The following is a 59,771-nucleotide window of genomic DNA, read 5'->3' as shown; positions in this document are numbered from 1 at the left end:
CGAGGGGCGCAGCGCGGGCCTAGATGTCGTGTCTGGCGGGCCGCCGCCCGCCTTTGCTGGGCGCTGTTCGGTACACCGAAACGAAAGCATTTGAGGTGTCTGCGCTGGGGAAGGCTTCCCCCAAAGCCGTTGGTTCTCTGGAGCTGGCTTCCAGTAAACGGTGCTCCGCCGAGCTTAGCTCGTCCCCTGCCGCTGGGAGCGCAGTGGCGGAGCGAAGCTTGTGGAAATGAAGTGTTTCAGAAATCAGAAACCGCAGGAATACCTAATATTTCACACTTCAACAGCTCTTAGCGTACCCCCCCCTTTTTTTTTCTTCACCTCTTGTTTCTGTAGGACTTTGCTCTTACAAGTGCTTTTGAGGCGGTCGAAGGAAAAGCCCCTCACCTTTACCAGTGCCGAAAGAGTAGAGAGCGTGTCAGGTGAAGAATGGCTGGGATGTGGCAGTGCTGGTTCCCAAGGCCCAAAACCCAGATACGCCTGTCTTATCACTAAACTGCAGCGCCTTCATTTTGAATGCAGTGACATCTTAATGTGTGCTGCTTCTCATCATAGCTGTCTGGCCTCAGTGTTCTTTTTTTATTTACTCTGTTTCCCTACAGCAGTATTTTTTACAGCTTATGTAAATAATCAACCGATTGAAAAAAGAATAATTACCAGAACTATATCACTTGTCTTGTTAAAACTACGAAATGGTTAAAACAAACCCCACCAAAACCTGGAAATAACTTGCACCTGTATCAAAGGCAAAGCAGTGACAAATGTACCTTGAGTATATTTGGTAAACTTTTTTACATTTGTGGAAATACTGAGTGTTAAGTAATTTAGGTGTTTATAAAACGTGTTCAAGAATACCCCAGCTGGTTTAATTTCCTGAGATAGCACAGTGATGTTCGTGTTGGAGCCGCATTTTGTTAATTCAAAGAGGTTTGATGTCTGGACAAGAGTTAACATAACACTACTAGAAAGTGTCTATTTCTGAATTGTTTATATATTTAACCAGTATTATTTAAAATGGATTTCATTAGGAAGTAAGCTTCCTGTCCTTCCTCTCTTCTACAAATTGCTGACAAATTTTCCCTTGAAGCAAGACAAACTAAAGAATGCTAAACTTGTAAGAGCCCTTGTGCTTCACACTTCTGAAGTAGAGTCAGGGAAGCATTGGTGGTTTCATTTCAATTACATTACAAAATTCTTGAGATAAAAATAATAGAGGATGCCCTTCTGGTATAATTACCCCATTTTGGGATTATACAAGTATAAGTATTACAGTCAAGTAAGAAAACAAACAAACAAACAAAACCCCTGACCCTATTAATGTCCTGGTTTCTGCTGGGGTGGAGTTGTGTTTTTTTCTCCAACAGCTGCTAGAGTGCTGTGCTTTGGGTAAACCGTGACAAGTGGTTAAAACGCTTTAACTGTGGCCTAATCTAAGTCCACTGTTGTTGTGATGTATTTCTATTTTTTTTAAACTGTGATTTCCCCTCACCTTTACCAGAACAGTGATACATCTATAAATATTATTATTTTACTCCTCTAACTTGAATTATGCGTAGATGCATCCTAGCATTTTGAGAGGTAGTTACTAATTACTGTCTATTATGAGATGGGGATAGTAAGAATATTTTACGAGATCTTTCTGTGTCCCTTTCCTTCCACAGAACTGGGAAGGGATTTAATATGTCTATTATGTCCCCTCAAAATATTTTGAGGAAGTAATTCTGACTAACTGAACACAGTGGTCCAGCAAGGACTGATGCTTCAAAGAAAAAAATTAGCTATTGACATACTCCTTTTTCTTTCTAGCTTGGTCAAAAATGCTTTATTTGTTTGATTATATGTGGCATATAAACTTACAGGTAGAGAAAACTATCTCTCTGTTGCTTTTGGCTTTTCAAAGTGGAAAAAGCAGTGGTAACACATTGCTGTTGTAGCTCCTGTATAGATCCTGAGCAGATTTTTTTTTTTCAGTGAAGGAAAACTTAGTAGGAGAGTTGCTAAAATGTAGACTTTCATAAGTATAAAATATAATAAGATCTAAAGGTTCCTGTTTTTTCTTTGTTCTACACTGAAATGACTTACTGATTTGGCAGTTGTGGCAGAATTTCTATTATATAAAACTTAAGTAAGTGAAAACTACTCCTTTTGACAGTGTATAATCAGCTTCTTGGCTACAGCAAGCTATAACCATGAAAAGGCTTTTTATTAGGTTGTTGAATTTCAGGAGCTGATTTATATTGCACTATGAAAACACTGGTGTCATCTTTGTCTCCAGTGGAGGAAATGGGCAGTATCAGTAGTATATGTGTTATAGGCAAATCTTCTTCGCCATGGATGAGGCCTTGGTTTTGAGGCATGTGAACAAACCACTTCCACATTGGTTGCCTACCAAAAGTAATGGAGAAGCGGCAAGATCAGGAAGGAATGAGTTTAGTGGCAGATTAGTCACATGATTAATAAATTTTCAATAATTTCCTGTAACTGTAAAGACGTTCTCAGTAATTGTTCTGATTTTTCGCAAACTGAAGAGGTTTTGAAGGCTTCATTACATGAAATGTTTCTCCTGTTGCTACTACATGAATTTTTTTGGCCTTTTTTAACTTCTATCACTTATTTTTCTTCTTGCAACTTGGGATCACTGGTTTTGTTCAGGTTCTGGCTGCTTAAGTCACTGCTGTATAATGCCCAACATATAAACTGCCTGCAACGTGTCATACCAGCTCGAGGGTCAAGCTGGTGTCTGAAATGCATAATGTGATTTCCAGAATAAATCTTCCAGTCCATGCTTAGTCAACTTTGGTGCTGAGGGAAGTTCTGATAGAGCAAATGTACAGCTGAATCTATCTGTATATGGTGGTGGAGTAGCTCCTTAGAACGGAAGGATAGTTTGGACAATTGGGCTGAAATCCTGCTAGACTTAAAACTGTCAAGTTTATATCTCCCTGAGAGTGGCCTAAGGAAGCTTGTTGGTTCTATGTGCCCTTGCTTGCTATGACTTCGGTGTCATTGTAGCTGACTCGATAATTTGAAGTCTTTGAATTAGAAGTGGATGCCATGTTGGAAATGAAGGCGGGTAGATAAAATATAGTTATCTTAAGCACGTTTTAGAGGTAATGTTAGTAGTTTCAAATTATGACAGAGAATATAACTGGTCTTTATAATGATAAGCCTTAAAGAAAAGTCCAGTTGATGATTGTTCTGGTGTTTAGATTTGTATATTGATTGTAATTACGTATATGATAAATATACAAAGTAAATTGGCTTCTCTTTTGTGAATGAAAGCATGAGTCCAAAATTAGCAGGGCTTCCTGCTTGGTATTGCAAGTAAATAATTATAATGAAACAATTTGAATAACTCTGTATTTTAATTGAAGGATGGACAGGTTGTAACCTTTAAGTATTTTTCTTTTTAGATGAAATAGCAGTAGTAAAACTAATGAGGCAATTAAAAGCCTAAATGCTTAGTGTCTCAGGTGCTTATACTTAAGATGTGACGCAGAGTATGAGATTTGATCTAGTCCCTTCTTTTCTCTGAAAGCTGTCTCATTTATTTTGGGATAAGGTGTCCAAAAGTATTCTTGGCATGTGTTGTTTAAGATGTGTATATTTTATTGTGAGTAGTAATTGACATACCCTTCAAAACACAATTTTCAGTTTTAAATTGAGGTTGTTAACTTAAAAGCTTATTTTGTTAAGGGCTTCTTTTTAGTAGTACTTAAGAGGATTAAAGAACTATAAAACATTTTCAGTTTTCATGCTGAAGCAGACAAAAGATGCAGAGGAACTTTTTCTCACACAAAACTTTGAAGAACATTTAAAAGATAACGTGGCATATTTAAAAAAGTCTTCTTGTGATGGTCTTTTATGCAGTCATTTTATGTTGATATTTAACTATGTATTGTTTCCTTTCAGCAAAGTGGTTACTGACTTAAATTATTTTAAAGCATTTGTATTACAGATGTGACTTGTGTTTTCTCAGTTTCAACTTCAGCGTTTCTTTGTGAGTGAATGCACATTATGCCCTTTAAAGGCATATTCGATTAATCTAGAAATCATTCTTTATAAAGTAATTACTTATATAATTATGTCAGAACCTTGTCTTCTGTTATGAACTATGCCGTTGACTAACATTTCAAAACTTACTGTAACTGACAGCTGTGCTTGACCTTCTCCTTGCATATATATCAAATATAATCAGGATGGTTGGTTATGTTTGAAATTCTTGAGGTTTTCCTTGCTTTTTTTTATTATAGCTTCCTCTCTCCCTCCAGGTTTGAGTGCAATAGTGACAGGGTTTAGAGTTTGCTTCTGCTTCCTTTGTAGGACTCTTCTGCCCTAAAAACATTGTTTCTGTTTCATTCTTTGCTTCGATAAGTCTTTGTACCCTGAGACTGTACCTTCATAGACAAGTAGTGTGGGCCTATTGGGGCTTATCTGTAGTGTGAAATGGTTTATGCTCAGGATCTGATATTCACCCTTTACATGTTTTTTTTTTTTACATTGGTCTAGCTCTAATCTGGACGTGTAGGCTGAATGCCCAATTTTTTCTGGAGTGCACTGGGTTCTTTCCTGGAAGACATCTGGTTTAGTTTCAGCTGAAAAGAGACTAATTCATGCGCACCCAGGCCACTCCACAATGTGAACCATAGTGAAGTCAGTGGGGGAAATGGAGGAATTAACTTCAAAATCATACTCCTGATCTGAAGGATCACTTACTGAAGAGTAACCCTGGGATTTTTTCTGTCAGTGGAGAGTTGTACAATACTAAGGTATCTGCATTACAAATAATTTTTGCAAAGCAATGAGAAGAATAAAGCAGTTCTAGAGAGAAGATTGGTAACAGATCTGAAGAGAACAGCAAAATCTGTAGATCACGCCTGCATTCACCCTTGGTGGGAATGAGATGTTACATGTCTCTGTTTATTCATAAAAATTTAAGCTTATGTCACTGTTTTTTTTAAGAAGAGCAATGGGCTGGTTTTTTTGGTTTTGCTTCACATCAACATAAATCAAAATTTCAGGGTAGTTCTGCCCATTTTGTGGGGAGCAAGAGTACATGGAGTTTCTTTTCTTCTAACTTCAAATTACAGCTATAGGAAAAGACAGTATAACATTTCGTTTTAACCGGTATTTACTAAAATATTTACTTTGACATGGATTTTTCAATAATATGAAGTCATAATATTTTATAGTTGTCAAGTAAGCAAGAGGGATTGTCACAGTAAAATAAAAGTTTAAATGTTTTGCACTTGGTTAGTACAAAACAAACAAACAAATTCCGAGAATGTTTAGTTCAGACATTTATCTTGAGTAGGTGACAAAAATGCAGACACGTGGCAGCCTAGATGCAAGACAAATGTCCGTTTCAAGTCTGTTCTGGAAATTTGTACATTTTGAAGTGGGTGGCATGTTTTCAAAAAAAAGAAAAAGGAATAAGTATTTCATTGTTTCAAGCCTCATTAGACTTTTAATAAACAGAGTAGAGGCTAAGGAAGAATGTTCCAACAGTTGAAAGCTCTATATATTTTAAGTGAGTTGCATTCCAGAAGGCTCTTAAATAACTACTGTTTTCTTTCTTATCTTTTTTCCTTTATGATCAAACACATAATGTGTCTTTGCTGACATTTTTGATTGTTCCCAATAATGGGAATGATTTATAATACATAGCACTACTGTAATCATGGTGTAAACCATTCCCAGTCATGTTACATTATTATTGTACACATAAGTGCTGCAGGAGGGTTTCTTTTCCTCAGTGCATGTATGTTAAAAGTACTTAAATTGGGAATTGAAGAGTATCAAAAGGGGAGGGGAACTTTAAAAAGTAAGACTGTAGTAATTTGGCAATTTGAAGAATGTGGTATAGCAAGATTTTGGGGTTTCTACAGAATTTGGGTTTAAATGATATTGACTTAAATTCTAACAGTTTTTGTCAACTGTTTTGTGGTGGGAAAAATTTAACTGTCACTGGTATGAGAAAAGTCAGAGGTTTGGGCAGTTGCATGGAAGTGTTTGGGGATGTTGGTATACCTGGTGTCAGAACATGTAGTGTGAAAAAAGAATGACATTGATTAAACTTTATTGAAGTACTTTTTTGTAATGTTGACATTAAAAAGTTGAAGGCTGACAATGTTAATTATCATCTGCAACAATCACCTTACACTTTAAGAGGTCTTAGCTCATTGGAACTTTGCAGCTGTTTTTAAAGGCACAAGTGTAGCGTTATATGTTCAAGAGGGCTGGTATAAAGCGTGTTTCTGCTGTTTCCTCTCTGTTTTGGGCAAGACTCAGATGTTACATAGCATCTCTGAGATTAGACCATGGGAAAAAATGCAATGAATTTCCTTTTCATGTAGCAAATACATTTACTTGCATTCTGCTCTACTGCAGTTGTTTTAAGGATGCTACCAGGGGTTTTTTTCCTTTCTTAAAGTGGTATAATAAGCATAAATGCAATTTAAAAAGAAATCCAGAGACTAGTATAGGTTAAGTATAAGAAGTGGCATTAATTAATTATGTGTGTGAACTAGCATGGAAGTATATGCTCCTCTCGCTTAGATATAAGTACAGGTAGGCTGGCCCCTAGATGATCATCTTTGATGTTCAGTGCTATGCAGGTTTCATAATTCTTTTGCTATTTTAGGATAATGTCATTCAGAGGTGCTTTCCTTCCTTTCCATATGTTCATTTACTTTGTGCAGTGCAACCTGATCAAGTTATTAATGATATTCTGAATACCTAAAGAAAAACATTTATTAAAGTGTTTGCAGGCATACCAATGGTCTGTAGAGAGGTGCAATTTAGTAAATACTAATAGATATAATGCAGAATGTTAAACTTTGCATCTTAAGCTGTTGTCATTTCCTCCTTATAAAGGTGTCTTTTTTTTCTGCTGTCCTCTAGAAGAATTAGATTACTGCTTGTTTATCTGATCAAAATGTTTACAGAGGAAGCATTTGATGTGATGAATTGGAATTTAAACTAAATAAAAAGTTAGTATATTAGCAACTTCTTGTAACTACTTTATAATATGGTGGAAAAGGAGGTGAATGGGGTGTTGAGATGAGAATTTTGTATATATCTAGATATTTCAGGAAGTTTCATTTGAAACTCGATGGTGAAGTTTTGAAGAGTAAGTGTATTTTGCTGGCTCTGCATAGTTGATGCTTATGTGTGAAATAAAGTATTCAACATCTTCAGTAGTTCAGCAAAGAACTGGCATCCTAGAGGTAGAAAAGAGTGGCCACGCTATTGTGCCACCTTGGAGAGTCTTGAGAACTAAAATAGTACTGGCCGGTTGAGGTAGCCCTCAGAAGCTGCTTGAAATTCAGTGTTTCTTCCTGTCTTCTGCAGGTGGTTCCACACACTAGAAACTCCACGTCATCTTGTGCTGTATTCTGCAATGCAGCTTCCTCGCTACTCTTTTTATACGATTGCACAGGTTAGCTCAATGCCCTTTCTCAGTTTCTGTCGTAGTAACCCTATTTCTAGCTAGATCTAGAACTTTTATAGCTCTTTTGAATCCTCTATCTGGCATATAGGGCAGAGATGAATATTTTGCTATAACTGTCTGGAAACTTTGTGCTGTTCTTGTATATGCTTTCTTCTTGCAGATTTTTTTTTTCTCCATTGCATGCTTTTAAACTAAACTTTGAATTCTAGTCACTAGGAAAGCAATAACAATTTTCAAAGCTTACATTTAGGAGTGCTTAGCTGTCTCTTGCTTTTTGAAATTGTACCTTTTAATTTTCATTCTTAGCTTGTCTTGAATATTTGTATAAGTTGGAAAAATGGTCATGAAAAAAAATGCTGTAGCAAAGATAAGAAGCCTGAAACCCAAGACTCTACAGAAGAATTTTTTACTTAAAAATTCTTATTTTAATAATTGTGAGTGTGTCAGTGTATTAATGAGAACATGTCCAGAACACCCAGGAATTTTATAGGTGAAGTAAAGCCAGTCCAGGACATGAAAGAGGTTGCAGACTCCCTTTTCTCATAATACTTGTCTGGATTATCTGTATAAATCCCTTTTATTTGTGTCTTACCTGTTTGAAAATTGTGATTTCCCCCCCACCTTGAGTTTTTGTTCTGATTTAAAAAAAAGAGGTCTCAGCTTATGAGCTTGAAGAATTTGCTGTGTTAAAAAAAGCACTGATGAACTTGAAAACGCCCCGGTATATGTATAATAATGCAGTTATCTTTTTTCTTTCAGAATTTCCAAAACTTGTGTGGTCTTGAATTCGAACAGAAGACAAGAAATTGGAATAATCTTCACACTTCTTTGAATAAGAAGTAATAATGCAACGAAGGCAGGGAAGAGTCAATGCTGGACTGCTTTTGCTGCTTTATCAAATTTCTCAAGTTGGACTCCAGAACATACCTTCTGTTACCCTTGGGGTACTTGCACTGAATATTTTTCTCTTTCTGAATCCTGTGAGGCCGCTGCCTGAAGTGTGTATCAGTGTAAATGAAGGCTTCTACAGAAAGAACTGGGAGCGTTTACTGCTTTCTCCTTTTCACCACGCAGATGACTGGCATTTATATTATAACATGATTTCCATGCTTTGGAAGGGGATAATGCTGGAAAAAAAGCTTAAGAGCATATGGTTTGCATACATAATTGCAGTATTTTCAGTGCTGATTGGAGTTGTTTATATGGTGTTGGAATTCGTGCTTGTGAAACTTCTGGATGATCCTGTGTATGAAATGAATTGCGCTGTAGGTTTTTCAGGTAAGACACATAGTTGGTCCAATTTACATATGTAAAATTACTATTTATAGGTACCATGTAGCAATATTTGTTGCATGCCGAAAATGGATAGGTGTACATCCACATGCATGTATGTGGTTGTTAAGTCAGTAAAGTTATCCTATTTTTTTAATTTAAAGCATGTACTTTGGGTACCTGCTGTACTCATGCTGTCATTGGGACCTAGCATTAGAAGGCAAGCCCTCCTTTTCAACCTCTGAGGAAGGTGCTTCAGCACCTCTGAGGGTTCCCTGTGGTATTCAGATTGGTGCTAGTTGAAACATCCTGGTAGTTGTTCGTTTGGAGCTTCACATATTCTCTGGTCACCCACCCTTTAGTAACTAGATGTGCCCAGTTCTGATACTGGCCTCTGTGGTGCCTTGTAGGGGCCCTGAGAGCAGCCTCTTCCCCCGGGGGCTTTGGCTGCCTGTGTTCAAGGACAACTCTGATATGGGGCAGCTGCAACCCACCTCAGACTAGTCGGAAGAGTGGGAAGTGCAAGATGGCTGAGAAGCCTCACTGTGGGCCTTTTCCCCCATTGCTCAGCAGCTGCTTTTAAGCTGAAGCCCTCTGTGTTGTCCCTGTCTGAGCTACATTGCATCTGTGCCTGGCCATGTGCTTTTCTGACACGGACACTGATTTAGCTTCCTGACTTTCTTAGGCCCTGCTTTGTCATGAGGATGTGCCTGGTGATCTGGGCTCCTGGCCAGCCCCACTTACTGTCACCAGCCTGCCTTTGCACTTTGCTGCAAGGACTAGGGGACTGGGCCTCTACTGGGGAGGCTGCTGCCTGCCTCCCTGTTCCCTTTGGATACCTGTCCTTTGTGGAACATGTTACTCTTGCTGTTCCCTAATAGTGAGTGCAGAACCTTTCTGAATATTTGTTATTATAGGTAAAAGGACTGAAATGTGTGCACTCAGTCTAAGCTTATCTGGACATTCTAGGGTTAGCTCTTACAGGGTACTCTAGCTATTGCTGGGGGGATTCAGGGGGGAAGTGTGCTCTGTAATATTATTGTCTGTTGTTGTGGTTTAGCTCGAACTCAGAACATCAGCATGTTACCAATAGTTTCTCATCCCAAATCTAAAATGTATCCTCACGCTAGCTTCTGTGAAGAAAACCAGCTCTATCCTGGCTGAAACCAGGACATCTGTGAGGTGCTGCCATCAGGCTTCTTTTTGAACATCTTTTCTTACATGATCCTAGACTGTAGGATGAGAAGTTGAGACCTAGAAGTTGTGCAGAAGTATCCATTTTGGGTATTCACTTACATAATGCACCATCCCTGTGAGATTTTTCCTATATGTTCCTATCAGTCCATACCTTAAAACAGCTTAGTATCAACCCAGTTCTTACTAGGAAGGAGAAGGGTAAAGATTTCAAGCATTTATGATGAAACTTATTTATACTATGTAATTGGGAATATAATACTAGTTATAATTGGGTAGTGTTGAGATTTCACTGTAAGGTTTTTTTACCAGATTAGTCTCCAGCTTCTCACTTAGCCAAATAGTATTGTATATGTCCCTTTCCTCAAACCGACAGAAAGGAAGTTACATTTAGTGATATCATCCAGGTGATGCAGGTTTATGGCTTCCCATGCTTTATGGCGAAAGGGACCAAGTTACTGAAGAGCAGTGGTGCTGGCAGGCAGGGCAGGCATTGGTGATGGGCCAGATGGGGTCCCCATTTAATTCCTAACAAGAGACTCAGGTCAGCCATACTACAATATTGGCCGAAACATATATTTGGGGTTTTTTTAAGTGAACTAAAAAGAGAGAAATGTTTTACTTGTTGAGTTTTCAGGGGTTTTTTTTTCAGACAACTGTGAGCTTTGTCCTGAGAGGAACTTTTTCAAAAATGTTTTGAAAGTTCCAATAAATCATGTGAATTAATTTTGTCATATCAGCTATTGCTTGCATGATAAAACAGTTGCAGTCAATTAGAAATGAATGATTATTTATTGTGATTAAAGGTGACTTAATCTTTTTTCAGAAACAAATGATTCTGGAGTATATGTAAGATTATTTTTCTGTTAAATCAGAATTTGAGCTTGCTGTTGAGCTTCACATGTATCTGTCTTGTTTTCAGTAATGGCTTTTCTCAACTCGTGGAATATTTCTTGGAGTTCAATAATTTTGTCAATTATTTCAACTAGAACTCCCATTTTAAAATTATGTTTTGTTTCATATGTTTTTGTTGTAAAATTGTTTTGAATACCTGAATAGCTACAGTGAGTAGGCATACTAAAAAGCAAGTTAGAATTGGCTGTTACACAAATAGCTAATTTTTTTATCCTTCTTTAAGTCACTGAAAAAACAGCTTAGAACTGTTGCATGCCAGAACAGTATGCTTTGCGGTGCTGTGAAACTGCATGGTGCTTCAATTTCAGTAGTTTGCATTTCTTAATTTTTTGGGCACAAGTACTTCTCTTATTCCTTCTTGCTTGCAGGAGTCTTGTTTGCTTTGAAAGTTCTTAACAACCATTACAATCCAGGAAGAGTCAGCAGTGTCCTTGGATTGCAGATATCCAGTAAATATGCTTGTTGGGTGGAGCTGGTGGCTATTCATTTAATCTCTCCAGGGTAAGTACGTTTAATATTTCATGTTTAGGAGAAGAGATTTGGGCTATCTGAAGTGGTTTGAAATGTATTATGAAGCATGTATAGTGTTAGATGGTATCCAAATGAAGTGTTGGGGCTACAATTAAGTGTTGAGGATACAGTCTGCTTTTTTCATTAACACCCTCTATTTTGAGCATATTTCAAAATAAAAAAACCTGAAACACTATGCCTAGAATGTATTACTAAGTATTTGAGGGAAGGTTTGGTGATTGGACTCGATGACCTTAAGGTCCCCTTCCAACGCAAAAACTCTGTGATTCTATAACAGAAGCTGGTGGACGAGGTAAAGGGACATGCGTTTTCAGCAAAGCAGCCAAACTAATACACTGTAGTGCCAAGGGCTTCATTACCAAAGCAGTATTCCACTGTTTGCTTGCTATTTCTGTCCTAGTCCCTTCATTGTAGTCACTTCTCTAACTTAAGATAAAGCTGTCATCCAGTATTCTGCAAATTTTATGCAGTTTCACTGTCGTGCAGTCTTGCTGATTGTCTCCCTCAATTTTCCTGTGTGTTGAGTTCTGCCGGCACATTTCATCTGCCCCTACCTCTGAGAATAGTGCCTTTTTCTTCTTTGGCAGTTGATTTCTGGACTTCTAGTTGCAAATCGGTAATTTTCTTGCATGACATTATATAACAGTCAATCATATTGGAGAATGCATGCAAACAAACTGCCAAATCACAGCTTATATACAATTTCAAAACTTTTCAAAAAGATTTTAAAAAAGGTGTGGAGGGAGGGAACGCAATACTGACATACTCCCCGTCAGATACTATGATGTAGCAGATATAACATTTCCTAGACCGTAATAAGAATTCACATATTAAACACTGGTTTTATTGCTTTATGACTTACTGCCTGATGGACTACAGCAAGGAATCCTAGGTTAAAAGACAGAAGAACTGCAGAGTGCTCTGTTTCAAATGTGATTTTAAGTGTGACCTGAGAGGTCACTTGCATGGCATTACTACAAGTATAAAACTGAAGGTTTTGGTGCATTAAAAATATTCTTCTGAAAAATATAAACTATCTTGGTAACTGAACATAGTTTTTATTTGGTGATATGTTTAATACTACTGCTTATTTTATTAAAGAATAATGAATGAAAGAACATTATGTCTGAAGTAAAACCATGAGCTTATCATACTGTATCTGGTAGAGGAAAAAGATGAATTTAGCAGTTGGGTGCTATTGTTTCTCAGTTGCATTACTGCAGAAATGTCTTTGAGGTAGAAAGTGTGTAGAAGGTCCAGAAATAACGTCAAACACTTTTCACAATTTTATGGAAGCTTATGTTGCTGCCTTGCCTAAAGAACCTTTACATTGTTACATGCAGTCTTGATAGTTAGGACAATTTCACACCACTTAATAATAGGGGCCATAGAAAATAAGTAGTGATCTCCAGAAACTTATGTCCCAGAACGCAACATGTTTAATTAGTAACTGTCTTGAAATGAACCACAACAATTGTAGCTTTCAGAGCATTGCTCTTACATGCTTATCTGTGTGCTCAGGTCATGTTGTAATATTTGAAGTGTCTGATTAAATGATGTCTGTTTGTAGCTCAAGTTGCATAATTAGTTTTGAATTAGGTAAGAGGTGAGTAATTGGGGCAGAATTCTGTCCAGTCAGAAAGACATGCAATAAATTTGGACCTGCCTTAGTGGAATGGTGTATCAAGATCACCTGAGAATCCATAACCAATGAAGGGTTCAAAAGTAATATTGAGGCTATTGAAAACTTTGATTTCTGTGCTAGGAGAAGATTTAGGGTTTTACTGGCATTTGTTAATTCTTCTCTTTATCATTAAAGTTTTTGTTGTGGGGAAATTTTAAGACATGTAATACCCTTCTGATCTTGCCTTCTGTAAAGTAAGAATATTGAGATGTAGGCTTTGTATAGCAATCCTTGGGATTAATTCTTTGATGGAAGAACAGGCATGTGAAAAGTTACTTTGTGTTTAATATCTATGCCTCTTTCAGAGTTGAGCATGCGGTATCTTAAGTCATCTATTCCTTTTGCATGGAGGTGCTGTACCTATACTGACTATTAAAGGAAAAGCTTATCTTTCAGTTTGTTTCTGAACTAACTCAAATATTTATCAAATTGATAAAGGGGAGACTTTGGGGTTGGAGGCTGGATGTTACAGTTCTTTTCAAACTCTTAACTTTTTTACAAAGATAAGAGTAACAAAGGGTGTAAATAATGGGAGAGTAGAAAGCTAGGAGTGGAGAACAGTAGAGGATGTTGTTATTTTCAGTGTTCAGAAGTGTTGAAGTTTGATATTGTGACTGTCCAGAATTGCTCTTTTCACAGTTTGTCAGAAATAGTGGGACTTGTTGTTCTGGAGTTCAGAGGATCTCAAAATTGTCTCACATTTCTGAAGCTCACTGCATCTCTGAAAACTGACTTAGGCATTTCTCTAGACCTCCTTTTGACCTATGTTTTGGTACGTTTTATAGTTACTGACTTTCAGGTGTCTAGTGTTTTCCAGATCTGTGGATGATGCAATCCACAAAATGTATAATTCCTCTTACTTGAGTTTTTCCTATTTTCTAAATCAGTTCTACCCTTAAATTTGTTTCCAAGTTTCTTTTCATAACTTTTTCTGAAGAAACTATATTGAAAAGAGTTGATCTGAGCCAGTTCTGTTGACTTTTTTCTTTTTTTTTTTTTTTTTTTGGCAACTTAAGATGCTGAATAGAATTCTTCATCTTAAAGAGACTACTTCACAAACTGGGAACTGTCCCACACAAGAATAAGAGCACAGCAACAGATCTGCATTTGGCAATAGAGATGCAGATCATTGTCATAAATATTCAGAGCTGACAATTGAAAATGTTATACAGTTGTAATGTATAATGAATCAACAATGACAATTAGTTGTTGCTTCATTTCACCTGGGTTCAAGGATCTGTGGGAAATCAAAATATCAAAGCAGATCATGGTCAAAACAGGTAAACATAATAGGAATATTGAGGTTTTCATTAAAAAACCCTAAACCCCACAAAAATTAATTTATATATATGTGAAAATCGAAGAACATATTTTGACAAATTTGGTTTTAAATTTTGATTGATTTGGCTTCTACCCTTCTCAGTCTCAACCATGGTAGTATGTGGTGTAAATACAAATGTTTTGCATAGCTCTAATAGACTTAACCTCATGAGATCTTTTTTATGTATCTATTTTCCTATTTCATCTGCTTTTTTAATTTCTCACCTGTTTAGTGCTTAGGGATATCATTGAGTCATCAGTGGTTATCAGTCAGATTTACTGTTGGAACTGTTTATTATGCTCTTTTTGATAAGAACTGTTCCTGAGGACCAAAAGGGCTAAGACTGATCAGCCAAAAAACCCTCAGGTTTGGCAGGAATGGCATTACATGATGAGAACCATTTTACAGTCTTTCATTCTTTTGTCAAATGTAGCTTTTACTTTTCTATGCTATTTTCCCAATATGCTACAAAATTACTAACCATTTTCCCATTTCCATTTAGAGAAGCAATGCCATTTTCCTGTATAGGGCTGTGTAAAACAAGTTGTTGCTTACTTATGCAGTCATTTAATTTGGATTAATTTGCATTCAGGTGGGTTGTTTAGCACTGGTAATTTGATGATACGGCCTACTTTCTAAGCTTAAGTTTGTAGCAAAGTGTTTAAATTGTCATGTGCAGGTAACTGTGCTTGTGTTAATTTGGAAATAAACTAGGTATAAATATACAGGTCTGATTACTATGGTCTCAAAAAATTGTTTTTAAAACATGAAGTTGGACTAGATTCTTGTAGTATGCCACTGATATTATTCCATTGTTTGCTCGTTCAGTGAGTGCATGCTTCCTAGCTTAGCCTTGGAATAGGAGATGCATGGAAATAAGATTTTTTTCACAAAAGACTGCAGCTAATGGCCTAAGTTAAAGACGTACTTTTGTTGCTAAATAAGTGGCTTTGTCCTGTGGTAGAATTGCATGCGTAAATAATAATGCCTACTAGCCTGGGGTTTGCTGTTAGGAAGAAGTTATAGAAGTTAAGTGGTGGGTGTAGACTTTCTTGCTTTGTTTTCATTTGTGTCAGGTGACTGACATCACAGAATTGAAACAATTCACCAACAGTGAGGAACTGATTTTAATTCATTGTAAGGACTCTGGAACAATATTAATGCGAACATTAATACTGAGAGGCTTGTAAACAGTGGGTCAGAATCTCTTATATGTGAAAAGCAAATGCAGTCCAAATGGTTTTCCCTCTAATGATACCAGTTTTCATGGAAATTAGAGCCAAATTGAAAAAGTATAATTAATTCTGTTAGAAGATTTTCTGGAGTAACATGCACATCAGCTTCATGGCAAATGGAAACAGTATTTAGACCCATTGCATAATTATCGTTAGTATGAAGTGAATGGTTAAGATCAGATCTCCGGGGATATCTACATTTTCAAACAAAAAGTTAAATGAGACATTATTTGAATTTCTTTGTACCAGGGAGAACATTAGTTAATACTGGTAAAGCTCATTGACATTTAGAGAAAAACCATGCAATTCAAAAAGTCAAGAACCCTCTTTTATTACCATTCAAAGTTCAGCATGTATTATAGAAACTGAAAAATCATACTGTGAAAAAAAAAAAGTAAATTTTTCTTTATTAACCAGCAGGAAAAAGGCAGTAGTTTATTGCATTGCAGTCACAACAATGTTTCTTCGTTAGTCTAACTAAAAAATAAGTCAGTTTTTACCTAGTAAAATACACATTCCAATCAAGACATTGCTATTCTTACGGATAGTGTAAAAAGCCTATTTTGGAATCATTTGATAATGGAGGTTGCTTTATTGCTGATATTGTAAGAGTTTTTAATTATATCCAGGATTATTTACTGTATATAAAAGCAGAAAATAGGAGCAACCTCAATTTTCAGTTTTACTGAAAAGTAAAATTCACTGTAAGCTGTAAAATCTCAAGTAACATTGAAGTATTATTCAGGATTAGTTGTTCAAACGTATTGAAGTTCATTGGAAATAGGAGTATCCACTTTGAACTAAGGCATGTGGATAGAAGAACATTAATTGCATGTGTAAGACAGTAATTTTATGTCATTTACTTAAATTGAATAATTAGACTCTATATTTTTATAAAATAAGAAAGATTATAGAGGATCTGAGTGAATCTGATCTCAGAACAAATGCTTTGATAACTGCAGAAGGACAAATGTATATGTTTACATACAAACATGTATGTGTGTATATATATAATGTGTACTTATGAGTATTGAGTCTAATGCACTTTTAAAGATCATTACTATAATAAACTGATTGCCCTTTGCAGGGTTTTAGTAGCCCTCATTTTCCCGTGCGAAGCGGAGGCAAACATGGGAGAGAATTGTCCCTGAACCCAGCAGGATGTGAGAGGCCTCTGCCTCATCTGCATGGAGACCCCTGGTTTCTCCAGGCAGTCTGTCCTACTATTTCAATGATTTTAAATCTCTTGCTGTGACTTATGTCTATCACTCTTTATCCTGTGCATAGAGAATGTGGAGAGTGTATTCATTCCTATTTGTGACTCTTCCATATTTTAGGATTATTGTATCTGTGAGAGAATTCCTCAATGGACTTAAGTGATTGTGATCCCTTCAGTCTTTTCCCAGAAGTTGTTTTGTGGGCTTTCTGGTTTTTTATTGCTGCTCTTTTTGTGCAGTATGCAAAAAGTAGGCTTAGTTTTTCAGCTGAGACCATTGCTCAGTAGAGTGGAAGGCTACTTCACTTTACTCCCAGATAGTGCTCCTTTTTACATATTTCCAGTAAAATACTTGTTTTTTCTACAGTGGTGTGACATGTTGATCTGTGCTTTGTTGTATAATTCACTGTGGGCCCTGGGTACTATCCTGAAGCTCTCCTACTAGCCAGTCACTTCTCGCCTGTTTGTATAGTTGATGATTTCTGTGGTATGTTCCAAACTCTGTATTTGTCTTTATTGAATTACACCCCATTTTTTCCTAACCACTACTTTATTTTGTCAAGGTTGCTTTAAATTGTAATGCCATCTCCAGTGACCTTTACAGCTTCTCTTAGATTGTCATTTGTAAATAGTACTTGGAACAGACTCCTGCAGAAACCCACTTGATTCAAATCATAAGTTTGATAATGAGTCACTGATAAGTATTAAGTCAGGCTTACCAACCACTTAGGGATCTGCTTAGTGTAGTTTTAGAGTTTAAGGTTTTTAAGCCTTCTTTATGACAAATGCTGTGAGGCAGTGCTGTGCTTTTACAGCATGTGTGACATCTGCTAATTCTCCCTTTCCATGAGGCTTGTTGCCCTGTCAAGGGAGCAATTTTCATTGATTTGGCATGGTTTGTTCTTGTCAAATCTGTTTTCTGCCTCTGGTGCTCTTACCTTGGTTGTATCCACAAATTATGTGTCCTAGTAATTGTTAAATAGTTTTAGCTGGGAAGAGAAGGTAGTGATTAGTCTGTAGTCCTCTGACTAGTCTTTCACCTTCTCTATGTCTCTCTCTTTTTTTTTTTTTTTTTCCTCCTTCTTCTTCTTCTTCTTCTTCTTCTTTTCCCTGCTTAAGAATGGGTATAGAAATACCCTTGCAGTTCTCTGGAACCTTACCCATCCTCAAAACAGTTGAGAAGACACAGATTATCCGGAATGTTGCTGCATTGGTTTTGACAATGTTAAAAGTTAGTAATAAAACTGCTTTTTTAATGTAAAATTGCATATTATTGGTGTGTTTTAGTTGTTACACTTGGAAAATGTCTATAAAGATGTTTTCCATGCTATAAGATATCAAGCATTAGCAAAAAAAGTATTAAGTTATCATTTGAGTAAATTACATTATAACACATTCTAAAATGAAGTAGTATTTGCTTAACTTGGCTATAATATCAAGCATTTTGTTAATATAAGGGAAGCTGTCTTTTTGAACTCTACAGAATTGCTTTTCCTTAGTAATTACAAGTAGCAAGGTGCTACTGTTGATCACACAATTCTATGACAGCATATGGTGAAAATGTGATGTGATTTTTTCTAATGTGATTTTCTGCATGTCAGTGATAGTAGATATGTGTGACAGTGTATCTGATATTATTTTTCATTTAGAAAACCCTGTTTAAACATTTTCAATGTAAGTTTCTACTCCTTGAATACAATTTATAATTAAACACTAAACAGTGTTTAGGCATCTAGTACACTAACCTACTCAATAGACATGAAGTGGAAATTACCCCCTGAAGACTTCTTAAAGCTGAAGATTTTTGATTATTCATAAAGTGTAAGCTGTATACACAGCTTCACTGTATTGCAAACCAAGACCTTCATTTTATATTTTGTGAAACAGTGTTGTGTGTAGATAAATCCAGATGAGCATACAATTTGTTTAAAACACTGCCAGGGATATAGATGGGTCAGTCTCCGGCTCGTGATTTCTAGAGTAAGGCATCTTGAAGTATTCAATGTTTTCTGCATACAGACATTTCCAAGTCAGACGTGTTTTTCACAAATTTGGAAAATCTGTTCCAGAAAATTCTGTTTGGAAAATTTGTTCTTTATAGATACTTTGTTTTGGTAACTACCTCTTATCTATAACTTTGCACATCAGCATTTATGTGTTACTCTTAAAAAAACCTAATGGTTACTTCTGGGAGAGAACCGTAGGTCTACATAGCAGAGTACAAGTTTGTGGTTAAGTAGGTGGGAAAAGAGTGAATTTGGATTTATCCTTATCTCCCTCTAGTGACATATACATTTCTTGTATACTTTTATCAGTGACGCCTGGAAGTTATATTGTCATGAGTGCATATGCTATCATCTGCATAATTCTTTTGGATTTCTGACTGGAATGTAAAAGCAAGTGTAATGTTTAAATCTGTTTTTACATTAGAGCTTTAATTTCTGCTTTATAAAGGCAAAAAAGCTCATGTTACTTGAATCTTTGGACAACCCGTATTATTCCAATGAATTAAGTTAATTAAAATTGCATATACTAGGAAATCTTAATGTTTAGTGTATTGTCTTCTCTAATATCATGAGGTGAACAATTTACAAATAGTGTTTAAATCTGGTTAAACACAAGAGAGTTTAACTCTTCATTTGCTGCAAATTGGTTTATGAATTTAGAGTACCCCATAGTCATGGCAATGCTTGGAGCAAATCTCCTTATTTACTGTAAACATATGCTTCCATGTTGATTTCTTAAAAGACTCTAGAGCCTTTTCATTCTATATGCAAATGGGCAATGGTCTTTTTAAAATAAATTGTTGGTATGTATAGAAAAGAATTTTGATCTCATCATTTCACTTGTTCTTTATATTTTGAAGGCACTATGTAACAAAGATTGCAACAGATCTGCATTTATGCTTATCTCAGACTAATTGTAGGATTGTATTGATAGTGCAGTAGAAAGTACTGTAATTTATGCTTTCACTTGAAACTGTGAATGGTTTTGTTAAATTCTTCCTAGACATTTGAGCGTAATTCCGTGGATTTACTTTTTAATAGATTAAAACTAGTTTCCTACCTCAGTAAGTCTTTAGGGAAACAGTATTCTGTCCTTTAAACAAGCAATTAAAATGATCTCTCCAGTTAGTTTCCAGCTTCTTCAGGTTATTTGTTAGATACTTTTCTGTAACTGTATATACCTGCCGATTTTAAAGTAATTACGAAGAAAGAAAACTTGGCACTATGTCTTTGCAGGCAAGTCATTTCTCCATGCTGGGTCTCACTCAGACTTTCTTGATTGCAACAAATTCTGCACTCCCCCTTCTGGATCCCTACAAAAAGAAGTCTTCCTTTCCATCATTCACAAGAATTTCCTTTTTTGTAGGACTTCTTTTGCTGGACATCTGGCAGGGATTCTTGTTGGATTGATGTACACTATGGGACCTCTGAAAAAGATCATGAAAGCCTGTGCAGGTATATAATTTTTTCAACTTACAAAATCTGCATGAGAGAATTTTTTTAAAAAGTAAGTCTTGCATATAGAAATTCAGACCATTCCAGCAAGTTTTTAGGCAATTAAAGATACGCTGATTATTAAACTGAATGCAGAAGAGAAAAAGAAACTTTTTCTTAAATACGGCTGTTAAAAACCAGTAAGTGTGTCTTTCAGATATTTTTACTTAGAGGAATACCTTTTATCCTTCTTTTTAAATGTTTATTTAGAGTGAAATGTTTCACATAAGATATCTATGAGAATGTCAGTTTAAATGAGGTGTGGAGGAACCATAAAAATATGCCAGAACAGAATATATTTCTGTGTTGGTTTCTACTACTTGTGTCTGTTCTAGTAGAAGTCCCTACAGTTTGAAAAAGGTTGTGGGATGCTTGAGAAATTGTTACTGGAATTCTCAAGCTTTCCAATAATGTGTTACTACAGCTTTCCATATTGTAGTAATACTTTTATTTTTAAAGAAGATAATATCTTTAGACAACTTTCACGTAACAAGTGTTTTAAATACAGCCCTGCAAGCTTTTATATGAACACTCCCATAAATTTCAGTGGTTTAATTGGAAGTCTAGGCCCTGTCACAATGTCTGTGCTGGGATTGGTTGTCAGATTATTTGGTTTTTTGTGTCTGATGACTTAATAGGGTGAATACTCTATTCATGACTGTGCCATCAAGGTGACCATGGACATGGTGTTTGTATAGTGGGAAATTATTTGTTTGAATGTGTTTTCTTTTCACAGGAGGTTTTATCGCAGTTTGGTGGTACAGTCTCTGTCATGTATGCTTAGCAGTTTTAAAAGGAAAAATAGGCACTGAAGCATCAGATTTCCTTCCATACTGGAGTGAACAGACATAAAAAGTTGCGTTAGTTAAACGTTAATATTGCATGTTTCTGTGGCATGGAAGACTATTTGACTATTAGGACAGTCAAGCATCAGATCACACTGCCCAGGGAGGTTCAGCAATCTCCATCTTTGGATGTTTCCAAGGCTTGACAAGATAAAGCCCTGATTGAGTAACCTGGTCTAATCTCATAGTTCACCCTGCTCTGAGTGGGAGTTGCGCTAGGGACCTTCTGAAGTCCCTACCAAATGGAATTATTCTAGGATTCTGTGACAAAACTCATGGTACTGTTAGCGAAACATGCTATGGAGATCCTGCTGCTGTGAAGGTTGCTGTGTGACTAAGACTTGGAGGAAGGAGTGTTCCAGTACACAGGTTGTCTTTTTCTCCTGTGTAGCAGAGCAGAAACAGTGCAGTGTTATTCCAGTTCTTAGTTTTCTGTGCATTAACCCTTTTTTAGCAATGTACAGTCTTAGTGCAGAAATTGTTCATTATGTGTTCTGTTTGCATTTTTCTAGTCTACATGGATATGTAGCTTAAACACAGCACACTACTATAAAATCTGGAACAACATACAAGCTTACCAATACTGTATTTTCTCACTGATGCTAAAAAACGTCATAGATACCTGTGGTTTCATATTTGTATCTTATGAAACAGACTCTGAAAGAAAGAGTACTTTAACTTTGATTTTTGTATTCTAGGAAGAAAGACAACACTATTATTTTATTCAAATAGTACATGTGTTATTCTTACATTTAGGTGGCATTTCTTCCTTCGCTGACCCTGCCAGACCAAGGGACTACTATTCAGGTAAGTACTGTCACCTACTTACCTAAAAACTTATTCCAGCTTTAAAATTATTTTTGCTAATGATAGAAAACCTATAGGGGAGCTAGTTAAATGGAAACACATATAATATACAAAATATTCTGCACATATGTATACTTGCTAAACTTGTAGTACTTCTTCTGGCCATGTCTCCCCTTTCCTTTTTAGGGAACTGTGTGCATGTATTTTGTACAAGAGTCTTTAAACCTCAGATTAAGGTCATGACTTCATAAAACGCGGCCCTGGGGAAATACCATCCCTTTTGTAGGTGGTGTAGCATGGGGGAAATTGTATCTACTGAAAGCAGCCCTTTGAACCTTGGTAAATCTGCCCTGATCTGGCAAATTTATCTGTTCCATTCTGGGATGTTGTATTTTTTTTTCCCCCCACACTCCCTTGAATGCTTTTTGCAAATTGTCTGCTCCTCACCAGGATAAATTCAGGCTATCTCCACAGTATATAGATGGATAGTTGGAATACTGGCACACTTTGAATGTAACATGTTCGATTCACTTCTCATGCAGAACATTGAGTTGTTTTATGTGGAGTGTATAGAAATAATAGGTGGAGGCCTTGTCTGTGAGGGAAAGAAGAGGAGCCAGCTGTGAGAAGGGCTGTGTGTTGGATCAAAGCTGAGGGATGTGTAGCCTAGTGTATCTTACCTCCTGCAGTGATTTATACTCTTTCCTAGGCATCTGCTGTAAGAACAGGATAAATATATAGTGATAACTCCCTCAAATATTTGCCAGTGTGCAGTGGCTTGTGGCTTAAAGATGTTCTCAGCAGAATGTTTTATGGGGGGAATTTTGTTTTTAATAGCCCGTGATAGATTCTTCTTCCATGAATTTGTCAAAAGCTCTTTGAATCGGCATGAACTCTTTTAACACCTACAACATCACAGAAGGATTTCACAGTTTACTTCCTGGTGTAGAATCTGTCATTTTTGTTTGTTTTGAACCTGCTAGCTGCTGATTTCATTTGCACATCAATTCTTCTTTGGGAAGGGAAATGAAACCTTCATTCTTGATGTACTTTCTTCATATTCTTTATGGTTTCATAGACTTCAGTCCTGTACTCACCACAGGCATCTTCTCTCTCTGGTTGAAAAGTTGTAGTCTATGTGGTTGCTTATATGAAAACTATTTCATACATTTGATCATTCTTACTGTTCTCTGACGTTCTCAGTTAAAGATGTCTGCCTAGGTACAGGTACTGCCAGTCCACCAGGGTCTGGGTGTGCTGCTTGCATTGCTCTGTATTGCATGTTCACAGAGACTAAATCTTCATTTCAGTATTCCAGTACAGCAGGGTGGATGGAATCTCTAAAGACTTATATTGGAAAAGGTACTTCAATGGCTAATGAAGATAAGAATTTGTACTTGACATTAAACTTCATAATCTATTGCAACCACTGTACAACCACCATCGGCTTGCAGCTTGAGTGGGTATAAAATACCATCCTTGTGGAATAGGAGCAGATTCTGAATAGCCCTTTACTTTTTCTTTTCCAGCTCTTCCTAAGCAGGGAAAAAGGAAGAGATCTCATGTAATACATCTAGCATGATGGGGGACTACATAGGGCCTGGAAGACAAAAAAAACCCTTCAGTATGCTGACAACAAGGAAGCCTGGGTTTTTTTGCATGTCTTAGGCAGTCCCCAAATCAGCCATACTATTGCTTTGAGTTGTTGTGGACAAAAGGGAGATAACGGAGAGGGTTAACCTGAATTATCCAGTCCTCCCAGCTTGGCTTTAGATGTAACTACATTGTTTTTTTGTTACTAAATTAATTTATCTAAAATGACTTAAAACTGCAATTTAAAAAATATATATTTGTTATGTTCATTTCCTGTGTATATACTTTGTAATTGTCTTTCATCCTATTTGCAGAAGTCTTTATGGAAGATTTAACCTTTTGCTTGGTGTATGATATATGTAATTAATTTGGCCATCTGTGAATTAAGAAAACTCTCTCTAGTGTCATAGGCTAATGATGCAGATCTTGATTAATTTTTCTTTTTTTGGTATTGTTGATTTATTACTATCTGCCTTTAAATACCAATTTAAATAGAAAACTAGATGAAGTTATGATCAGAACAGATTTTATGAAACAGTACAAGGAACAGCTTTAGAAGAAAGATGATTTTAAGTGTAATTTTAACATGTTTAATATTTAGTAACTGAATTAGGTTTTCTCTAAATGCAGTTCATGAATAAATTATTAGGACATTTATTTTGATTAATAGGAGCACCTTCAACATGTCAATGTTACGGAACTGTTTCTTATTGTAAAACAAAGGACTACAGCTTTCTAAGCACTTAAAACTTTATAACAATGTAAAACATCAAACATACAAAAACTTACAGTAATAGAACTACCTTGAAATGACATCCTTTTTCTTTCATCAGATAATTTTATGCTTTTAGTACCAGGATTTTTATAGTCTTCATGCATGCAGTTTTGAAGACTCCAGAAAATAGCTAAGAAAATGTTAATTCAGATTAGCATAATGCAGAGGGTAATGAGGGGAAGACATGAAGATTGCATCCTAAGTGTGTATATACAACAGCTAAATGGTATCCAGCAGTCAGGATATTTTTGTGCAGAATTATGTCTCTTAAACGTAGCCAGTATGACTTAAAGGCTTCTAAAGTTTGTTAAAAATATAACTGTAATTCATACTGATTAAAAAAAACCCAAAATAATTTTTTCTGACTGGAGGAGTTGCCAATCATTTGAAAAACAGCAGAGTTTCAAGTTACTGGAGGATGATACAAAGTGTTCACTGCAGATGTATGACAGTTCTCCTGGTGTCAATTGTATGTTCCAAAAAGGAAAAATCTGCAAACGGACAGAATTACATTGTTTCCTCTATGTGTGTGTATAATGTATATAAGTATACATACATCTGTGTGCGCATATGTGTGTATATAAAATATATGTAGGTACATTTATACAATACACATAGTATGTGTGTTCTATACATGTATGTATACATGCAGGAATATGTATACTCCTGTATAAAGTAGTGTGCAGTCACTCTGTTCAATTTTTCCTGCTTTTCCTGTATAACTCTAAGATAGCAGATTGCTATTTTTATTTGTCTTTAGGTTCTAGAGCTTGGGGCTTTTTCTTCAACACAATCTTTTTTTTAAAAAAAAATTACTTATGTCATCAGTTCATAGTCTGTGCTTGTTACTAATCACAGAAACTTCACAAGAAGGTTACACATGGAATCTATATAATTAACGAGAAAACACAAGATTATCATTGATGCTACTAATATGAAGATAAAAGGAAATGACATGCTGTATTTGTTTCATACAAAATTATTTCTAATTATTTAATTAAAAAAAAAAACTGTGTACATTTTCTATCAGTTGGAAGAAACTGGCAACATTTCTGTACTTTGGTTCTTGAAAATCCACTGTCTAGACTTTGGTTCTTGAAAATCCACTGTCTAGCTGTCTGGAAGAGAAACTAAAATACCACCCAAAGCTTTGTATTTTGAAGATGCAAAAATGGAATAGAAAAATGGGATTTTTCTCCTTAATTTTTCTCAGTTTAGATTTTCTGTGCTCAGGCAACATCAGATTGTGTTAAAAGGAAGAGAGTCTTGCTCAATTGTCTAGCCAAGTAATTTCTTTCTTTTAAATCCCATGTGTTTGGGCGGATGATGGTTTGTTTGAGCTTGCTTTTGACAAACTTTGCAAGTGGTCAGAAAATTGTTTGTCAGTAGTGCAGGCAACATACAGTGATTGTGACATTATATGAGAGCTATGGTGTGGTAGCTTTTTCCAGGACAGCTGTAGTTGTGCAATAGCACAACATTAGCTTTATATATTACTGCATAAATTTGCAGGAATCTTTTTCCCATGTGTTTTCTAGGTCCAAACATTGCTTGAATTTATGATGACATTGGTGTGTATTGTTTGTGGACGCTGGGGTTAAGTGAAAGACAGGTGGGAAAAGCCTGAAACCTGCCTGTTTTGTTGTTGCTGTTCAGGTGACTTTAATAAGGTGCCCAAGAATTGACAATTAAATGTTAAAAGGAGCTGATGAAAAATGTCTTTCAATTTCTATGTGAAACTTCTTAATCATGGTAATTCTATGACACTTATTTATAACAACTATAAAAAACTGAGATGTTTGAGCCATCTTTTTTTCTGGTGTTTTTTTCTCTCCTGTTACCATAGTCTATATTTGTAAATTAGAAATTGATTCATGGCATATATTGCATAAGTAATTTAATCCTAATAATTTTCTTCTTTCCCAAATGCAAATAATTTGTGAAGAAAGATAGCGTAAAGATAATATCTGATTTCATAGTCTCCTACTGAGTAGCAGCAGTTTTATTTTTGTTATTTTGTATTCATTTTACAGAGTATTATGGCTATCCACACTACCAATACAGAACGCCGAGGAGCTATTATGATTATACGGGTGGGCTTACTGAAGAAGAACAGCTTGAAAGGGCAGTGCTAAACAGTCTTAATGAAAGAGGTAGGATTTTTACTGCATTTTATATTATAAGTTATGATTCATACTGAGAAAGGCGGGGGAAGCATATTATTAATTTTCAGTATTTTGGACATATCTTCAGAAACAGATTTCCTGGTATAATTTTCAGAGAATGCAGTGTGAGGATGCTGTATTGTTCTCTTAGCGTAATTGCATTTGTTCATAATTGCTTACTGTTTGGTTACCTTGCTACTACTATAGTAAAAGAAATGCTTTTATAACACCACCACCACCCCCCCAACTAAGTAAACTAAGTTTCTGTACCAAAAAGATCTTACGATACTCTGAAAAGTAGTAATAAGTAGTATAATAGAAGAATTGATGTTGCCAATTTTTAAACTTTCTCTATGTGTATACTTTTGCTTTTTATACAAACTTAATTGACAAGCAATGTACTGACTTCTTACTCTTCACATTGTCCTTTTCTGCCTTAAAGGAAGCTTATATTTTAGCTAGTTGAAAGACCTAAAAAACCCAAGATAGATAGAAATGTTTAGAAATAAAAATGGTGTTTCTTTTTAACTGAAATTTATTTGTTGAATTGGTATAAAATACATTCATTAGGATATATTTTGTCTTCTTATAATGCAAGTGAAATCAAGAGGGAAAGAATACTTTGTAGAATCTATTTCTCGGATTCTGAAGACTTCAAGGAAAATGTGTTTAATAGGATTGACAGCACATTATTAGAGCTTCACATGTAAAATTTACACCACACCATTATGCAAAATTTTTATCTTGAAGTTTTATAAAAGGCAGGAATGAACATAGCATATCTTGTCTGGTAGTGAGATAGTTTTTCATATCAAACATTGCTTCCTCTCTAATCTGTTGCATGTCAATATGGATTCTTTTGGGAATTCAGCCAAAGGCTTTACGAACTCCTTAACTTAAAAGAAACCTTTCAGATTTCTTTAGTTTGAAGCTGTAACATTAATCTTAACGATGATAACCTGACTGAGTATCTTTATCAATGTCATTTTCCTTTTTTACGATCTTGGTATTCTATTTTCCTGGGTGCAAGGAAGCATTCATTAGGAAAAAGATACAGAAGCATCTACTTGTAACTGCAGCTGTTAAAATGTGGATCACCATTCATAAATCTCCACTCAGAAAATTAATTTATATCACTGTGTTATGGCTGTCAGAGAAACACCAGGCAAAATATGAAAATGAATATCTTGACAAATCATCATCACTTTCACACCTTCTGTGATCCAATTTTTTATTGTGAAGAACATATCATGTTATCTGGAAGATGGTACTAAAAAGACCGCAGATTAGGCAAGATTGTGGTAGGAAAAGGCTTTTCCAGTTTGAAAAATTCATTAACATATTTTTTTAAAACAAAAACAGCTTTTTGCTTTATTAAGTTTGCATCTATTGTGAAAGCCACCTGGGAGGCAGAAGTGCAAACTTCCAGGGAGATTAAGGGGTTTTTAAGTGATTTTTTTTTTTCTAGTTGTCTTCATTTTTGTGATAACTCTTGTTCTCTAAGCATAGTTCTGTCCAACAGAACTGTTCCTCAACATTGTGAAGCTAGAGACTTCAAAAAAAAAAAAAAAAAACCCAAACGAAAACCACCAAAACATTTTCTACAGCAAGATTATTGTAATATATTTGTTCTAGAAATGATTGCAAACTGTGTGTTGCTTTTGGACAACGGTAAGTTTTCAACTATAAGAGGGAATATTTTCTTCTTTGGAGAATTCCCTTTGTTGAAACATGAGATAGAATTTAAATAGCATCTCTAACTAAATATATCTCACTGGTAGATAACGGTGGCATACCAAGTCACATTTTTAACTTCAGTTTGAGACAGCAGCATTTCTTAAGACTTTAGTAGTGTCTGTTTTCAGTGCTAGTTATAGTTTTTAAGCCTCACAGATAAGTGAAGTGGTAAAATGTATCATTGTATAGTTTCCTGTATAGTCTGCTGTGATGAAATACATATAGGTGGTGTTTTCAGTGGTTTCACAGGAGTGCTTTAATTTTGCACCTCTTTCCCCTACCTCCTGGAGCACTTTAGTTTGCAAAAGCAAGACTTTAGAGCTAAACTCTTAAAATATTTCGTTAAACAAGATGCTTAAAGCTTAAGCTTGCCTATAGGCAGGTGCCTTATTTCACAAAGAACGTAATGTAGAACGTGTAATTGATCATACCTGTTTTAGTGACAAAAAGTATGAGATGAAATTTAATGTGCTAATGAGAAATTAGGGTATTCTTTTCTGTCAGTCTGAAAAATAATTAGCTTGAATGAGCACTGTCCTTTGAACGAAATACATTTTTCCCTAAAGCATGACATTCACAGTTGCTTGCAATTACATGGATGATGAAACAAGTACTTAACATGACTAAAAATTACATAAAAGAATTTGAATTAGGTAGCTAATTGGATGTAAAAACAGGTACCACAATGAAAATTTAGGGCACTCTTTCCTTATTAATCCCCCCCCTTGCCCCCTAAGACATTTAAATCATCACAGCTGCTCTGTAACTCGGACAAAAAAGTATTGCAGTAATTTAGGCTCCCCGCCCTTAGTTGGACAAATGCATTTATTAGGGTGTTTAGGCCACAAAATGTACCGTTACAGATTTGGAATGTTGATCCATTCTTAGAAATTACTGTGTTAGTATCCTACTAAGCTATTAAAAGAATCAGTGGCATAATACAGAATTTCCTTGTATCAGTTGTTGTCCACAACTGAAAACTAATTTGTGTTAAGACATGCATTGAATTTAAGCTCAGTAGTTAACTCTTCTATAATTCCATACATGGTTTATCTAAAGCCACCATAAAGATACTGGATTTCTGCTTATTCTGCATTTTGGTATTCCTGAACTGCAATTCTATTTTTTATGCTATATTCTGAAAATTTCTTAGTTACTACTAATAAATAGTATCTAATGCAACAAAAGAAATTGTTAGGCTTGTTCGTGAGTTTTATGTAGGCATCAGTTTTAAGGCTATCAAACTGTCATAATGATTTAGGTCCACTTACTAAAAGGAACTGTTATTTACATTCTTTCCATTCCCAGTCTTAGATACGTTGTTACCTCAAACAAGAATGGTTTAAACAGCATTTTTTTTTCTCCAAAGGTTTTTAAAATTTTCATTCTTATTCTCACAGTTGTATATTGGTTACAAATTGTAATAATTCTTCTTTTAGTTAAGTCAGGAAAATAATTTTGGATTTAAAAAATCATAGCCTTTGATATTTGAAGTATACGGTTTTACTATGAAGTTAAAATATATGGCTGCATTTTTGTTCAATACTAGTATTAACAGCTGTCCTTAATGTAACCCCAGTATACCGTACCTTTTGTCTATTGTTTACTTGCTATTCTGCTCAGAAGAAATATCTTGATTAGTGTGGGATGTGGATTTGGATTTTTGTTGTGGTGGGTGCTGGGATTTTTTGAGAGTTGAACTTCTATGTGTCTGTCTTTCAATTTCAGTAATGTTAAGAATCCCTTGCAAGCTCATGTGTCTGCACAGAGGAATTTTCCTCTTTCTTAAGACTAAGGTTTTTAAATATGTAAGTGGTAGTCTTTATAGTTTGTGATTAGAGAAATACCTAGAAGTATATATATAGAGAGATATTTCTCTTATATAGACAGTTTAATTATAAAATATGTGTTTCTTCAGTTCTAATTTAAAACAACAAAAAAAAACCCCATCCACTCAAAGTTTTTTAGATGGCCAGGTATGGACTAGTCATATGTGCATTTGTGGTGTAGTTAGGAAATACCTAGGCACCTGGCTTATCTGTTCTCTGAATTTTTAAGGGTTCCCATTTCTGTTTTCTTCTACTGAGACTGGACTTTTTTATGAAATTTGTCTATGAAATTTGTCAAATACGTGGATGACTGTAATAAGAATGAAACTGATGTGATAAGACTATATAAAAATGCCGTATAATTCAATTTTTTTCCAGTGTTATCTTTCCCTTCTGCAACTGTAGGAATGCCAGTCATTGCATTTGACTATGATGGTTTTCTGCAGAAATGTCTTAAAATAGGTTATATGCTCTAATGTGCTGTGCATAATACCATATTAAAATACACTTCATTAAGTCATATGCTAGGACTTGCATCTAATTCTAAAAAAGTCCAACTTCTTTTTTGTTAAATTCAGACTTATGTATCTTCTCAGGTACTCAGCAACACTTCTGGGGGAAAAAAGCTCTCCCCCTCAAGTAGAGTTCTTGTTCTAAATATCTTTCTAAAACTGTGCTTTGTGATCCCGATCACCAGCACTTTCTTCAGGCAAATGTCCAGGAAGCTAAATCAGTAAATTTTATCATTTCCAGAAAGAAAGTTTTGGTGTATGCTCAGTGTAAGTAGCAGACAGCTTGCAACAAGAAGCATAGCCAGAATTCTATTACAAATATTTAATGAATATATAGCAATATTCTTTCATCTCTCTCTTCATAAAAATAGTGGTTGATGTAGGATAAATCAGGTTTACTGAAGATTAGAACCAGAAAAGTCCTGATTCCATTGGTACTGGTGGTAAAAGTTCACCAGATAAGTAAGACCAGTCACCACTAAGCCGTTCACCACAGGCTTGTCTTTTAAAATAGAACCACAACCAATTAGCACCTATGAAATACCATAATGGAAAGGATAGTTCTGTAAAGCAGTAAAATCATTCTGTTGGAAAACTTCCCGTTTACATAGGGAAACAGGTTAGCTTCAGGTAACTGAAGCAGTTACTGCCCTTTGTTATTGTGTTCATATAACTTTGCCTAAAAAATACTGGACTGGATGAAAAATATTGGACTGACAATTGAGAGCTGAGAAGCATCTGTGTTCGTAGTTCAACTATTTCTGCTTCAGTAGCAGGGCAGTGGGCGAAGTTAGACGGATGGAAAACTAGAATTGGCAACTCCAGTTGTTGCGTACTTGTATGTCAAACCAAGGTCTCATGTACTTGTATGTCAAAAAGCTGGGTTTTTTTGGTCTAGATTCAAGATATTAAATAAAAAATGTGGTCTAGTTAGTTCCTTCTGAAATGCTGTAGTACATGTAATAGTGGTTGTTTCAAGCTTTGTACATACTTGACCTTTAAAGATATTGCTATGTATCGTTAAATAGTGCATAAGTATTTTGGAAGTACTTTGTTTCGACTTGTTTTCCTTAGTCTCTGTGCTTAGAAGAAGAATGCACTCATGTCTTAAATTTTGAGTATTTTGGTGAGGGTTTGGTTTTTTTAACTTGATGTTTTAAAGCAATGCTAACTTGGTTCAAATACTAAAGCACGGATAATAAACAGCTTAGGACCATTTGTGCTTGGTTTGAGAAGAGACATGGGGGTACATGACAGTTTTGTTCAGTGTTGATAGTGTGTTCAGGATTTTCAATTGTGTAAAGACTTCCATAGAATGAGCATAACTGGGGAGATTAGATTCTCCTTTATTTCCACTGTCTCTTCATCTTGTCCTCAGTGCTACACATTTTTCTTCATTTCTCCTGTCTTTAGGATTATTATTATACATGAATCCGTACATACAATTTAGCATTCTTCTAGGAGAGGTATGATTTCCTTTCAGAAATTGTGTATGGAGAGAGCGTTCCTTCAGATTTCTGGAGGAAAATTTACTTGAGAGAATGAGAAGAGAAATTTCTTGAGAGAAAAAGAGAATGCTTTTGATGGATGAATTAACACTAGAAAATGTTGTGCAAACTGCTAGTATGGTTTTTTGCCTTTTCTACTTCCCTTCCTGCCCATTTTTCAGGAGTTTTGTGTGCATTCTTTTCCTCTGCCTTTGAAACACATCTACATACACAAGAAAACTAGTTCAACAGTGTGTTAGTAAACTGGAAGAGTTGAGATGTGTTGTGTTAAAATATCATTAACAGAAACTGTTTTGATCCAAAGTACATTATATAAAAGTTAATTATGCAAATGAATGAGACTGTATTCCCCATTTCTCTCATCTGCTTTTCCTGAAAAAGTTCTGTTCATTGTTGCATACAATATTGCTTAAGATTTTGGGCTTGCTTGGATGCAGCATTCCTGAATTGTATGTTACAGGGATGAAAGGGCAGATGCTATTAATTTAAAAGTAGGGATTAATTCCATGTGAGTGATAACATGTTTGCATTTATAATGAAAGTGAAAAATTATGAAAATATAAAATATTGAACCATTATGACAATAGTATGTAATAGAACGTCATTTCACATTCGGTTTGACACCCTAATACAGCATGCTTTTGAATGCTGGTTTGCTCTGTGTTTTGTCCTGGTATTGTTTGTTTCTCTCTAATTTTTCACTGTGCTATATTCAGTATTTCATATTCTGGAGGTGATGGCTCTTTTGCAATGCAGCACATCTTTCATTTCTTCCACCAAATGCTTAGTACTATATTGGGTATTTTTGGAAACACTGCCTGACGGATTAACTTCCTTTGGTCTTTAGGCAACAAGTTGACAGTGACATAGTTGTTCTTAGGTTCTGATTATTACTACAAAAGATTTTGAGGTAAGAATTTAAATGATGATTAATTTTGTTTGCATTAAAGGATGTAGCCCTGACACAAAATGTTCCGATTTTCATGCTAAGATGTATACAGAATGCTGATTTTTTTTTTTCCTCTGTGACTTCCTAAATATGCAAAAAAAAATGGAAGGTACTGCCAATGCTGCTTTCTTTTGGATGCCTTCTGTCTTGCAAAAGTTTCAACTGCCAAAGAAAATTAAAATAGGAAGAAAACACTTTATTAAAGAAATAGTTAAATCTTTGACTGTAGCTAGAGATGTTTTTCTTACATTCACACTACATCAATTATAAAAGCATGGTTTGCATATGGAGGTAGAGGTTGTTCTTGGTGTTTTGATCCAAGACTCAGTGATAGAAATGGGAGTCCTTTCACTGACTTAGTGGTCTCTGGATTATTTTTTTTTTCCCCTCAGTATCTTGAACTTTTTCTTAAAGGAACAAATGTTGTTCCTTTCACAGTGGGTTTGGCAGGGTCACCTTGCTGGGGAACAGGAAGTTCTGCTTAACAGCTGTGGGCATAATTAGGAGAAGCTGCATGTGGGCTACATAAAAGCACTCTCTTCCACTTTGGAGAAAGTGGTAATTGCTGTGGAGTTGCTCCAGTCTGCATTGGTGTCTCCATCCATCCATCTGGGTTTCTTAGTCTTGGCACTGGGAAATGGATATCATTCAGTGTTTCTTAGTACATCTTTGTTAGGCAAGCAGAAATGCAGTAAAGGAAAAACAAAGTGTGTTTTTCCCCAATTGTGACTTAATCTTTATTAGGATGTTCATGAATGTTAACAAACTTAGTCTGGGAATGCTTTCAGTGGTAAACCAAGGTTAGCGAATATTCCTAATATTGGATTTATACATGATTTACTATTTTAACTTTTGTTGTTTCATCATTGGATTAGTTCTATAGACTGGGTATAGTTTACATTTTGTTCATTGGAACAATCTTAGAAATTATGTTTTGAACCTTCTTCTGATGTCTCAGTGAATAAATTACTCATTTCTAGTAGTTTCAAGAAAACTATGTATCTCTGTATTATGTCTTGTTGGCCAGTATTGTGGCTGCATCCTTGTGGTCCTAAGGCCAACTGTGTTCTGGTTTGCTTCTCTTCTATACTTTTTGTTTTCTATCTGGAGTCTCTACCTTGCATTTAAAAAAAATAAAATCTGTAATTATTTTGAGCATTACATAGATTCCCTGCTGTTGTCAGTCTGCAGCAGTAGGGTTTAGGATTATCCTCAAAAGTAACTCGTGGGGCAATTTTGTCTTTCATGTTCAATCTAATATGACACTACAAACTTGTAGACACATGTGAGGAAGCTTAGCTTGCCCTGCAAGCTGGTTGGACATGAGCCAGCTCTGGTCAAAAAGTCTTAGTTTCATTAACTCAAGAAGTTTTGCTAATGCAGCTAGTTACATTTAGCAGGCTTAAGTATGGGCAGATGTGATCCTTTCTGAAAAGGATTCATTAGACATCATAGGCTTCAGTTAGGTATTTCAGATACGGTTCACAGAGCAGTGCAAGATGGTAGTGAGTGTCTGCACTTGTTAAGTCTTTCAGTGACTTGGCAGAGAATCTGTAGTACCATTTATATCCTGTAGTACATGAAAAGGTGTGGCTAGCACCTAGATCTGATGAACCTGAAATAACTTAAATCTAGCTTTGAGTGTGGTTTTTTTTCAGAGGGAAAAATGGTGATTTGAATCAGCATAACTTGGTACTTTTTGTCTTTATTCAAATAACGACAGAGCTTAAATGTTAATTTAGTCATTTTTTTAACACATTGCTATGACTGATGATACTATAAAGGATGAATAATACATTTTTTAGTACTTGTTTAAATCAACATCATGTGAAGCAGTGTTTGGATGAAAAAGTTGAAGAAATAAATATCCAGTTAGGCTTCATGATAACTTTAACAATATTTTTAAATGGAAAAACAAAGCCCATTTGCCTTATTTAAGAAAGGAATTACTGTTTGTAAGTAAATAATTTGCCAAAATTATTTCTGATTCTGATGGTATTTAGGATTTTTGGGACTACTAAGACTCATCAGGCATCACTTTTTTCCTTTTTCAGTTATTTGAAGATGAATATAAGGATTTGCTTTCCACTTTCCGCTTTATTTCTTTAGATGAACAAGTTAATAACTGAATAAACAGAAGTGTAATATTTCTTACGCAGCAGGAGCTCAACAGGAATTTTTTGATATATTAAAGCAGAAGCTGTTATCTGATCTTAGGATCTGAGCAAGTTGTCTCCATAGCTCTCTGGCTTAGCTGTGGCAATAAGCGCATATTTCTTATACTTGTTATTTTAGTTCAAGTTTTTATAATAGATTATAAATACAGATCTTAACAAGTATTAATAATTTCAAATAGGCTCTATAAAGAGGAAGATATATTTAAGTTCTGGGTTTAAAAGGTGTAATTTGTTAATGGCCCTTCTAACACCAAACCTCAAGAAATAATACCAGTTTAGTTGTCTTGAAATTTGATCAAGAAAAAATAACGAGAATAGTCAAAGGAAAACATGAATTAATACATAACACTGAAAGAGGAGGAGAGTCAAAGTGGAAAATTGGCAAAACTTCACAATGCAGTATGCACATTAGAGGGATAAAAATTAGGAGGAAATGGACTTATACAAATTTAATGTCCTTGTTCATAATAAGTTCTGCTTATTTTGTTGGGATGATGCTCTGGTATCTCAGGTAATGGCAGAATGGGCGAGGTCTTACAAAGAGATCTGGATAGACTAGAGAGCTGGGCAATCACCAGCTGTAAGAAATGTAACAAGATCAAGTGCAGGATTCTCTACCTGGAATTGGGTAATCCTGGTTATACATCGAAAATGGGGGACAAGAGGCTGGAGAGTAGCCCTGCAGAAAGAAATTTGGGGGTTTGGGTTCATGGCAAGTTCAACAGGAGTCAGTGTGACCTGGCAGCAAAAAGGGCCAGCTGTGTCCTCGGGTGCATCAAGCACAGCACAGCTAGCAGCTCAAGGGAGGTGACTGTCCCACTCTGCACTGGTGTGGGCCCACCTTAAGTACTGTGTGCAGTTTTGGGTGCCTCAATAGAAGGACATCAGACTATTAGAGTGTGTCCAGCAAAGGGTGACCAAGATGGTGAAAGGCCTTGAGGGCAAGACTTGGGAGGAGTGGCTGAGGTCACTTGCTTTGTTCAGCTTGGAGTAGAAAAGGCTGAGGAGTGACCTCATCGCAGTCTACAACTTCCTCAAGGTGGGCAGCAGAGAGGGAGGTGCTGATCTCCTTTCTCTGGTGACCAGTGATGTGAGGAAATGGAATGAAGCTGTGTTGGGAAGTTCAGAATGGACATTAGGGAAAGCCTCTTCACTGGGAGGGTGGTTGGTCACTGGAACAGGCTCCCCAGGGTGCTTGGTCATGGCACCAAGCCTATCAGAGTTCAAGGAGCATCTGGATGATGCTCTGAATCATACGGTTTAATTTTAGGTAGCCCTGTAAGGAGCAGGGAGTTGGACTTGGTGATCCCTATGGGTCCTTTCCAACTTGACATACTCTTGATTCTATGACATTGCAGTGGATCAGAAAGGGGTAAATACGGTTTTTTTGGTGGTGAAGGAGCCAAGGTTTTATATAAGCCAGGCAGCTTAAATTTCAAAAAAAAGTGCTATGAAAGCCTGGAAAAGTTACAGGTAAGTAACAAGGCTGTATGGATTTGCTATGATAGTAATAGTGAATTAGTCTGAATAAAGGGATATGAATTGTGTATATAAGGGAGAAACCATATGAATTGGGCTGTGTGTGAAACCAGTGTGGCCTTTGCTGCTGTCTTGCACAGTATTCTAAAAATAAGCAATGGAAGTATGGCATTGATTAAACTACTAGGTGGGTGTAAAATTAACTAGAAAATCATGTGTTGAAGTATGGTTTATATGCAATGGTCTGCCCTGTGTGCAATTCCCCTTGTGTTAGCAATTTGGATGATGTAATGCAATGTAAGTATCACCTGATACCAGCTCAGGAAGGCTGCAGAAACACTGGAACAGGATGAGAATTAAGAGTTGTCTTGGCAAATTGGAAGACTGTCTCAAAAAAAATGAAAGTAATTCTGTTTGAAGTTCTGCATGCTGCTGGATACAACCAATGACATGACATGGATGAACAATGTCGTGTTATATAACGTTTGCCTCACTGTACACCTATGAATAGACATGGTATCTGCAAACACATGCTTCTGTGCTGTTTAGTGCCAATAAGACTTTACATGTAGCACTGCATCAAGGTTTTAGCACTTCTTTTGAAAAAGGTTGGAAAGCATCTGGAGAGTCAGAGCAGGGAAAGCAGTAAGAGTTAAGTGGGGATCTAGAAAACAACTGGAAAGAACATATAGTATGAGACAGGAGGCAGAGGGCAGTTGGTCTATAGAAGATACCTGATAATACACAAATCTGGAAATACATGAAAAGTAGCTGCAAAGAGGAAGGATATGTAAATTTATTACAATTTATAAAACAAACAAAGGTGTTATTTCATCAGTGGACATTTAAGTTAGGTGTTAGTGATGATAAGTAATGGAATAAATTGACAAAGAATTTTGTGGAACCTTTACCCTGCAAGGGTTTTAAGGTTAAACAGAGGTTTCTTGTGAGTGTGACTGTGCCAAAGGGCATGAAGATGGACTAGATCATGTGAGATTCTTTGTAGCTCTGGTTTCTATGGTTCTAGCAATAAATTATGCATTATTTTACAATCAAATCACTTTAAACTACAAATTATACATAGATTTAGGTGAAGAAGTTGAAGGACCTGACAACTTGAAAAAGACTTTTTAGAGGGTTTGATGACCAAGGAAGAAGAGTACCATAGAACAGTGCAAGGATATTTCCCTAGCAACTAACTGCATTGAGCTGCAGAACAGTCTCTGAGGGAATGAGGATGATATCAGCTAAATTATTTAAAACCAGTTTAGTTGAGCTATTTTTTAAAACCAGTTTAGTCAAGCTATAGAAAGAGGAATAACGGGGCTGGCATGGGTTTCAGAAAAAATTAGTCTGCTAGGGTGACTGTTAGGTTTATGCTCATTTTTATTGAGTAATCACGCACATTAGCAGTATCATAAAAGGGACTCTTTAATAAAGTGTTCTATGTTAATCAATGGAATTTAAGTGTTCTTTTTTAACTATTGATCAGGGAAGCTTTGTGTTTGTTTTTTTTTTTTCCTGACCTTGTTTTTAGGATCCAGAAGAGACCAGAACTTCCCTGTGAGCTTTGCAATTCAGAAGCATTGAACCAAGTACTGTAACATCACACAAAAGTATTTTTCAAGAATAGGCATGTTTTACATTGGCAAGGACATAACTTGTGAGTAACTTCATAATTCTAAGCAACTGTGTAGGGGTGATGAAATTCATTTGCATTTATTCCTTCTTTTTGCCAGGAAAAACTTCCAGTCTTTTCAGTTCTATTTTGTGCAACTCCCTATCCCATTATTTTGTTCCTGCTCTACTCCTTGTCTTAGATCTCATTTTTAGTGCTTTATTTCACTGTGTTTTTGACAGTGTTCTTGACCTGTGCAACTTACTGTAAAAACAGTCCAGGAGAACAAAATTCAGGTCACGTGAATAGCAAAATAAGGCACTTAAGTAATTTTATAAAGTTAACAAATGTCTAAATATAATTTGGAGGATAGAATTGGAAAATAATGTCTAAACACTAATGAATATGCACTAGCAAACAAACCAAGGGAAGAAACTGCATAGAAAGAGTATGGAATAACAGGAGGTCTCCAACTCTAGTGTTTTCAGTGAAGGATGTGCTGCAGATGCTTGAAATAGATGAATGTAAATTAAAGAAATAAAAGGATAACTTGCTATTTGCAGCTGAACAAAGACTTTTCCATGATATTTGAGAAGTCATGGCAGTCAGGTGAAGTGACTGGAGACTGGAAAAAGAGAAACATTGCACCCATTTTTAAAAAAGGTAGCAAGGAGGACCCTGGGAACTACTGACCTGTCAGCCTCACCTCTGTGCCTGGCAAGATCATAGAGCAGATCCTCCTAGAACCTATGCTAAGGCACATGGACAAGGAAGTGATTCAAGACAGCCAGCATGGCTTCACTAAGGGCAAGTCCTGCCTGACCAACCTAGTGGCCTTTTATGATGGAGTGACCACATCAGTGGAGAAGGGAAGAGCTACTGATGTCAACTATCTGGACTTCTGCAAGGCGTTTGACATGGCCCCCACAACATCCTTCTCTCTAAATTGGAGATATGGGTGGACTGTTTGGTGGGTGAGGAATTGGTTGGATGGTCACATCCAGAGGGTAGTGGTCAATGGCTCAGTGTCCAGATTGAGATTGGTGATGAGCGGTGTCCCTCAGGTTCATACTGGAACCACTGTTGTTTAATATCTTCATCAATGACATAGTGGGATTGAATGTGCCCTCAGCAAATTTGCAGATGACACCAAGTGGTTGACACGCCTAAGGGACGGGTTGCCATCCAGAGGGATCTGGACAAGCTTGAGGAATGGGCCTGTGTGAACCTCATGAGGTTCAACAAGGTCAAGTGCAGGGTCCTGCACCTGGGTCAGGGCGACCCCCAGTACCAGTACAGGCTGGGGGATGAAGGGATTGAGAGTCAGCCCTGCTGAGAAAGATTTGGGGGTACTGATGGATGAAAAGCTGGACATGAGCCCACAATGTGTGCTCGCAGCCCAGAAGGCCAACTGTATCCTAGTCTGCGTCAAAAGTGTGGCCAGCAGGTCGAGGGAGGTGATTCTGCCCCTCTGCTCTGGTGACACCCCACCTGGAGTACTGCACCCAGCTCTGGAGCCCTCAGCACAGGAAAGACATGGACCTGTTGGAGAGGGTCCAGAGGAGGGCCACAAAAATGATCGGAGGGGTGGAACACCTCTCCTATGAGGACAGGCTGAGAGAGTTGGGGTTGCTCAGCCTGGACAAGAGAAGGTTCCGGGCAGACCTTCTTGCAGCCTTCCAGGACTTAAAGGGGCCTTATAAGAAAGATGAGGACACACTTTTTAGCAGGGCCTGTTGCAATAGGACAAGGAGCGATGCTTTTAAACTAGAGGAGGGTAGATTCAGACTAGTTATAAAGATTTAGCACGGCCTGTTGCAATAGGACAAGGGGCGATGCTTTTAAACTAGAGGATGGTAGATTCAGACTAGATATAAAGGCATTTTTCTCAATGAGGGTGGTGACACACTGGCACACGTTGCCCAGAGAGGTGGTAGATGCCTCATCCCTGGAACCATTCCAGGTCAGGTTGGACGGGGCTCTGAGCAACCTGATGTAGTTGAAGATGTCCGTGTTCTTTGCAGGAGAGTTAGACTAGATGACCTTTAAAGGTGCCTTCCAACCCAAACTAATCTATGATTCTATGATAAATATACAGCCTACCTGAAACTTCTTCTTTTAACTGAAGTTAATCTTAGCTTTCTTCTTACTACCCTGAAGAGGATTAGATGTCTGTCTGTCTGAACCTAAAGGTAGGTTAAGTAGCCTGTCTGTATAGGACAAGGGGTTTTTTTGAGTTGGTTAGCAAACCCCTTTCAATACTTTGGAATGAAAGATCTATTTGCTTTTATGTATCAACCATTTTAAGTTTAATACTGATTTTAGCTTTGTTTAGGAGAATTAACATCTGGAGAACTATTAGATGCTTGGAAAATGCAATGAGATTATTTTATGTCACTCTCCTGTAGTATTTTCAGTATCCAGCTAAATGGTAGCTGGACGTAGCTATAAAACTACCCTCCTTAATTCTTTTCTGAAGGGCATCAAGTCCAGCAGTGGTCTATATCCTTTTTCTTTTGCATTGTAGTGTTGATTAGTTGTTGCAAACGCATGATCTGAGTGTGCAGTAAGCTTTTCGTTTATTTTGAGGCAGTGGCTGATGGTCTCTACTCTAAAAATGTTACCAATGTGCTTTTAACAACTGTTGTTACTTTAACAAGAGTTTGTTACTTTAGTGATATGGATACAGCAAAGAAAAGACTTTGAGGCATGACTAAAATAAGTTAAAAAATTTTCATATGTGTAAGGATTAAGATACTTGTATTAAGTTTTAGCCATCTCTTCCTCTAACCAAAAAAGGTTATCAGACCTTTTGGAGGGAATGTTTTGTGTGTTTCTCAATTTTATCATCTCTGCTCTTAAAAACAAGAGAGAGACTCTGTGTTCAAGATTGATCGTGCTTGCTCTTCTAATAATCCAGTTGTATCTGGATTCATTGTATATTACTTCCCTTCTAACTTCATTAGCCACAGCTAACTTCCTGCTAATTTGATTTTTCATTTGTCAGCCATTCCAAAGCACAGCAGAGAGATGATAGTTAGAATTCTGTTTCTCTTCTTCCCCGGTTTGTTATGTTCAAGTCTGTAGATGAGGAATGTTGGCACCAGCACCAGGAAGAATAGTTTGCTTCATAGCATGACAAAATTCTACATTGACAGAAACTTAAAGTGCAGTGTTAGAAACAATAGCATAGGCTATTAAATGTGGTCTACTTGGAGCAGAGTAGGAAAAAATTGGACAGTGATAAGTGCTAAAAGCCAAATCTGTCATACTATATAGCATGCCTGTATTTTGCGGAGGAAGGAGATGAGAGAATAAAAGCAAATTTGCCATTTTATAGCTTTTTTCAATTGTTGTTCCTGCCTGGCTTCTAGTGCAACATAAAACAGTGAAAAGGCTGCTGTGTTTTGTCTGCCTCAACTCTTTCTGGAAGCCTCCTAGTGCTTCTAAAGTATCAGACAAGGAAAAATGATGTTGCATATGCACTGCCTTCCCTTAGAATTGTCTGTACAACTCAATAAATCAGAAGGTAGTTGGTTAAACTAACCTTAGACTTGACTACTGACTGACTGGAAGATGAGAAAGATAGATAGCAATACTGGGCATTTGACTCTAGCTTCTCCTTGCCCTCCAGTTTACTTCTTCCAATTCCATATGAATCAAAAATGTCTAGTTGATTATGTGTAAAAATTGTATGTTTGGATGTTTATAGCTGCGAGAAGTCCCATTTGTATTTTGTATTAAAAAGCAAGGTAAGTCAGGTGTATGCCGCAGATATGGCAATGTAGTACATTGTTTGTAATCTGTAGCATGCCCAAGAGCAGTTTGTGAACTTCAGTTATGTCCTGGCATTATAATATAGTTATTAGGGCTATACTATTTATGGAGGAAATATAATATATGAAGCTGGTATAAATGAAAGCCAAGCAAGTGTTCTAAGTTGTTACGATATTCAATCAAATATCTTCAACCCGCTATTGCTGAGTAATATTGATAAACTATACATCTTTTGCACCTGTTTTAACAATATTGATCTGTTTCTTGGAGGATGTCATTCTGGGACCCTCAAAGAACTTTAACAGCACTTTTCTTGAGGAGGTCTGTATTGGAGGGTTCCATACGTGGTCATCTTCTCATACGTTTTTTCATACTTCGGTTCTCTTCATTTCAAGAGGAGGAAAGTAATCTTCTTTTTGGGATCCACAGGAAGGTCACCTAAGGGTAGAGGCAGATGCTCTATACTGCCTGTTTCCTAGAAGAAAGGTTTGAAGGGGTTGAACAAACATCCTAGCTTTGGTGACCACGTAAGCTATCTTTAGACTCAGAACAGTTCCTAGAAAAAGGATTGGAAGAGCTTACCAGATCTGTGAGCTCTTAAGCCAGTGAATAAGCATTTCTTAAGCATTTCTCTTACTCCTTTGACAGTGACATTGGTACAGATGCTGGCAATCTGTTATGTAATCAGATGACATGATAATGCAGAAGATGGGGTGAAGCAATTAAGCTGTGTAAAATGGTGATGTCTACATGAGATGAGCCTAACAGTGCTGCATTTGTGAGGATGCAAAGTAACAGTCTTTGAGCAGTTTGTTGGCTCATTGCTTCAAGAAAAAGAAAATCACACAATGAGTTTACTACAAACTATGACATAATACCTGAACCTTGTCTCTGCTAAGGGCAGACTTCCTGTCTTTCACAGCTTTCAAAGGCTGGGAAAATCAAAGCCAGGATTATCTTTGTGTACACTGGACATGAAATGATTCTATTTGAGGCACCTGTTAAGGGCTGTGCTCTTGGCACCAGTCTTTTCATCCAGATCAGGGGTCTCTACATTTTGGTTAGCTATATGGTACTCACTGTATTGAAAAGAGATTACGACTTGTCTGTGATTATCTTCCACAACAAAGCTTCTACAAAAGAGCTTTTTGGAAACAAGAAGCGTTTGTTGTTTATATGGGTATGTAAGTGTTTGTATAGGTTTTTTTTATAGGTACCACATTCACTAGTGCCAGGGCAGATAGTGGTACTGAAAATTGTAAGCTATTCAACTGAAATACTCTAGATTCTTCTTTAACACAACTAAAGCTAGCATGAAAAAGAAATACAGACATCCTTCTTTGCAATACCATCTCTACTTATTTGCTACACTCACCTTCTTTTATCTAGCATTATCAGTATTTATCAAGGACCTAAGTGCATATTTCTGCTGGTCAGACTTTCACAGTTTGGTAGCTTGATAAATTCTTCCTGAAGCTTACACAGAAACTCTCTTCCAAATCCTATTATCTAACCTAAAACTAAGGCCATTACTTCAGAGAGGAGGAAAAATCAAGTGAGTGTGTCTGATGTAACATTTCTGTGGCTTGTACTACAAGCAGAGCTACAACCCCATGTGGAGGTTTTGTCTGTTTGGCTCACCCTGTAAGATAACCTGTTGATTTTTTTTCCTTATGCTGAATTTCATGCAGAGGAGCAAAAACTGCACACTTCACACACATCCTACAGGTGGTATTATTACACTGACAGGATGGCATGTTTCAAATTGTCCTTACATCTGATCTTCATGATGAGAGGGCAGTGTATAGGTGAAGACTAAATGGATGGCTCATTTGCACTGCTAGCTGGCTGCATAAGTTTTGCTTTGCTGTTGAACAAGGCTTACTGTGCCACCATCAATCTCTCTGGTGTTTCTGTGAAATCGATGTGCTGCTTTGTGGAGTGGTCTGCTTGTGGTTGCAGTGCGTTCCGCTGGAAGTTCATGTCTCATATTCAGAAGAGCAGTTCTAATTACCTGTTGGACTGATGTAGCTACAACTTCTAATTCCAGTGATGTCAAGTATGTCCCTTCACCTATGTGCTCTCTTTGAGAAACGGTTGTCGTCTTTTTGGTTTTGGGGTTTTTTGGTGGTGGTGTTTGTTGTTTTTTTTCTAGTATCAACTGATACTAGAAAACCTGATACTTTTCTTCACATCTGGAGGTTTGCTATTTCCACTGAAATACTCTAAGCGATGAATTGTCACTCACAATGTTAGTTTTTTCACCTTTTCCTGTCTGCTCTTCTAGATTTTGCATCTGGTAACTGTATTTTAGTATTTGAAGTGCTGAGAATTTGTAAAAAGATTTGGGGAGGGGGGCTTAGAGCTGATTGCCATTACAGTGAAAAGCCTCAAAGAGCGTGTTGTACGTGTCCAAGGGTGACAGCATTGTGTTGCAGATGCATAAAATGAGAAGACAATTTTACTTCATAACAAGATAAGCAAAATGTAGAGGATTCTTTTATAGAAGATAGCAGCATTCAGCTTCAGGATTAAGATGCTGGTTATGCAGTTGGTCTTGTCAGGACAGACATTATGCTGCAAAGCACTGTATACAAGAGGAAGTGAAGATCTGAATTTAGGATGGGTTTAGTAAAGAAAAAAGTATATATGTATTCTAGTGGCTTTCACTTTGCTTTCCTTTTGATGAAGCCTGATGTGACAGAGAAACAGCTAGGTGCTGGCAAATAATTCCTGGGTTTCAAACCAGCCAGACAATAAACAACTCTGTAATACTCAGTGCAGCAGCTTCTCTAGAGCCCATCTGTTTCAAAATAACCCTCATTCTGCTTACAGCGCGGAATGCAGTGCTGGCTGGAGTTTGTCCTAATTTCCGTGGCAGCCTGTGTGGCTCCGGTGCCACCTGCTGGGTGAGCCAGCGATGTCCCCGGGCTCCGCAGGAGCACCCAGCCGCTGCCTCCCCACTGAGATGTGGTGTGAGGGTGTAAAGTCTTATTTACTTGCTAATGGAGACTTACACGCACGATTAAAAGTGTGAATTTAATATTGCAGGCTAATATGTGCCCTCTCTCCTTTTGTTTCATTTCTTAAAGGAGGAGAGAAACAGTGGCCCAGTTGCAGCTGTCATCTTGGGCATCATTTACTAAAACCTATGGATCTGCGTGGATTATATGTTCTATTATTTGACTATTAAAATGCTCCTCAAGCATTTGTCTAAATTGCTTAAAGCAATTTGGCATGTAATACTCTCTAGTGTCTTTGCTTTTCACTGAAAGATGATTAGATCTTTCAAAATGATGCTTCAAATGTGAAACTCTTAGGAAAAGATAAAGCTTAAGCTTAGATAGGATCAACTCATGCCTCTGCTGACATCTCTTCTGTTTCTGACATCTGTTTTTGTGCCTAGAATTAGTTTCTGTTGGGTAGGGCACTTTTGGAGGTTGACCGGGTTGGTTATTTGGTATAACATGAGCTGTGAATGTCCACAGTAGAAACTACTGCTGTTTGTTTGGTGCGATTATGCCTTATTTTTTTCAAATATATCATGCAATGAGTATAGCAACAGAAGCAAAAAAAATTCTGTTATTCAAGTGTTCATCAATTTTGCCTTTTAACAAAATAAATATGATTTAATTGAAGAGTGAACAAAACCAATAATCTATTGCTCTCCTAATTGTCCTATAAAAATATTCAGTGTGATAGTACTTAATGTGGAATAATCTTTTACTTGCAAATGACCTGTTACAAGTAAGGTGAACTATTCAGCATCAGTTCAGTGGTGAAATGGACGTTCAGGGTTTGTCATAAATGTCTCAAATGTGAATCCAAAATGCACATTGAAACATTTATTATTATCAGCTGTTGTAAGTTAGTAGAGCCCAGAACTTCATGGGAACAAAACAGAAGTATATGTGTATTGCAGAGTTAAATCATTTGAAAGATTTGTATCCAATAAGACAGTCTTAACTACTTGCATTTATTGCTGGTTGAGTTTGTTACATGCTGTTTCTGTAGAATTTGGAATATGTTTTCATGTTCTAAAACAGAAATATCATTCAACAAGATCTTTATAGGCAATGAGTATCTATATCATCAAAAATGTATCAATTTCAGGAATTTCAGAGTTGAGATAGCTGTTTGTTTGCAATCTATTAATTACAAAAATTCAAGCAGGTAATAGAACTTAAGCTATAACCCAGAAGTTTTTCTTAGGATTCAGAGGAACCAATATTGGGTGCAGAATTTTCAGTGCAAAGTCTCCAGTATCGAATAAGGTATGGCTAATAGTCTCACATAAAGTTATTTTTTTTTTTTCTTTCTGCTTTACCAGATTGGGCAGTTGCATTTTTAAAATTACTGTGGTAAACATGCGAGTAATTTGTTTCCAAAACTTGGAACTTGACAGGAACCAAGAGAGTGTGGCAGACTCTTTAGTTTCTTGAGGGATTTGCCTGGTTAATTTAAATCTTTTGACTTGAGAAGACCTCTGCTCAATAGTTTTTGGTTTTTTGTATTGTTTAAATCAAAGAAAAAGGATGCAAATTTGAGTAACAATCTGCAAATCTGTCTTGGGTTTTTTAGCTAGTAAAAATAGTCTCATGGGTCAGCATGAAGTGTTTTACAGTCTTTCCAAAATTGTTGCTACAGTTACTATACGAGCAGTTCCTCATGTAAATCTTGATATAGATCAGGTGCTGAAGGAAGACCAGGAAGCAAGGATGGACAAACATGCTCCGTGTCAGCGCTGGCAGTCCAGGCTGATGAGCTGTGTGAGACTCTGCTCTTCAGAGTGCAAAACATTCTCAGTTTTCTCAGCCGAGACATGCTTGCTCATTCATCGCGGGGAAAGAAATATGTTAAAAAGAGAGGACAATCAGTGTTGTCCCCTTCATTTCAGACTGTGTGTCAGTGATTAAACAAGTGTCTGATTTTGACAGGCTGAGTAACCTTTGAACCAGTGCTTATTAATGCGTTATACATTATGCTTACGGGGCACTGTAGGTTCAGAGTAATGTGCTGTAATGCCTAACTACAGTAAGTATTTTGGGCACGACAGGCATATTTAACACGTGTATTAAAATGTTGAAGGTTATTAAAGCTTTATTTGTGTTACACTAATGCAGGTTTAGTTAAACCAGTTGCAATTACAGTGATTTTTCTTGTTTTGGACCAAAGCTGTATAATTTTAAACTTCAGTCACAAAAAAAACCCCACACAGTGACAGAAAGGGTGTGGAGGGTCTCAGTCTTCTGTGTTCGCAGAACAGAGTTCTACTTTTTTTACAATAAAATTCGTTTAAAAATAAGCTACGTAAGGGTTAGTGTTTTGCTCTATTTTCTGCTATGTCCTTTGGTTTTGTCTGTCATCTGGTGTTGCTGCGGTTTTTAAAATACTTTGAATACAATCTTAAAATCCGTTAGTCTTGAATTTTTTTGCTGATGCGTTGAAAAGATTGGGTTCATTTCTTGCACAGAAGTCCAGGTGTTGTTTCAGTAGTAGCAGTTGCCTTATTACCATTTCTGAACACTGTAACTTATAAATATTTTTGTTAAATAAAGGTGTTATTTCCTTTATATTTCTATTGTAATTAAAAAAAAAGTTGTCAGGCAACTATTTTATGTAACAGGATAATTTAAATATATACATACACATATAAATACATGTATTTAAACCTTCACTCTTGGACAACTTGCACTCGTCAAAATATCGTTTGATGTAAAATAAGATCTTTTCTTGAACATAACGCTTTTCAAAATATACAGTTATTTTTTTATTTTTGGGTCAACATATAAAGGAACATTTTGCATCTTTTTTTAATAACATCTCTTTCTATTCCTAGTGATCATTAAAGCATATTTATATTTGAAGTGTTGAGCATATTTTATGGTGACTCTTTCAGTACTCAACTGTTTAAGTGGTGTCTGATTTCTTAAATAAAAATTAACCAAGGATGTGATATAGATAAGTATTTTAATGAGAAACCTTGATACTTAATTGTCAATTGTTACTAAATAAAAATTTTTTGAAAAAATGCAAATGTTTTCTTAATTGTGATGATAAAAAAATATTGACAGATGATATACAGTTTTGACTCTCCAGCTATTTCTATGGTCATGGTCTTGACTATTACTTTTCATATATCAAAATTACTGTCAGCTATTGTTAATACTTACATTTAAAGTATAATCATCAAAAGTAATAATATAGAGAAAATACTAGGCATTTTAATTAGTGTTATATTAATATAAAAATAACACTTTGAAAAGCCTTTAACTTGCTGATTTTCTTTTCCATTTATTCAACCCAAATATTACATACCATTAAAAAAAAATTAATCACAATGATTTTTCTCATAAGTTTTCTTGCCATAACATAAACGTTGAGACTGTTAAAATTAATTCAGTGTCAGCAGTTTCTGTACTTAATCATAGATGATGAACACGATAAATACATATAGATATATTCATTTGTATTACAGTATGTGTCTGCAGCTCATAAATGTCAACTTTAAAAGATGGCTGAGCTTTCTCAGGCTTTTAACTTCTTTGTCTAGACATATTTCGGCACTGTTATGAAAGGGTCTGGTGTCTACTGACTACCTTGCTTTGTGCCTTGCAAATTGAAGCTGTTGGGTTTTTTAATTTCTAGATGAATGTACATTGGGTTACAAAATTCTGTAAGCCAGAGGTTTTTTTTCTCAGCTGTGTCAGTAGGACACCGTAAAACTATGTGTTTCTTCTTTTCAAACAAACCTTCTTGTATGTACAAGGAAGTAAAATGAGGGAAAATAAATGTAATAAATGAATATTCAGTTCAGCTTAATATTTTTTATAATAACCCTTCTGCCCATGTCTAATTTTTTTAAGTCAAGATTGCTCTAGGATTTTAAAAAAATAAAATTGAGAAGCACTGCAGTTAATGTTACCTGTGCCAAGCTTTATGATTTCAGTACATGTTAGCTTTCTGTGTTTTGAAGAGTATTGGTCAGATAGCGGTGTAGCATTTTCAGAGGCAGAGTAACTGCTTAAATATTTTTCAAATTTGTCTCTAGCAAGTAGAGACAAGCTGAAGATTAAATACTAAAATATATATTAAATTCATTTCCTGTGTGTTAATATGAATTTGAGAAATCCTTTTAAACAGTGCATCTCATTTTATAAACATGTATGTTAATGTTGCTGCCGATCAGAGTTTGAGCAGCTACAGTTATCTCTGGAAGCATTTTCCAAAAGTTTGACTTCTTGACAAACAGAAAAGAAAAATTATGAACATGCTCTAATATTTTCACAAACTCATACATTTATTGGTGAGTACTCTACACACTAAAATGCTTTTGTAATTGAATCGGAAACTAACAGAGCCTCTTCCCAAGTTGGACTGCCTGACTTCATGGCATGTAAACAGGCCTTATCTGTTTGCTACAAACAATTTCTGATACAGGATACAGCTGTATTTGAAATTCATCTCAAAAATGAACATAATAGTACAATACTTACTCTTGGTTTTCCATATTCACTTTTGCTAATTTAAATGAGATCTTGAGGTGAAAGTTTACAACATACTGGATGTTAGGAAGGCTGTTGTGTTATCTTTAAAGCTAACTTGCTTACCCTTAACACTATACCTATGCTCAGAAGGCAGTCTTTCATTTTTGTTTCCCAGAGCCCCTCAGCTGAGGTGGTGTGTAACCACAACCTTTTAATTGTTTCTTTGCTTGGTACCTTAATGTGAATTCTGGAGAGTTGCTGGAATAGCCTGTTCTTGTCTTCTTGTGGGGTTCCAGGGCAGAGAACCTTTGGTCTTGGTGTGCTATTTCTGCTCAGATTAATTTGCTTGCAGTTGTCTCTAGCGGAGCTGCCACGTAGTTTATTTCTGAAATTGCTTGCTGCCAACTAAAGATGGGAGTTGTATGTGTATCTGGTATGGGTCAGCACATGTTGGACTGCAATACTAAAAGTAAAAACAAAAGCTTATTTTGCCAGAAGTAACAACTCGGGACCTTTAAATAGTTTAACGATCAGGAGTTTAGGGAAGAAGTTTTATGAAGTAGGGATCATGAAAAATGTGAACTCCCAGGCTAATACTTGTTAGATGTTTGGGTGTTCTTTTGGCTATGGCTTGTTGGTTTGGGCTTTTTGTTGTTGGTTTGTTGTTGTTGGGTTTTTTTTTTCCATTTCAGTGCCTTTGAGAGCAGTTCCTGGAAGTTGTGATTGCCCTGAAACCATTGGAATTGGAAACATTCACCTCTCTGTTTCCTTTGTGTTGTGATGCTTTGGATTACAGGATATATGTGCATTTTTCTCATATTTGCAGAACAATATAACAGTTGCTTTTCGTTGTCTTGTAGATTTTGGTGGAGCAATGTATAATAATGAGCGGCGACCCTATGGTTTTTGGTTTCCACCTGCGCAGCATTCAGAAGAGGAAATAAGAAGACAAAGGCTTCGTAGGTTTGAGAGACGATGAGTTGGCAGGTGTTGATGTCAATTGTAAAGTGCTATTCAGAGTTACCAAAATATTTGCAGATTTATTTGTAATATGTAATCTGCAGACTCCTTTGTAATATTTTTCCTTTTTTTTTTTTTACCACTAGTTTCAAAACTGCAGAGGATTTTGTGAGTTCCGGCTCAAAATGGGAACTTGCATAAAAAGTGTGAGATAGAAATCAAAATGTGATCTTTGGCTGTCTCCATCTTAATGCACCTTAAGTATGGAAGATGACTGATGGTTTTACCCCACTGTCTTAAGTTCTTTAGTGTAGCTTCAAGAATTCCTTGGCTTTTTGACTGCTGATATTCTCAGACAACAGGTTTTCTTCATCACAGATGAAAAAAACAGTACTTTTTTTTTTTTATACAATTGTAAAACTATGCAATTTTTCCGTACAAACTTGTCTCTGTTTATGATGACGAACTGTTTTTGGGATTGGCATGTGAAATGACACTTGAAAAGATTGCTTTGATGACAACAGCTAGACCATATGAGTCAGGGCTTAAGCTTTTCGGCAGTCTTGCAAACTGTGTGAAAAATAGTTGCAGCTATCCTTACCCCCTAAGGAGTTATTTAATAGTTATTTAATACAACCTTTAGTGTTGCAGTCTTCCTGAAAACATGCCATTTTTTCTAGAGCTTGTATGGGATATAGATGAGTTGTAACTATTTGTTATTTCCTAAAGCCTTTCTTAGTATTTATGTTATAAATAATAAAAAAAAAAGCTTCCCTTGAGAGTTGACATAATTTGTTAAGAGTTTTATGGAAAGGGAGGTGGATGTGCCATGCAAAGAATGTATTTATTTAGTAACTCATACTTGTTTCAAAGCAACTATTTCACTTTTTAACAATGCTTGGAAACTGTATCATGTATATGCTCTTCATGCAGTTTTAGAAGTTCTGCTATGTGTCTATATGCATGTCATTGGACGTCCAGTATCGGCAGTAAGAGCTTGCAGACTTGTGGAGATTTTGCCTAAATATAGGCTACCTTGAATTCTTCATTTTCTAGAAGGAATTTCTGTACCCAACTCTAGAGTGGTTGATAGGACACCAGAGAGCTCAGTTGTCACTCTGGGCAGACCCTCTACTTGCTGCTTGTCACACAGCGACTTGTCCTGCCTGTGGCACATCTGCCTATTCAGTAATGTTAACTAATGGACCTGAAAGTTTTTTGTTCTACTATCACTCAAATTACTCATTACCCAGGCTTTTTTTCCCCCCTTCATAATAGAAGAAATTCTTCTGAAATTTGGGACACTCCTCTGTAATTATTTTCAGTCCTGAAGAGGTATGATTGCACAATTTGATTATTGGTTTTTGGCACAGAACTGTTGGGATGTCTTCAGCACTAATTTGGTAGGCCATTAGGATGAGGAATTTAAGGTTTCTTTTCAAGTACATATGATTACCAGTCTGTGCCTTATGAAGTCTACTCCTCTGTGGAGTTACAGCTTGAATGCAAAAACGTAGTGCTCTTTTTCATACAGAAAAAAATCCTGAAACTAATTTTTTTTACTATGTTCTTTAAATGAATAGTACACTTTCTGGTTGTAACTAAGCTTTTGTTTGCTGAAAAATGTACAAGCTCTTCCTTCTCTCCTGTGCCACTCTCATGTTCACCATCCTTCTTATCCCTATTGTTGATTTGTATGCCAAGAAGCAGCATGATATTGTTACGCCAGATATATGGCTTAAGGTTCCGAGAGCCGAAAGACACAACTGCAATGTGATTTTGGATATACTCGTTCAAGTAGTGTAAGAACACTGTTAATATTCTACAAAGTGTTTTCTGGCAGATTCTAAGGTGCTTAGTACATAAGAAATGCTAATTTTTGATGTATTCTTGGTCCTGGTTGTTTTTCTATATTTGCAGTAGCCATAGAATAAAATAGCAGATGACTTTTCTTTACTTGCTAAAAATAGGTATCAAAACCTGTGTATTTCTCTCAGTGGGTGGCACTTAAATGTAAATGAGGAAGAAGTAGAATTGGTTCCTCAGACTAATCTTTTAATGCTCTGGTCAGAAGTTTCAGTGTAACTTAGTGTGACACTTAAACCCTGTTATTTTAATTATTTAAAACCACTGGTTCACTAGTCAGTTGAAAATAGATACTTAACTAAAATAAAAAACATTATTACAATTTTAAAAGCACTTGTTTTTGTAAAGTGAGGTTAGAAATATTTGCCATTAAATATTCACAAAAATTGTCAGTACTAACAATTGTTCAGCTGTTTTGACTTTTTTGTATACAAAATTGAAATAAATATATTTTTTACATTTAAAACTGTTTGGTTTTCATGATAGTAATTAATAAGGCATGTATTTTAAATTACAGAGCTGCCACCATATTGTTAGAAATAGAGACTTGTGATATCAAGGCGGCAGATTGATTATGTTGGGATTAATTTTGTTTCTTTTGATTTTGGTGGAAGTTTTGGGCTTGGATTACTGGAAAGTTCTGGTACTTACAGTATTGTGTAAAGTTATTAACAGGGTGATTCCTTAGTAGGATTTTTACCATTAAAAACACCCATCAGTTCAGGTTTCAGAGCACTGATGATGGTAGAAGTTGCAGATGAGTTCCTAACATATGCTGTGCTGCATTTCATCTCTTCAGGGACAAAAATTAAGGGCAGTCTACACAGATGAGTGAGTACTTCATGTTGCATATTCTCTAACACTGTTTAGTGCCTGACTGTGTAGAGTAAGGATTCTTTAAGAAAAAGTAGCTTTTTGTAAAATATTTTAGCATCCGAAGTTTGATCCTGTTGTTGCAGCTGTGATTTCTTGTGAATTTTTCATACTTCCTCTAAACTCTGTAATCAGGTGCCATGTAAGAAATTCCACCTTCTTAATTAATCCTAATCAGCAGACTTGTTAAGAGGCACATTCCTGAAATGTAATGGTTGAATGACCTAATGTATTACTGATAATAAAAAGGGGGTTCTTGCAGTCCAGAATTAAGATGTGGTGAAAGAACAGTGTGTATAACTTCTTAAATTCTTTTCGCTCTCCTGTTTTGTCCTTACGCACGGACAAGTGTAAATGCACATTCTTGTGTATGTATGCTTTTCTCCTGGAAGTACCACTTCTCCTAAGGGGGAAAAAATGCCCTTTAAAATACTGAGAAAACAGTATTTGTATGTGTTCCACACCACAGTGGGAGAGACTGTGCTAGGTGAGTGTAGGTGGAAACGGTGTTCTCGATACAGGCTGTAAACGAGAACAAAATCCCTCCTGCCCACTTCAAATTGATGTCTTGGTGCTGGGGAGAAGAGTTGTTTAGGTGGGGAGTGTGTCGAGACCGCTGTACCAGCCTCCTCTCGGAGAAGTCGTTCTGCCAGAGCTTGGTTTTCTGTGGTTGCCTTTCAGACAAGGTTTGCTTGCTTGTTTGGTGAAAACCAGAAATGGAATTTTCATAGTCCATGGTTTAAAAAGTTTGGCTAATGTTGTTTATTTTCACATACACCTTAAAATCACTTCAACAACTCCCATTGGTATAAAGGGTGTAGTAGGAGACCATGAAGAGACTGGCCACTTTAGAAAAGTTTTGCTTTTGATTTTTTTTTTTTGGTTTGGTTTGAAAGTGAAAGGAAGAATTTAACTCTTATCGTTAGATACAATTTGTTCATACCACATATATGCAGCTAAGGCAAAAAGAGCCTAAGCATTGCTTTGTTAAATTAGTTATTTATATAAAAGTCTGCAGAATGATGATGTGTCTGGGGAGAGAAGGAAATTCTTTATTAAAACAGACCTTGGTAGGAGACTTATTTTATCTGAATCAAAGAAAGTTTTTATTTTTTATATATATATTAAGAAGTTTAAATTGCAGGTGATAGAGCAAAGCACTTGTGAGCATTGTTAGTCCAAGATAGTTATCCTGATCCAGTGAAAGCAAAATGACCTGCCTTTTCTCCTGTGTAATAATTACATGGTCGGAAATGCCTGCAGGATGAAAGTAACTTTCTCTTGTTATCCACTGCTCTCTTTAGTTATGATACCCATTTATGCTAAGCATGTATACTGTTAAATATAAGAATAAAGAACTGTTGAACCTTTAAACCTCCTGCTTGTATCTAGAACGTGGAACTTAATAGGTGTACAATGCCTGTCAATTGCATAGCAAATTTGAGTGGAACTTGAACCAACGGCTTGAAAAACAGTTTAGGTAGAGCTGCCTTTTCTGTTGCGACGTGGTGGGGATGGGTGTTGCAGTTCATTTTCACTTCTCGTCCTGCAACTGGTGAGTTGTAACAACTTTTCTTTAGCACTGAATGACTAAGTGTGAATCACACTTCAGCAGAACAGCTGGCTAACAGAAATACTCATGTTCATGTGCTGTAGCTTCTTGGAGGAGTGAGCAGACAATCATTTTATGGTTTTATTATAAGCTACTAATTGTTTCCTACATATGAACAAACCAAGATTGGTAATTTCCTATTTGTTACGAGATTTCAGAGGGCAAGGAAATATTAACAGTTCTCAGCTTTCAACTGTAGAACTGTTTCTAAAGGAAGATCATGCTTTCTAAAGGGTCTAAATCTTTCTGATAAAAGCTTTAAAATACCGGGTGTGCAGGGTCAAACCACCCACTTTCCAGCATTTTGAGAAAACTAGAGCTTAGGTCAGAGAGGCCTTGATCCTGGAAAGCAGCCCTAAAGTACCTGCTTATGTAAACGCATGTATTTCCCTGCGCGGGGCCAGGGATATTACAGGTATGTGTATATTGCAGGATGTCTGCTGGGGGAATCGAGGTAATTGTTTTGCTGCTGTTCAGAGCTGAGGCTTCTGATTGTATTTAAAATCCATCATTCATTCCTTTTTCACTGCTACATGTATCTACATACTTAAATCCAGAATGAGCAGTTAGCTTACAAAATTGTATTTTTGACCTGGATTATGGAAGCAACATGAGTAGGACAGAGGGTAAATGATCAGGGATGCATTTAATTTGGATGGCACTCTAGTGATAAAACACTTCTTCAGGCAGGATGCTCAAAATCTCAGTTTCTGCACATCATCATCAGGAAGCATACATTGTATATGCACAGATACAACTTGTCTATGTATGACCAAAAGTTCTATAACACATGTATTGCATGTATTTCACTTTTTACATGCATCTTCAATATTTAAGCACACTAAAATTAAAACATTTGGAAATAGTAGTTTGCTTTAGAGTCTTTAAAATACAGTATGCAGAATCTAAAAAACTACAGTTGCAACTGCCTCAGAGTATCCACTTCTAATATAGATTCCTTTAGGTCCCATCAGAATTTAACTGTTTTCTGCCTCTGAGAGATTAATCTTCACTTTACTGAGAACACCTCTGTCTTCATCATGCTGTAAGAAACTGTAAGAAAGAGCATCCCTCCACAGTAGGAGTGGTATTTGTAATCGGTGCATGGAAGACCAAATTCTGAAGACGACCTTGCTTTTTTGTGTGGTGAAGCTTTGTTTTACCAAGCTGAACATGATGTAGGTTTGGGGCTTTAGTGCTTTATTCCAGTTCTCTCTTTAAACTACTAGGGAGTAACGCACAGTGGTTTTTGTCTGGCAGCTAGCTCTCTACAGGAGAGTTCATTAGTGTGGTGCCCTACTACCTAGGTTTCTTTAGAGATCAGTTAGAATTTTGTCTTGCATCTTTTGCATTTCTGCTTCACTGAATCTGTGGAAAACATTAAAATGCATGGAATTTCAAATACTGCGATGCTCAAGCCTGTCACCTTTTGAGAAGCAGTCAAGCGCTGCATGGTCAAGCACAAGGTGAGATATGCTGTGTGATGGTGTTAGATGCTGAAGGCTGTCCACATGATATTGAGGAACCATGTTTGTTTAATACATTCATTCTAGGATGATAAATATGGAGTTGTTTTTTACTTTACACTTAAAAATATCACCTCTAATTGAACTTCCAGTACCTTCTGGAACATCTGGATGAAGTGACTAGAAAAGGGGAAAGCTGTTAAGTATGAATATGGAGCAGTAGCTGTTTGAATGCTGATGGTGATTTTTCCTTCACCTGGCTAGTTTTCCAGATGGTTAAGGTGGGCAGAATTTCAACAGCTGTTTTTGTTGTTTGGTTGGTTTAAAATACTGATTTCTGAAATAGGATCCAGTCATGAAATAGATCCCCAGTTTGATGAAGCAATTGCTTCCCCTGCTGGAAGGTTTTTACCAGAGGCATTGTCAGAAATTTTTTATCATTTCAGAGTGAAGGCAGAAGAGCTCTGTCCTTGCCTGACTGCTCCTCTTCATGGCTGGCTTTGGAGAGAGAGAGAGAGAGAGAGAGAGATCCTTTTTCTTGCAGACAGCTGTTCCGCGTTACAAATCTTCCCCTTGGTTTTGAATGCTGTGGGTTTTTTCCTTTCTTGCCCAGACAGTTCTAATGCATGTAAAGCATTAGAACAGAAGTCGTCATATTTGCAGCCTCCTTCTATGAATGGCAAACTGAATTAAATTAAAAGATATTTAAGGATTGCTTGTAAGACCTGAAAAGGCCGGGCTTCAGTCTGGGACGGTGGTGTGAAGTGACGTTATTTACAGTGCTCCATGTGGAACAACAGAAGAAAAGTTGTCCGGATGGATATGGTTTTATTTCCTGAATTTGGACCATGCTAATAGAGAATTGCTGAGGGTTGCTCTTGTGGTCTTGCATGCTGTGCTAAGAGCTGCACAGTCACTGTAGACTGGCAGGCAGCTGTGTACTGGGAGCAGAAGGCATGATGCAGATCAAGTTTAGTTTTTCCTCCAGTGTGCTTTGAAACTTTGGGGGGCTCTTTTTCAAACAAGCAAACAAAAACTTGGGTTGATGGATAAAAGGGTTCTTAAATTAGCCTTAGACACAAGGGGAAAAAAAAAACTGTATGCACCATAAGAATTCTGGGTTTTGACTGTTTTGATACTTTGGTTGTTTCTCTGGTGCTTATGAACCAGCCAAAGTAGGAAAGAGTTGTTAGGTGAGGAGTTTACCCTGGAAGAATTCCTGTGACAGTTTTGCTTAAAGTTGTTGCGCATCATAATGCGATTCTGGGAATGAGTCTGTAAGCAGTTTGCTGATCTGAGAAATCCAAGGTCAGGAGGAGGTGGGGGGTGCTCCACGGCAGAACAGGCACACCCCTGAAGGGACCAGAGCCCTTGCAGGACCCCTGCCAGGGCAGGTACACCCTTGGAAGGACTGCAGCCCATGGAGGACCAATGTCGGAGCACAGGAAAAGAGCGAGAAGGAAGGTTCAGCACAGAGAAACCTCTTTGTACCTGGACCCCGCAGCTTCGCGCCACCCCTTGCCTCACTGAGGGCACTGAGTATAACCTGCGGCGTAACAAGGGGGTAGAGAAGAGTCTGGAGTGAAGCTGAGCCTGGCAAAGTGGGAGGAAAGCTGTGCTAAGGTTTGTCTCCTTTTTTCCCAAATCCTGAATCAGTTATTAAGTATGTATGCTAATTGGCAATAAATTCCCTGAGTTGAGGCTGTGTAGCCCACAACAGTACGTGGTGAGTGATTTCCCTGCCTGTATTTTGACCCATGAGTTTTCTTACTCCTTTTCCTCCTGTTTTCTCTCCTGCCCTGCTTGGGGTGAGGGAAGCGGCTGGAGAGGTGCGTGGCTGAGGAAACTGCGCGTTTGGGTCTGCTCGCAGGCCCTGGCCAAACACCTTCTGTTTGGAGTTTAAGTGTCTTTTCTGTTATCTCATTCCAATAACCTGTTTTCAGCATGCGAGCTGTGGACTTCAAATACAGAAATTCTACTGTACAGAAATGAATTTAAAGTGTACTTTAAAAGTACGTTTCCACAATACGCCACCGTTGTGGGAAACTGCGCGTTTGGGTCTGCTCGCAGGCCCTGGCCAAACACCTTCTGTTTGGAGTTTAAGTGTCTTTTCTGTTATCTCATTCCAATAACCTGTTTTCAGCATGCGAGCTGTGGACTTCAAATACAGAAATTCTACTGTACAGAAATGAATTTAAAGTGTACTTTAAAAGTACGTTTCCACAATACGCCACCGTTGTGATAAAATGAGTGATAGCCATTTTTGCTATCTAGTTCTGGCTAGATAGTTTTGCTGTAGTCTCTCACTTTTCACATCCTCTGCATACACCAAAAGATGAAACTCAGTTCAAAAGACATTTTCAGTATTAGGCCTGTGCATCGCTTTCCTTTTCTTATGAAAAACAGCAAATGAAGCAAAAATGGACGCATTGCTTAACAGCAGGTCAGGGCTTGGGCTATGCAGCGTTTTCCTTCCACTATTATCTTCCAGAGATCCTGATGGGGAGAGATGTGAAGCAGAGAGAAGAATCTAACAGCCGCCCTGAGGATTTGCCATTGAGTTGAAGCTGGGCATCTTCCCTGCTTCCTAGGCATGCAGATGCCATGGCTTGCTCGGGTGATGGGCGAGCAAGTCTCCTCATGGTAAGTCACGGCTTCTGAATTTAATTCCAGGGTGGTTTGCCTCGACCAGCTCCAGTGCCAATGACCTTGGAGTGTAGCCAGCATAATTTTCCGTGTTGCTATTAGTATCCTGCCTGCTGTTTAGGACTAAATTCACTTCTTTACTGGGCCTGCACAAGAGCCAAAGCTCTTGAATGCAATAGTAGGGGTAATTTGGACTATAAGGACTACCACAGGGCCATTGTCTTTAGGAGAGTGTTAACTCTCATGAACAGTTTCAGCTATTCCTTTTTAACATAATTGCATAATTAGGGCCCATATGAATAATTTGCCAATTATTTTCTGCTTATAGTCACTGGACACATGACTGCGGAATTCAAGCATATGCTGCTTTATACTTTTGTCTGTCTTATTTGCTTGATAATATTAAGCAGTTTATCTGCAATTTCCTTTTGAATTAGTACAGTATTTCTGACAAATGCCTCATGGAGTTAGCTAAGCATGAAACAGGAATTTACACACCTATTAGATATTCCAACCTATCAGTGGTATCTTAAATACATCTCCTATATAGTATGTTCTTATAGAGCATAGTTAAATCTAACTGGCACAGGTGCGAAAACTTTGTGTCAAAATAGCAGGAAAACATGACTGCTTTACATGATGTTTCTAAATCAAACGAGCAAGATGATAAAGTGCCATGAAGCCATTTATTTAGATTATCAGGTCTTTTCTGTTAATTCTCTCAGATATTTTAAGATTATTATAGGGACAAAATTAGAAAGGCAAAAGCCCA

The 59,771-nt window shown here is 36.8% G+C and overlaps 1 protein-coding gene across 1 annotated transcript; it reads left to right on the top strand.

The window, feature by feature from the left end:
- The first annotated feature begins 8,212 nt into the window (after positions 1-8,212).
- On the top strand, positions 8,213-50,555 carry RHBDD1 (rhomboid domain containing 1). The gene is made up of 6 exons (XM_010282725.1): positions 8,213-8,728; positions 11,200-11,332; positions 20,191-20,279; positions 21,920-21,970; positions 26,372-26,491; positions 50,437-50,555. Exons 1-6 carry the CDS (start codon positions 8,296-8,298, stop codon positions 50,553-50,555), a joined length of 945 nt encoding a protein of 314 aa, XP_010281027.1. The 5' UTR covers positions 8,213-8,295.
- Positions 50,556-59,771: the final 9,216 nt, after the last annotated feature.

This window comes from Phaethon lepturus, unplaced genomic scaffold (assembly GCF_000687285.1).
Source record: "Phaethon lepturus isolate BGI_N335 unplaced genomic scaffold, ASM68728v1 scaffold5302, whole genome shotgun sequence".
NCBI classification, from domain to species: domain Eukaryota; kingdom Metazoa; phylum Chordata; class Aves; order Phaethontiformes; family Phaethontidae; genus Phaethon; species Phaethon lepturus.
This window is presented reverse-complemented; position numbering and strand designations above follow the sequence as displayed.

Bases quoted from the DNA above. Each gene is read 5' to 3' on its own strand.
- RHBDD1 (XM_010282725.1), top strand. From the start codon at position 8,296: ATGCAACGAAGGCAGGGAAGAGTCAATGCTGGACTGCTTTTGCTGCTT. The intron at 8,729-11,199 runs GTAAGACACATA...TCTTGCTTGCAG, and splicing joins TTGCGCTGTAGGTTTTTCAG to GAGTCTTGTTTGCTTTGAAA. The intron at 26,492-50,436 runs GTAGGATTTTTA...GTTGTCTTGTAG, and splicing joins AAACAGTCTTAATGAAAGAG to ATTTTGGTGGAGCAATGTAT.